The sequence below is a fragment of the Helianthus annuus genome, chromosome 13 (genome assembly GCF_002127325.2).
Source record: "Helianthus annuus cultivar XRQ/B chromosome 13, HanXRQr2.0-SUNRISE, whole genome shotgun sequence".
In the NCBI taxonomy this organism is placed as follows: Eukaryota; Viridiplantae; Streptophyta; class Magnoliopsida; order Asterales; family Asteraceae; genus Helianthus; species Helianthus annuus.
The window spans coordinates 29,552,217-29,624,305 of NC_035445.2; the positions used below are offsets into that span (position 1 = coordinate 29,552,217).

Consider the following 72,089-nt stretch of genomic DNA (forward strand, 5'->3'; position numbering starts at 1 on the left):
CGGTTTCAACCCGACCCAAATCGATTTGAACAAGGTTTGAATATTTTTCACCCAAACCAGGTTCTCCTCAAACCGCTTTTGACCAAAGTTGACCAAAACCCGAAACAGTTATAAAAATATACTTGTTTTAACTTTTAACTTGAACCCATGTTGTCATGTGACCCGACCCGATCATCTTGAAAATCTTATGAAAAAACGGTACCTTTTGGGTTTAAGAAGCTGATCACTGTGTCATCTTTAAAAATACAAACGTGCTCAATTTCCTCCAATCCGGGTGGTGTGTGTACACCTATTCTTTCCAAAGTGCTTTGCAGCCTTTCATCATATGTTGGCATTGGATCATGCATGGTCTTCTTCTTTCTGTATGAACAATAAAAAGATGGATACTTTGTTTAATTAGTTAATATGAAAACTATAAAAAAAACTACAGCAATAATCGCTTTACTTGACCCCTATTTATACTTGATAACTCCTTGGAATGCAAGAAATTTATATAGAATTAATCTGTTAATTTAAGCATCTAAATCTAAATAATAAATAAACGTATATCTCCTAATTATAATGGTTAGGGATTCAAAATATCTATCTAAATCTTGTTGCTATATTTTGGTTTATGTTCTCCCATAACTTTCCTAATTCAACCCTTAACTATCATGAATTGACATCTTTCACCCTTCACTTGTGAAATATCAAGATGAACCCAACGAGATCAAGTGAATTACACTACACATGTAATTAAAATGTATTACATAAAATAATACGGCCATATTTCAACCAATATTACAAGATATAACTATTACACAAAATAATACGGCCATATTTCAAATAATTTTTTCAAGGGGTGCGGTCAGTTTAACCGGTATTCAAAAAGATATATTTTTTGGGTCCGATTGAAACCAGTTTAGCTCAAACTAATTTGATACTGCAGATCAGGTCGGATTAGAACCGTTTTTTTTTTCCATCTCTATGTTTAGTCAGGTCGCAATGGGTCAGGTTAGGTTGGGCCACAAACAAGTGTTTGTCTAGTTTTTTTAAAATTATATCTAATTAATTAATACGTTAGCGGATTAAAAAACAATATTATTACGATAATAATCTGAATCTATGTAAAAATAATGATTTAAAAGGTTTTATGCATTAGAAAAAATAGACAGTTGCTTTGACTTTCTTTTTTTGCTTGACCCGTTTGAGATAAAACTCAATTAAATCACCTGTTCATCCGCAAGCGGGTCGAAATTGCAACTCTAGATAACCAGACATATATTTCTTAACTTCTTTTTTTTTTTCTTTTTGTTTCAGTTGAAGTTTCTATTCAAGCCAATACTTGGGTTGTTAGCGGTTCTCCTCAAGTACAGAGTATGTTTCTGTTTTGTTCATAATAATCTGTTAATATCTTGTTCATGATTTATTTAAAACTTTTTTTTTTTTTTTTTGTGATTCAGATTTGCATGATATATTGCCGGGCATTTTGAACCAGTTGGGTATGTGTAAAATTGTCAATCTTTACACTGTTTTTGTTTTCCTGTTAAGAGTAAGATCATGATTTACGACTGATGATGTCGTACAGGGCCTGAAAATTTGGCTAACTTGGCAAAACTAGCCGAGCAGCTCCAGAAGCAGAAAATTGGCACAGATCCGGCTACAGCACACGATGATGACGATGAAGTGCCTGAACATGTGGCGGGTGAAACTTGTGAAACTGCTGCTGTCGAAGATCAGAAACCATAAGAAATTTGTTCAGCTTGGTAGGGGTATTTATGTCTTTTTCAAAACGATCAGTTATTTGCATATGAACTCTTGTTAACTGGTTTTGGAACTTATAGCAATTATTCTGTTAGTCAACGAAAGTCAAACAACTTATGTACTCTTGTTGAGTGGTTTTGAAACTTATAGCAGTTATTCTGTTAGTTTAACCGGTATTCAAATAATTTCTGGGTCCGATTGAAACCAGTATTCAAAAATATATCTTTTTGAAAAAAAAAATTAGTGTATTTTTTAGGCAAAAAACCTGACCGCACCCCTTGAAAATATGCTTGAACCACTCATGCGCATCCCCAGCAAATAATTTCTGGGTCCGCCACTGATTTCAACCAATATCTAACTACTATAATAAAATAAACCAACTTTTAGACACGTGTATCCTCAAATCTATATTTATCTTATATTAACTAAATAAGTAATAAATTAATATTAAATCTTATCATACTTTAATAAAATATTATCCTCAAATCTAAATTGTTAATCTTCCTATGCTAATAAACAAAAATCTTTTTGTACATCTGTCGCTCTCTGGTGTCTCCTCACTTTTAATAATAATATTACATATTAATTTTTTTATACACAAAATATAATATAAATAGTATAATATTAATTAATATAGTTAGAGATAAACATATAAATTCAAATTTAATTAATAAATAATTATAATTAATATAAATGTATCAAATCTTTCTACTATAATAAACAAAAATCTTTTCTTTCTTCCACGTGTCCCTCTCCTAGCCTATTTCCCTTGAATTCTTCCATCCGCACAAGTCAACTTGTAAATGCTTTTAAATTACAATTTTATTATCTATTAAATGTTACAGTTATCAAGTTATCTAAATTTGCAATTTAAAATTACCTAATTATACGAAACCCACTACAAAACTTTAATATCTATTATCTAATATTCTAATTCAAATTATGTCTCATGTGTCACCACTATATTTTTTAAATTTCCTTCTCAATAGTGATAGCTATTTAAACTTACAAGATATATCATAACAATTGTTATAGTATTTTTCTCCTCTCAAATAGCTCTCGGATCCTTAGCTTTCAAATAAAACAGTGAACATTATCACAAATATATATTTATATAAGTAAACCGTAAGTACATATAAAATTAATAAGTTTTACTCCAACCTCAAAATTTCATGTTATAGAGGTTGAATTTTACACTATGTCATAATACAGAGTTAAATTGAAATGATATTTCTTCTCTGGTGAATTATACATTTACATATTGAGATGGTGTATTTGTTTTCAGGATCAGTTCGTAAACATTCAGATATATAGACTGAGATGGTGTATCTTTCTTAGGGTCAATTTCTATGTCTTCCCTCACATGTATACCAGGTATTCGTCAAATGAGAAACATATAAAACATTTAAACATGCAAGACAATTCAACACGCCTTAAAACATATATAAAACCTATTTTTGACATCTTTTAAATTTGTATTACACTTATTAATAGTATGTTTGACATTATTTTAAAACTAATCATTTTATTTCTTTAATTTGAGTATAGTCTTGCTATACTTAAAAAAACCGACAATTTATTTAAAGTTGATGTGGTGTGCGTATAACATGTTTATATATGTATATACGTAATTATAAATAGGCTGTGTTATTTTCATATAATTTGCGTAATTATTACCATAAGTTATGTAATTGTGTATGTGCATGATTATTAGTCTAGGTAGCATAATTATCAGTATAAGTTGCATAACTATTAACTATAAAGGTTTTTTCCTTTCACAATTTCTCATATATTGAACCCGTGTAATACACGGGATTTTACCCTAGTAATATAATATAATATAATCTAAATTCTAATAAAAGACTCCTAATAATGCCACATGGAACTAATAATAATATTAATATTGATATTAATAATTAATATTTAATCTAATCCGATAGTATTAAATATATAATATAATAATAATGGCATATAATTTAATCTGATATGATATTATTAAATATAATAACAATAATAATGACATATTTCACATATCACGAAGACCCATATAAAAACCCAAATTTGTAAGGAAAAGATATCACTCCCAAATGCATATGCGGAAAGAAAAATGATGCTATAACTAACCTAACATTAGTATTGCTCCATAATGCTATAACTGGCCAAAGATTAGTAAGTAATTATTATTTTTTTAATTCAAATTTAACATGTGAATAAACATTAATATTTAAAAATTGTTGAGTGACTTTTGTGAGACAAAATAAAAGGATGTTTGGTTTTTCATGAGCAAAACATTGTTAAGGGACTTTTATGAGACAAAATAGAAAGTATGTTGGTTTTATGGTATTTGCCCTATATTTTATGATATGTATCATCCTTTACTTATGTGAGAATTTGTGATTAAAAATATATAAATTATCTACAATTTTAAAACATATGATTTTATTACTTTTTAAAATGGATAATCATATGGTTTGGTTTGATTTACTTTATTTGTTTTGCGTAAATCCAATATAAATATAATTAAATGATATGTTTGCCTTTGAAAAAAAATATTGCATTTATATAAGAAACGTGGTGTTAAGTTATTAAAAATACCTTTGAAAAAAATTAATTGGTGTTACGTTATTAAAAATGTTATTTTTTAATTATATACATTAATATTTCATATCAACGCCACAAAAAAATATGTAAAATTATAACACTCGGGTTTGAGTTTATATATTAAAAATAGTGAAGTGAAGTGATTATCTCAACTAAATAGTTTTGTGATGAATTTATCTATTAAATCTATTAATTTAAACAAAATTTAATTAATTAATAATATTATTAGAATTAGATATACTAACTACAATCCATCTCCATCGTCACAATTTCCAGCCACCAATTCCATCTCAATTAAAATTTAAGAGCCATCTTATTATATCTCAAAATTTTAAAGAAGCCTTTATGTGCTCATCAGTTTTTTTCTACTTCGTCTCATCCCCCAAAATAAGGATGAGATTTAAGAATTTACTTCGCATTCTTTATGTATCGTATCATAACATATTATATAAATTTAACTATTATATAAATATATATATTTTATGTATACATAATTATTATTATTGAAGTAACAAATAAATAGAATTTATTTGCTTATATTTTTTTACTTGGTATGGATAGTTCATGTTAGGGTAATATGTGTTTATATTAAAATTTTTATTTAACATGTGCAGTATCAAGAATAATTAAATTTTGTAAATATTATATTCTTCGGATATAACCAATCTTATCATTCAACCCGTGTAACACACGGGACTATAAACTAGTTTAATATATTTTTAAAACAAATATCTCTCTTATCTACTTATCTTATATTAAATATATAAATAATAAATTAATACTAAATGTTATCCTAATTTATTAAAAATATAACTTTTTTTTATTATTTGGTATACAAAATTATATTTATTCAACTCGTATAAAACGTAGAGTTTTTAAGGATATAACTTTTTTTATTATTTGGTAGATTTTTCAACCCGACCATACACAAGTTTTTTAAAGATACGACGTTTTTAGTATAAAATACACAAAATTACATTTATTTAGGATGAAATTTTTTTTATTATTTGGTAGATTTTTCAACCCGACTATACACGGGTTTTTTAAAGATATGACGTTTTTAGTATTTAATATACAAAATTACATTTATTTAATCTGTGTAATACACATGATTTTTTAAGATATAATTCTTTTTTAGATCTATTCAACACGTGTAATATACGGGGTTTTTAAGAATGTAATTTTTTATTATTTGGTAGATTTATTCAACTCGATTATACACGGGTATTTTAAAGATACGACGTTTTTAGTATTTAGTATACAAAATTACATTTATTTAATATGTGTAATACATATGGTTTTTAAAGATATAACTTTTTTATTATTTGATATATAAAATTACATTTATTTAACCCGTACAATATACAGGGTTCATAAAGATATAACATTTTATTATTTAATATATAAAATTACATTTATTCAACCCGTGTAATACACGGGGTTCTAACCTAGTTACAAGATATAAAAATGGTGTTTATATATATACTTAATCAATATCTATATTTATATATTAATAGATAAGGATCTCTATCTATTAGTGTTCCCCTTATCTTATTTTGGATATAGAGGAAAACAATTCAGGGTTTTCACATGTCGTAGAAAAATAATAAAAACTAAATTTGAATCTCGTCTCTTATCTCAACAAAACTAAAAGTCCGTATATAATCCTGGTTATCTTCGGTTCAAAACTATATTTATATCTATCTATACTTTCTATAAAAGGAGAAAACTCAATGACACAAGAAAAGCTGAGGTGACAGCTATATAAGTTGTCCAACAATGCTTTTCTTATGTCATTACTGCATCATAAATCGAAATATATTAAATCACTTTAAAATCTATTTAAAGATCTGCCGATATTCAAAACTATGCCCATATTATTATTACATCACTTTAAAATCAGAACTCTGCCCATATTCATGTATACAAAACCTCTGCCATAATAAAATCTATGCCCAGATTCAAAATTCAAAATTATGGCTCCAGATTCAAAATTCAAAATTCAAACCATATATTCAAACCATATAAATAACATATATGAATCAGACTCCACATTCAAATTTCGATTCATCTCTCTCACTCATATCCGCGAGCATATATTTCTCTCTCTCAAATGCATAGCTCTCATGATTTTGCCGGTTAATCTCCGATTATAGATCTTTGTTCGAACATTTGTTGATTTTGTTTACATATCATCGTTCCAATGAAGCTTCCCATCACACATCAACATCGTTGTTACAATATCATTGTTGCAACATAGTTGAAAGTTGCATGTACTACCTTCTTTGATGAGAGAGTTGCATGTTAGGTTTGTGGCTTATTTTTTAAACTGTAGTTATACTAATTTAAATTGATTATGAAGAAACAAGTGTTGATAATGTTGATAATTTTTATTAACAGTCACATTTTAGAATATGTTAATATGTATATTGATAGTATTAAATTAAATACATAGAAAGATAAAAATTTACTTAAATATGCATAAAATATTACACACTACAATTAACACTTGCTAGGATTTCGTAGACTCTCGCCTTTCTCCATGCGATTTCATTCTCTTTTTTGTTTTGCAGATCGGCTAGGATGTCGCAGATTTTCTGATCATGTTTTAGTAGTTGTGTCATAAACTCTTCTGCATTGTTCTTGAAATCTGATGGAGGAGAGTGGAGGACTTCATCAAGCAATCCGATGTTGTTCCAGGTTTTCTGGTAATTATTATCACTGATGATGCCGACTTCTCTGTTTAGTTCTTCATTTGATCTCTTTTCTTTGAGTGACCAGATAGAGAATTGTGTTTTAACATCATTGGTGTCTGACCAGTGGTAGAAGCATCTGTTTGCCATCTAGATTTTTGTTGGTTTTGCTGATTTTGATTTGTTTTTTGACAGACAGTGATTTAAAAGACAATTTATTGATGTTTTGAATCAAACTAATCATCAGTCTTTTATAGTGTTTAAAATGCGTCTATATGGTAATGAAGAGGTTAATTGTAATTATGATAGCCTGTTTTTTTCTTTGAAGGTTTAAAATTTGTCCCTTGGGTTTCTTGATATTTAATTTTATAGTTTTCCCATAAAAGTTGAGGTTTTAAAAAGTTTTTGCATTAAAAGTGTCACACCCTCAAAATCCACATGCGGAGTACTACCGCGAGGCGTGTGACTGACCAGGATCCAGCCACCAATCATATTGAACAATTAAAATAATTGTAATATAGTTCACCAAACCAATACGATTAGTGACCGCTAAAGTTTAAATCCAAAGTTCTTAAGTTCAAAATGGCAGTTTAGGTAAATAGCGGAAGCATATGTAAAATGGTTTAAACATAAGTTCATAGTTATGATAATTAAAGAACCCAACACACGGGTTAAGACGTCCACTACACATCCCCAAGCTGCAAGCTCCTAAGTCACTGTGTACCTGCAAAGCATGTAGTAGGGTGTCAACATAAAGTTGGCGAGTTCACGGGTTTGTCCAGTTTTAATTTCCATAAAACGAGTTTAAGTAGTTAAGTTACTCATTTATATCATGCCAAGGGGAGTAAACCATATGTAAGCTACTAAACTGCATAATACCGAATACTTGCGACCGTACGTTTCCGTAATGTTCCCCATTTATCAATGTCTATCATCATTGACGGTTTGCCAGAGTCTATTAGTTCATGACCTGTCCTATCCAGGCACGGTGTGAGGCTGGTGAGACCTAAATAGCGCTATCAACTAATAACCCGTTCGCCAGGCCCCGACGACTAATCCGTATAGTAAGTAGGGACTTCGTGATAGAGTTTCGTTTAGTACACTTGTTGCATCTAATATAAATAGTATTTAACTGAGCGTCCCACACAAGGGGAGAAAAGTATGTGTCACACCCCCAAAATCCCCCTGCGGAATACCACCGCTTGGGAGCGTGACTGACCAGGATCAAGCCACCAATCATATAGAACAATGTAAATAGTAAAAGTAAATGTAATTAAACCAAACCATTCCATATGAAAGGTGTTCAAAACATAAGTATAAATTCAACGTTTAGCGGAAGCAATTGAGTAAAAGCCCAACATGAATAAAGTATGTCATATCATAATGTTTAAATCAAGCATTCACGATCCTTGTCCACAACGACCGCGCCTCCCTGTGCAAGCTCCATGTATACCTAACGACCTGCAAGGCATGTAACAGAGAGTCAACAACTAGTTGAGCGAGTTCACAGAAAGTAAGTTCGTAATAGTAAGTTCGTTTGTAACGTGTGGCTCTACTGGGCCGATAGTATGTTCTATTGGTGGGGGCTTCCCATGTTTGCATATACACTAGACTATTTGTAACCATTAGTGTTCTTCTTACCGAGAACAGTAGTACGTACAAAGTTTTACGTAGGTTTTACGTAAGTGTCCTTCACAACCGAGGACAAGGGTACGCGGGGGTTTACGTAGGTTTTACGTAAGTGCCTGACACAACCGAGGCAGCAGTGAGTATAAGTTCACGTAGGTTTTACGTGAGTGTCCTTCGCAACCCGAGGACAGTGATGAGTACAAGTATACGTAGGTTTTACGTATGTGTCCTGCGCATCCGAGGACGATGGTAGATAGTCTAGTAACAGTGTAGTACAGGTATCTATTCAACCTCATTCATTCAATCCCATTCCTAAACCCCGGGAATCCCATGCCTTGGTAAGAGTGTGAACTCACCTTGGTTTGCTCGGTATGCTAAACTATGCTCACAAGAAATCAGTCAAGTCCTATAGTTATGCATGTACACAATCAGTTAAGCTCGCATGGACTTGTATGCAATATATATCACGAAGTGTGTCTAAGCAGTCATCGTCATGTATCACATAGCAGTTAATTTCACACATTAACAAATCTAAGACTACGCAAGCATCATGAAGTTCGGACAAGGGCATCAAGTATAAAACTCAGACAAACAACCCCTAGTGAAACTCGGACTATGTGCGTTTGCATTACAAAATTCGGACATGGCGCATACATTAAAAAGTCGGACTGCGCATAGGTTTAAAAGGTCGGACTGCGCATGGGTATTAAAGGTCGGACTGCGCATGGGTATTAAAGGTCGGACCCCCCTTTCTCATTAAAAGTTCGGATTCCCTATCTCATTAAAAGTTCGGATCCCCTATCTCATTAAAAGTTCGGACCTCCTAGTGCTATATATATAAAATTCGGACATAGTACATAGTGATTATCTATAAAGTTTGGACATATGCTTTCCATCATCAAAAATTCGGACAAGGCTTCCCTTGTCAAAAATTCGGACCAACACTTCAATATTCGGACATCCTTATATTTATATATAAAGTTCGGACCCTACTTAAGTTACAAAAGGTCGGATCATGCTAATATGTAAAGAAATTCGGACTAGCTAGCATGTATAATATTCGGACTAACATCAATCAAATCATGCGAACATTCAACCTTCATTGTAACAGTTACGTTTCTACAATCAACAGTTACGTTTCCACGATCATTCCAACCCTAATTTCACACTTGTCAATGCTATAATCAAACGATTCTAACATATCATGCATCTAATTGTCAGGCATTCGATTAAACAAATATTCACAAAACTATTGCAAGAGCAATCAGGTTTTTCAATAAACACAGAGTCATTGTTTATAGAACTAGGGTTTTGCAAGAATCAATTAGCCAATGATTAACAACAAACAATCATAAAACAATTACCTTGGATTTGTTCTAGATAAATAGAGGGATCAAGAGTGATGATTGAAAGCTTGTGCCAATGATGAAGAAAATGATTGCAAGAGAGGAGAGGAGGATGTGAAAGTACGTAGATTGATTTTTGTGTGATGATTAGTGAAGGGGATTAGGGTTAAGAGTGATTGAAATTTCACTAATTACTCTACTCATCCCTAACTATCATCTTTTACATAAGGCACACCCATCACAATGTAATTTACAGTTTCACCACCAAGTTCATGCATTTGTCAAATCTTTCATAAGTAACACATAACCATGCACAATTACAATACACTTTATCGAACCAAAACATATACAGTTACAAAGCAAACCAATTGTGCAAGTAAACAACTAAACAAACAGTGAACGTGCAATAAATGCGAAAGTGGAAACTCGGAAACTCGATGTCACACCCCAACCAATGGCGGAAACATCGGGATGAGACGAAGTGTGAAGATTGCTAGAGACATCATAACGCTATTTGTGACAATATTTAGAAAATCCAAATTTCATTTCATTTCATAACTTCAAATAGTCAACATTACAAGATATTCAAATACGACAAGTTTAACAAAACAACATGATAACATAACAAAATTTTGATACAACATTTTAAACCCTAACGTCTATATGTGTATCTAGGCATCAATGCTACTTCATTTCATAGCATCATCGTCCTCAACCTGTAACATGTTTAAAATAAAGTTCAATGCAAAAGCAAAGGCGAGTATACAAGTTTGATACGTACATAGCAAAAGATAAGTTTGAACAATTCCTCATAGCAAGCATGTGATTCAAGATAAACATTTAAACATGGCATGTGTCTAACATATCAAACCAAGAAAACGCAATATGCTCAAGACATAACCTCAAGTTTACGGGCGGGTCGTTAATCCTATAGCGCTACATATGTCAAGGTTTGGCTCGTACGAAGTTAATGATAAGTTCAACACATAAGAATAACCCAAGTTTAAAGTATCAAGCCATCACGTTTACAAGCATGTTATAGGAACGTTCATGTGTTTAACAAAGTGTTCATGTGTAAGTTTTCAATAGGTAAACATGTTACACCCCAAAAGTGGTAAAAGTAAAAAGGGGAAATACGAGTATACTCACAAAGTTTGCATATGTTTTCCGATTATCCAATTGTTGACGAGTAGAGATTTAGAGTCCGAATGTATAAGGGTTAAAGTTCAAGTATGCTTAGGGTCGAGATTCGGTGTTTAAAACAACATAAAAATAAGATATGAGAATAACATGGAAAATAATCATTTAGTACATATGATGCTTGTTCTTGACACTAGGAAACTCGAAGGAGTTTAGATGTTTTCATGGAACAAGGTTCCATTAGAATCGTGACAAGTTATCATAGTCTAGGATGATGTAATCTAGTACCCCGACATATGAACACTAGTTCATCATCAAAGATTCGATTATTCGAATAATATATTTAGGTTATATAATATATGTCCAATAGTTCAAGCATGAGGTAGAAGATTAAAATCTTCATTTTGGTACCTCTAAATGTCATAGAAGTCATGTAGGAGGTAGGAAGATCAAGTCTTCCATTTAGGCACCTCTATGTGTTCACCACTACACTTGATGTAAAAAAAACAACCAAGGAGGGTCATGAACATACAATAAAGAATAAGAAATATACACACTAACTAAGAGAAATCATCAAATCATGTGAGGATTGTATGTTTGGACAACCCAAGTTGTTCCATAATCACTCATGTATCAAAGACAAAGTTTGACATGACTTGTGGGTTAAAAACCCTAAACAAAACACCAAGTTTATGAGGTTTAATCCTCTGATTTTAAATGTCTCAACCTTGTTTTTAAGCTTAACCAACCATGGGATAAGTTGTAAGCATTAGGACATAGGTATGAGATGTGTTAGACACAAGTTGCATAGGTTTAAACAAGTTTTTGATGAACATAAAAACAAACAGAAAGTTTATGGACTATTTCGGGGCATTTCCAGGTCTGATTTCTCCAAGGAGAAGTCTAGGAATCGAACCCCATGATTATACAAGCAAGTAGGAAAAAGAATCGAGTGAATCGGATAAGAATTGAGTGAGTTATGCTCATTTTCGTGAAGGGGTGTCAATCTACTCGAACCCTTACTTTCAGCTACGGTTTGGTGGATGTTTTGTGAGTTTTTAGGGTTGCAAAAGTGGTAGGGAGGCTGGTTATAAGTGGTATTTATAGGGGGAAAGATTAGGGTTTCAATGGGTTGGGCTTTGGAAGTGTTTAGAAGGGGTTACACCTTGAAACTAGCCCACAAAACCCAACTATATGGGCTGAATTTTGCTGAATTGGGGCTGCCATATTTCTTTATTTTTTTATTTTTTTAAAACATTATAATGAGTAATTTTGTTAGTTAAGTTGTGTAATAATGTGCAACAATGTTTCCCCTAACTTGTAACAAGGTGAAATATGAAATAAAACATGATTTAACTAGGTAAAAAGTGTAATGTACAAGTTTTATTTACGAAGCAAGTTCCGTATTTTACAACGATTACGATGAAAGAATGGTTATAAGAACACAAGATTTCCAAAGATAGAATTTCACGTAAGGTTTCTAAATGTAGGATGTTTGAAAACGCAGGGCGTTACAGTCTCCCCTCCTTTAGGAAATTTCGTCCCGAAATTTATTCAAGAGGAAGGCTTGAAAGAGTTTTTGGCATAAAGGTGATCATTAAGAATTGAAACTTGGGAAGTTTGAAAGTTTTGAAAAGTACCAAATTTTGGAGAACGTCAAGGTAGATTTGCAAGGGGAAGTTTTTAAGGATAGTATAAAAAAATCATACTTTCGTAAAACCTGTTTATTGAGAGGAACGAAAAGGTTTGTTACTTTAAATAAAGCAATAGAGGTATACTAAGTATAGTTTCACAAGAATCAAGAATAGGGAGGCTATTTTATAGGTAACGAGGTAAGTTAGGACTCAAATGTTTAAACAAGCTGGATTGCGAACGAGTTTTGTATAAAATAATACGAGTATAGAATGAACGAATGACTCTTAAAGAGTACAAGTATGTGAATAGCATAAGTGTTGGATAGATGAACGTAGTGTGTTAAGGATGAAGTCTCGTCATGAATAATCGGATATAATGCGTTTGTGAGTTGCGTGAAGTTGTATTAGGTCCAAAAGGTCTGCAACACACTGAATTTCTCATGGCACGTTTTACGAAAGTTTGGTAACATGGTGAAAACACTTATATATAGGAAGTACCAGCGGCGTATCCACCATGTTTTAACCACATTACGTCCGTTTCGTTACTTGGGGTCATGTTACGTTCCGTGTCTTACCATACACAGTAGTACACTCTATGGTTCTCATACGCCTATCACTATAATCCCGTGTGCACCCGCGATTATACTGATCGTCGCATGATCCACATAGCTTGTACTAGTTATGTATGAATCAAGGTATACATGAATTTGAAAATAAGAATGTGTACGTAGAAGAATGTCGTATGTAAGCATGTTTATGTTTAAGCATGTATGGGACCCACGTAAGCGAATCCCTCGGATTACGCTCGCGTATAGGTACGAATGTACGAATCATGAGTAAGGATGAAAGTATGAGCATAAGTTTAAGTATGAATACGCATGTATGTATGAGCATAAACATAAAATGTGTAAGTAGTATGTGTACAAGTAGAAGCGCAAAACGTATAAGTAGTATGCGTATAAGTAGAAGAATAAAACGTATGAACATAGGTGTAGGTATGAAAAATAAATATTGCGTATATAGTGTTTGTTGGGACACCACGGATCTAAGTGTATAAAGCATTCAAAAGTTCGAGTATGTAATACGAATGATATAAATGATGTTATCGCGAGGTATCGACCAAAATGTGTACGATGATATGCATGTATAGTTGTTTAAACGAAACATTGAGTTTATTGAATCAAATTTAGATTGAGCTTGGTTTAAAAGGGTAGAATATAGTTTGCATATGTAAAGGAACATAAAGTACTCATTGGTCATGCTTAACGTATTTTGTGATGATTGAAATGCTACTTTTGTTTTTAAAAAAAAAAGGAGTTCACGTATGTTGAAAATTTTCGGTCCCCATGAAGTCTTCTAGCCCACGTGTTTTGAAATTTGGATGACGAGTTAAGCGTTGTAGAGAAAGTTTTTTTTTTTTTTTTTTATAACGGGTTTGTTTCATTTGCATCAAAACATGAAAATTTTGGACTTTGAAAGTTCTTGTGAAAACGTCGACCCTTAGAAAAGAAATTTAGTAAAAGAATTTAGTGATTGTTTAAAAATAATTTTAACAAAGGATTTATTGATGTTGGAAAGAGTATTTGGTAAAACGATCATATAACATCTATGAGGTCTTATAAGTAATTGAGAAAGGTTAGTTTGATTTCGATTAAGAGTGGAAGTCTCTAGTATGATGATATAATGTGAACGTGTTTCAGTTAATAAATCAGAGGTGAAGTTCATGGGCAAGAGATTCATTAGACCGATTAAATTGATAGGTAGCATTTCGTAAGGTTTGGAAATTCATGTAGTAAAACGGTAAAGACATGATTAAGAATCTCGTGTATATGATTTGAGTGAAAATGGATGGTAGAATAAGAAGTACGTTTGATAAACAATGTATTTTGAAATCGGTATAAGTAGGTATTTTGAATAATGATAAATGATGTAGGTATAAAACATGATCGGGTTTGCATAATAAAATATTTTGAAAGAGAAGTTTTGGGTAACGGTCACCTAAGTAAGGGAATCACCCCTAACTCGTTGGTGAGGTCGTTTTAAGGGAAGAGGGGTGGAGTCAATCGTCAAGGTAAGGAAGTCACTCCAATCTCGATGATACCTCTCCACTAGTTGTTACAAGGAATATGAATTTAAATTATATGAAAATCATGCATATATAAATGTATCGAAAAGGTTCGATATGTTGTGCGTGTGAAAAGAGAAATCAAAGGTAAACTCGAGGTTGAAAGATTGCATCGTATAAAATGAACAATAGAAACACATGTTTGACCAAAGTTTGGAGTGTTCCAAACGGAACTTTGACTAACCAAAGTGGTCGAAAAGTCTTTTGAATTTGAGGAGCATGCTTTGGCCTAATAGGTAAAATACTCTCGCCGACAGGTCGGTTAACGGTATTTACCCTTCCGGTTACTACATGTCTCAAATCAATCGAAATTTCGAGACTTGGCGGGATTTATGAAAAAATCAAGGAGTGGAACTAGTCGACAAGGTGCGGGTTTCACCCCTATCTTGACGATTTCGTATCCTAAGTGTGGTTGGTACTCGTCGGGTCAAAATTTAAATTTCGACATGTTGACGAGGGTCCACTAGAATTTGAAATTTGAGATTTGCCATTTAGATGTGGATTTCACTTCTAGCTCAATGGCGATATCTCGTGTAAAAAGAAGAATAGATAGATTGAGAGTCGTTCACTAAATTGTGGGTTTCACGCCTATTTTGGTGAATTCGTCTCATTTGTACAATATGAGTGTTGTCGGATTTAGAATAATCAAGTAAAATGCATGAGGGAAGTGTGTGTTGAAGGAAATACACAAGCAAGTATAAACACATAAGAAAGCATATCAAGAATGGTACTTAAATAATGAAATGATAAAACAAGTGTTAACACATAATAGAACAAGCTTTAATGCGTACGAATAACATGTCAAATATTACACATGAGTAACATACATGTTTAAAAGAGCATAAATAAGTAACAAATAAGGTATCATGTAGTAGTCCAAGCAAAGCATACGAATAAGGCTCTAAAACTATAGACTAAGTGAAAGCATTCCTACTTTTCCTAATTCCCTATAGTTATGGCTCTGATACCAATCTGTCACACCCCAACCAATGGCGGAAACATCGGGATGAGACGAAGTGTGAAGATTGCTAGAGACATCATAACGCTATTTGTGACAATATTTAGAAAATCCAAATTTCATTTCATTTCATAACTTCAAATAGTCAACATTACAAGATATTCAAATACGACAAGTTTAACAAAACAACATGATAACATAACAAAATTTTGATACAACATTTTAAACCCTAACGTCTATATGTGTATCTAGGCATCAATGCTACTTCATTTCATAGCATCATCGTCCTCAACCTGTAACATGTTTAAAATAAAGTTCAATGCAAAAGCAAAGGCGAGTATACAAGTTTGATACGTACATAGCAAAAGATAAGTTTGAACAATTCCTCATAGCAAGCATGTGATTCAAGATAAACATTTAAACATGGCATGTGTCTAACATATCAAACCAAGAAAACGCAATATGCTCAAGACATAACCTCAAGTTTACGGGCGGGTCGTTAATCCTATAGCGCTACATATGTCAAGGTTTGGCTCGTACGAAGTTAATGATAAGTTCAACACATAAGAATAACCCAAGTTTAAAGTATCAAGCCATCACGTTTACAAGCATGTTATAGGAACGTTCATGTGTTTAACAAAGTGTTCATGTGTAAGTTTTCAATAGGTAAACATGTTACACCCCAAAAGTGGTAAAAGTAAAAAGGGGAAATACGAGTATACTCACAAAGTTTGCATATGTTTTCCGATTATCCAATTGTTGACGAGTAGAGATTTAGAGTCCGAATGTATAAGGGTTAAAGTTCAAGTATGCTTAGGGTCGAGATTCGGTGTTTAAAACAACATAAAAATAAGATATGAGAATAACATGGAAAATAATCATTTAGTACATATGATGCTTGTTCTTGACACTAGGAAACTCGAAGGAGTTTAGATGTTTTCATGGAACAAGGTTCCATTAGAATCGTGACAAGTTATCATAGTCTAGGATGATGTAATCTAGTACCCCGACATATGAACACTAGTTCATCATCAAAGATTCGATTATTCGAATAATATATTTAGGTTATATAATATATGTCCAATAGTTCAAGCATGAGGTAGAAGATTAAAATCTTCATTTTGGTACCTCTAAATGTCATAGAAGTCATGTAGGAGGTAGGAAGATCAAGTCTTCCATTTAGGCACCTCTATGTGTTCACCACTACACTTGATGTAAAAAAAACAACCAAGGAGGGTCATGAACATACAATAAAGAATAAGAAATATACACACTAACTAAGAGAAATCATCAAATCATGTGAGGATTGTATGTTTGGACAACCCAAGTTGTTCCATAATCACTCATGTATCAAAGACAAAGTTTGACATGACTTGTGGGTTAAAAACCCTAAACAAAACACCAAGTTTATGAGGTTTAATCCTCTGATTTTAAATGTCTCAACCTTGTTTTTAAGCTTAACCAACCATGGGATAAGTTGTAAGCATTAGGACATAGGTATGAGATGTGTTAGACACAAGTTGCATAGGTTTAAACAAGTTTTTGATGAACATAAAAACAAACAGAAAGTTTATGGACTATTTCGGGGCATTTCCAGGTCTGATTTCTCCAAGGAGAAGTCTAGGAATCGAACCCCATGATTATACAAGCAAGTAGGAAAAAGAATCGAGTGAATCGGATAAGAATTGAGTGAGTTATGCTCATTTTCGTGAAGGGGTGTCAATCTACTCGAACCCTTACTTTCAGCTACGGTTTGGTGGATGTTTTGTGAGTTTTTAGGGTTGCAAAAGTGGTAGGGAGGCTGGTTATAAGTGGTATTTATAGGGGGAAAGATTAGGGTTTCAATGGGTTGGGCTTTGGAAGTGTTTAGAAGGGGTTACACCTTGAAACTAGCCCACAAAACCCAACTATATGGGCTGAATTTTGCTGAATTGGGGCTGCCATATTTCTTTATTTTTTTATTTTTTTAAAACATTATAATGAGTAATTTTGTTAGTTAAGTTGTGTAATAATGTGCAACAATGTTTCCCCTAACTTGTAACAAGGTGAAATATGAAATAAAACATGATTTAACTAGGTAAAAAGTGTAATGTACAAGTTTTATTTACGAAGCAAGTTCCGTATTTTACAACGATTACGATGAAAGAATGGTTATAAGAACACAAGATTTCCAAAGATAGAATTTCACGTAAGGTTTCTAAATGTAGGATGTTTGAAAACGCAGGGCGTTACACTCGAGTTGTCACAGTATGTTTGTATCCCACACAAGGAGATAGCGTTGTTTGTTTTGTTTCCCAACCACCGGTAATGCATGCTTTTAGTAAAAGTTGTGAACTCACCTCGGTTTGCTCGGGAGAAAGTTTACTTGGTTTGGTTTGCTGGTCAACCACATCCTATTATGGTTACCAGTATAGGTCAGGTTTGGGTACAAATAATTCACGTATATCCTACACGTATCTAACACATAGCATGCATGTCAAACCAGTATCTAGGCCTAGCCTAACATATGAGCAGTAAACAGTAACCGTAACATGTAGCCCAAAACATAACACTCAATTGTGTGGCCCAAACATTTAACAACCCAATAACTAGGTGGACCAGGTCAGTCGAAACCATGTGGTCTCGACTCGAGAACAAGAGGTCTCGAGTCGCAACCACGGGATTCCGAGTCGTAACCGGGAGGTCTTGAGTTGTGCATCTCTTAGTCGAAACCTCGTGGTTTCGGGTCATGCTTTGAGTCGAAACCAGGCGATCTCGACTCGTAACCTTGCTGGTCTCGAGTTCCTTATTTGTGGTGTCTGGTTTCGAGTTGTAACTAAGTGGTCTCAAGTCGAAACCATACGATCTCGACTCGTAACCACTGCTGGAATCTTTCTAGAACCTTATCCATTTCAGTATCAACTAATCAAAATTCATTAACATGTTTTGTATTCCGTACAATGCCCTAAATTAGATCGAATGCACATCATTTCAAATATTTCCAGATTATTCATACTGTTCATCAGATTCATCATTCATCAAACAAATCTATCACAATATCATTTAACACCGTTTCATCAAAACCACCAACACATTCATTGTACAACAAAATACCTAATAATCATGCATCATCATCATACCTCAGCAAGATTTCAGACAAGTTAGGTTATTAGAATCATCAAATACAAGAATCATTCGTCAAGTTTGCATACTTATTATCCATTTAACACTAAAACAAGCATCCTTCATACATATAACTATTTATCATGCGAATCATCCACCAAGTTAACATTTTTATCGTATATTATCATTATTAAACATTATCCTAGCATTCCTCTTATCATGTTGTTCTAAATCAGGCTATGAACAAACTGTTTTACCATCGTGTATCATCATCAAGATTCAATCAAGTACCTTTAAAGCAACCCAGGCCTGTTTGACCTTGGGTATTGTGATACAATAAGAGTTATTCAATTTTGGAAAATCTTTGTCATTTTTAACAAAAACTTTTTCGTTCTTATTTTCAACCTTCTTGGTTGAATCGATTTTCCTTTGCTCCATCACAGAAGTAGTTTGTTTCTTAGCCACCCAAATTTGTCCGTTTGAAACATTCCTTATATCAAATCTTGAATCATTTTGAATGTTTCGTTTTGTCAAATCAATTTTTGTTTTCCAGATTTGTTTTGATTCAAATTTGGATGTCTTTGGTTTCCAAGTTTGTTTTGGCTTTGAAATATCAACCTTTGGTTTCCAAATCTGTTTAGGCTCAAATTTGGGTGTCTTTGGTTTCCAAGTTTGTTTCAGCTCACACTTGGATGACTTCTGTTTTACAGCCTCAGATTGGTGTTTCTTCTTTTCAACATCAACAGGCTTTAGATTTTGTGGACATTTACGACCAACATGTCCAACTTGTTGACATTTAAAACATATTTTCTTTGAAACATCTTTAGCCTGTTGTTGTTGTTGTTGTTTCTTTTGAGCATAGAATTCCTCACTAGTCTGTCGACTAAATTGGATTTCTTTCTCTTCTTCTGAAAATTTGTCTTTTCAGCACGTCTCTTTTGATTTTGTTTATTTTTATAACCCAACCCAGCCTTTGTGTTTTTCTTTTTGTAACTAGGTTTGTTATAAAAAGTTCTCTTGCTCGCTTTTCCGGCAAATTTTGCGATTTCATATTTTTCAATTTCTACCAGTTTAAAAACTTTGTCAATCTTATCCGCAATCACATTTTGAATCGGAACTTCAATATCTGAGAATAATTTGTCCGATCCAACCATATAATATGCCAAAATTATCAGATCACCATTCGCGTTTATCTAAGATTTTGAATTCTTAAGATAATTTTTATGAAAACTTTCCTCATCTTCATCCTGTTATTCGGAATTTTCATTTTTGGTAGAATCTTTTTCTTCTTTCAAAACGTTTTCAACTACCTTACTTACCACCTCTGAATCACCAACATCATTAGATTTGGAGTAAGTCACGTCAATGTTTTCAGGTAATTAATCAACCATGTCGAAAGCTTTTGCCACCTTTTCGTCATCATAGAATGTAAACTTTTTCTCAAACGGTGGTGGAACCTGATGATTTTCTGAACCAATTCCCTTCCTGTTTTTCTCAGAATCATTATCATCCGGTTCAATATTGAAAATACGTTCGAGAATATACGAAGAAGCATGATAACTTTGAGGTTTATTAACTTTCTTTTCTTTCTCAGCTAATTCTCTTTTAACTTCAGCAAGTTCATCAATATATTGATTTAAAACCCTTTGTTTATCTTCATAATTAGCTTCAAGAAATCTTGTCATTTCAATATATTTTGAAAGTCTTCTTTCAATACTTTTCATTTCACTTTTCATAGTTTCATATGCTTCTTTTACTGTATGATATGACAATTTCATCCCATCATATTCTTCCAGAAATCTTGTCGTTTCAATATATTTTGAAAGTCTTCTTTCAATACTTTTCATTTCACTTTTCACAGTTTCATATGCTTCTTTTACTGTATGATATGACAATTTCATCCCATCATATTCTTTTTGCAACTCGTGAATAATATTATCTTTTTGTACACATTTGTTGCAATCTGCTGAACACTTTTGTTTTAAAACTTTATTTTCTTTTTCAAGATCATCACATTTCTGTGTCAGCTCCTTTTCTTTTTGTTTCAAAAAGTTTTCAATTTCAAACATTTCTTTTCATTTTTCTTTGAAAACATTTTCTATTTTTGTAAACTCAATGTTTCTGTATCTTAAGTTTTCATCCTTCTCAGTACAAACACTGCATGTTTCCATGCATTTCCTGCACTGCACCTCATTTATGTGTTCAGATTTGTTATTAACTTCATCATTATTATCCATTGATTTAGCCTTATTAGACGACTCAGTAGATTCGATTTGAGTTTTTACCTCAGATTTTTCTGAAATCACCGCTTCTTCTGTCGTCTTCTTCAGAATCTCATCCTTCAGCTTTTGACACTCGTCAACAATCTCTTCTACACTCTTCTTCTTCTCGACACTGTCATAGATCACCCTTCTTATGCCCTCCTCCACTTCTTTTTCATAATTCTTATCCTCTTTGATCCTTGAATAAAACACTCCTGCAGTTGGAATGGCTGCAACAAGCGCTTCAAAATCTACCACATCAGGATCAACTGCTGGATTCCCTTGAGGATCTAAAAAACACTTTCTCTCATCATCCCATTTTTTTGCATCCTTTGCTTCCATGAAAACCTTATACACCTTACTCAACCTCATACGCGCATGACGTTCTTCTCGAGTCGGTCCTACCTCTACAACTATCGCAACCTTCTCTTTTGGAATGTATTTATTCCAATTGAACCCTTCGTCCTCTTGAGTTACCACCAAAGCTTGTTTTCTTTCTTTTGATGAACCTTATGAAATTCATTTTTTTGATTCAACTTTGGCGGTTGTTCATTGGTGCAATGATAGATTGCCTTTTGATAGTAATCATCATGGAATGGATTGACATTTTCATTCACCTCCCGGTTTGAGCACTCTCTCTTGAATGTCCTTTCTGCTTGCATCTGAAGCACGTAACCTTGGATTTTTCAAATCCCAGTTTTGTGTTTGGACCTTCAAGACATTGTCTTTCGGTAATCTCCATGAATCTCTGTGCCCTCCTGATGACACTAACCATGCACCATCTGATGTCAATAAGCTCCATCTCTCCTAGATCGATCTGGTCATAATCTTATGAAGAAACAGTGGATCAGAATTGACCGGAGTCAATTAGATCTGCGGGTAGAGTCTCTGCATAAAAAGGTTAATCCCCTAGTCGATTGCTGGATAGAGCTACTTCACCAAAGAACACTGCAAAACAGAAAGCCGTTAGACTCGCCACGAGGAGAATGGGGGTTCTCTCCCTAACCACCCTCCGGCGTGAGAATAAGTACAGTGATATCAAAGGAAAAGATGAAGCAGTAGGAGTGTAAGTATGTGAAAGTAGCTTGTGAGATCATACCTGAATACCCATATTTATAACCAAGGTTTTGGCGCCAAAAAAGGTGACGGAGGTAATGACGGAAATTGCTTTTCGTCAGCGGTTATTTCTTTTTCTGTTAATAGTTAACTCCACATCCATGCACACGGATCGTGGATTTGATCAACGGCTGGGGAGGTGCCACGTGGAAAGTGGTTTGTTGTAGATCAACCTTTAAGTTGGTGCCATCATTGTGATTTAGATGAGGGCTCCGGATTGTGCCACGTCATATTCGGTTATAACGGAATGAAGCCATGCACGATGAGCACTTAGGGCTTTCTAGAAGATCTACAGCTATAGTCCACTGCATTATTGCCGCTTGTCCATTCTGTTGTAACAGAAAAGATTCTTTTTGTCCAAATCCTGATTTCATGCGCGCGGACATGCTTTAGACTTTATATCTTCAAGCCTAATTGTACCCTTGCGCGAGCCCGCGCAAGGGTGTTAGTTGAATATTTGTCTCTTTTTTCCCCGGCACATGGTTATCGAAGACTGATTGAAGGGGCATGGTCCCAAAAACCTTACGCAGGCGCATAGGACCATACCACAATCTTATTCCAAGAGCATCTTGAACAAAGACCCTGCGCGGCTGCGCAGCGGTTCGAAACAAGATTTGGGAAAGAACAGTCTTCATGACCATGCGCCGGAGAAAAGAGACGAATATTCAACTAAACACCCTTGCGCGGGCTTGCGCAAGGGTACAGTTAGGCTTGAAGATAAAATCCTAAACATCTCCGCGCGCCTGAAATCAAGACTTGAACAAAGGAATCTTTTCTGTTACAACAGAATGGACACGTGGCAAAGTGTAACAACTGTCACTAAAAACCATAATTAGGATGGTAATTAGCTATTAAGAAAACCCTAATTGAGAAACCCAAGTAATTCTGCACTAACCCTAAAATTTCCAGAACAATCAGAATCAGGATCAGGGCCCCTAAAACTCAGGGGGGGGGGGCAAAACCCTAGTTACGATTATCTAAATAACTTGCTGGCCGTTTTGAATTTTACAATTTCATCAACTCAGCAAGCCTAGTTAGGGACGTGGCTACCTATAGAAACTAGGTTACCCCTCGCGTAGCGCGACGCCCATGGGGGGTACCCCTCGCGCTACGCGACAGGGTCAAATTTCGGGTATAAATAGTAGAGGTTGGGACTTGAATTCTGGCACAAAATCGACGTTAAAAGTCGAATTATACACGGAGTTATGCTCTGTTTACCACAATTAACACACACAAACCTCGAAACGCTGCCGCAATCAGGGTAATAACTCGATCGCTATTACGATTCAACGTCCGATCGATTGTAACTATCCAACGATAGTCCAGGTGCTGCTCAATTGAGCTTGTACTTTGATTATTCGTCGTGATTTCGACTTGAATATTAGAGTGCTGTTCGAATTCGGACTATGCTCTGTTATTCGTTGTGAATCCGATTGAATTATCGAGTATTGCACTGATTAATCGTTGTGAAGGTTTAATCTCGTGAATTGTCATAATTGCTGTATTAGTTACAACCCCGTTTGTGTGAATTAGGCTAATCAGTAGACTAGACTCTGCCCAAATTGAATCAGCAATATATCAAGGATATCTGTAGACTAAACTTTGCCCATAGAAATCTGCAATGTGAGTTCATTTCTCTTTTCTCACCGTTTGTGAGTCTATACTCTTTTATCACAAGTTTTATCACCTTTTTGTGAAACAATTATATTACAAAATGCTTTCTAAAATCCTAAATGGTTACCAGTTATACTTACAGTGATTAAGTTATTATATTTTATAATAACTACTGGTATGGGAGGTATTATACATTATTTGATTCTCATTGCTATTACCCGGAAAGTTAGCATAACCATCATTATTATATATAAATCTAAATGGCGGATACCATAACAAAGTCAAGTATACTGTATTCTATTTGTAGTCAAGTTATTATATCATATTATTACAATTAGTGAATTAACATATTTTGATAAGTTATAATAATTGACATAACATGTCATTATTCTGAATTGCATGATTTGGTGCTAGAAATAATATATTTGACCAAGTAAATAAGACATCATTATGTCCAAAGTCACTAGCTGAAAGAATGATCAGCAGTGATATGTCCAAAGACACTAGTTGAAAGAATGATCAACAGTGTTATAATTAAAGTCACTAGTTGAAAGAATGATCAACAGTGATAATGACCAGAAGCACTAGTTGAAAGAATGATCAACAGTGCCATGAATAGAATCGCTAGTTGAAAGAATGATCAACAACGATATGACCAAAGACCCTAGTTGAAAGAATGATCAACAGTGATAATGTCCAGGAACACTAGTTGAAAGAATGATCAACAGTGTTATAATTAGAATCACTAGTTGAAAGAATGATCAACAGTGATAATGTCCAGGAACACTAGTTGAAAGAATGATCAACAGTGTTATGAATAGTGATATGACCCAGTCATAGGAATTGCCTAATGATAGATAAATTGAATAACAGTAAAGTATAGTTATTTGATTAATTCACTATTGGATGAAAGTAAACCAATGAGTGATATTATTGCTGTTATATTGGAATTGCTATTATGTGACAAAATACTGATTGAGTAAGGTAAATGCAAATAAATATAAAACCTTAATACTGTAAGGTATAACAATATATTTGTATAAAAATGGAATGAATTCACTCAGCATTCCCGCTGACAAAACCTTTTTCAAACATGTTTCAGGTAATTATCATAAGGCTGGATACGGCACTGAAAGGCATCAAGAAATGGCTTATTAAAGAAATATTGTTTTATAAAATAAAATTTATCTTTGTTAAAGCTACCATTTTAAAATAGGGAGTTATCCCATCTATTTAAATCAAATCCGGTGTTTTCTAAACTCTGATATTTTTCCTAACTCACGGTCCTGATGAAAATTCCGCTGCAATGTTTTTCAAAAATAATCACCGGTACCACGGGACTGCTCACGGCACCCGATTCCGTCCAGGGTGGGTCGGGGGTCGTGACACAAAGGCACAACGGTTTACAGCTGTAGATCTTCTAGAAGGCCTTAAATGCTCATCGTGCATGGTTTCATTCGGTTGTAACCGAATGTGACGTGGCACGATCCTGAGCTCTCATCTAAATCACGATGATGGCAACAACTTGAAGAAAGATCTACACAAAATCACTTTCCACGTGGCATTTCCCCAGCCGTTGGTCAAGCCCATGATCCTTGTGCATGAATGTGGAGTTAACCATTAACGGAAAGAGAGATAACCGCCAACGGAAAAGTGCCTCCCGTTACTATCTCCGTTACACGTTTTCCCGCCAAATTTTGGTTATAAATAAAGATGCTTCAGGTATGATCTCACATGTTACCTTCACTTACTCTCACTCTTGCTACTTCATCTTTTTCCTTTGAGATCACTGTTCTTATTCTCACGCCGGAGGGTGGTCACGGAGAGAACCCCCATTCTCCCTGTGGCGAGTCTAACGGCTTTCTGTTTTGCAGTGTTTCCTGGTGAAGTAGTCCCCAACCAGCGAATCGACGAGGAAATTAAACCTTTTTATGCAGAGACAAAACCCCAGATCTGATTGATTCCGGTCAATTTAGATCACTGATTCTTCATTGGCGCACACCGATTCTTCTATTTTCATTTTTCATCTTCTCGATCGATTCATTTCTTTTCTTCTGTTTTCAATGGCAGAAGGTCCGTCGAATTATTCACCAGGCCCTCGACCAGAGAACATGGGCAATTTTGCTCATGTTTCCCGTGTCGAGGGGATCGTGGAAGAAGCTTCTGATGATAACGATGTTCAGAACAACGTTAATCATGTGAATGACCCTGTCACCCCAGGGGTATAGCCTGAAATCCTGATCAGCTCAATTTTACCTCCTGGCGAGACTCCGATCTCTTGGTATGTTAAGTCCCAAGGTGTGTTGAATGCCGTTTATGCACAGCTTTGTGCACAAACTGCTCAACCAGTACCACAGACGCGTAGATCTGCAGCTCAGGTGCGAGCTCCATCTATACCTCAAGTGTTACATTATGATTCACCATCATACATGTCGGTCGACGATACAGATGTCTACTCTCAGTCTAGCACCAGATATGATTCTACTCATTCTGGATCTAGACGACGAGATCATCGTAAAGAACAGTACTCTTAGAAACGTCAATCGGTCCATTCATGTTTGGGCATGCGCTTCTCACAAAAGCGGGACACCCAAATGGATGAATACGATAGAATGTACAATGAGGACGAAAACACGAGCGTTTTCAATTGGCTTCAGAAAGATCATACCAGTTACAAGCCAAAAATCTGTGCGGTTTATAACCCAGAAGCGGAGCATGATTACAATCTGATTTACCGACCGGCGAAAGCTGCTGAGAATTCCACATTTATCAGGGAGATTGCACTGGCTCCCCTCGAGCGGGAAAAATTACCTTCAAATGTAGGAAAGTTCAATGGATTGTCAGATCCTGATGATCACCTGCGCGTATTCACCAGCGCGGGGCTAATCGGCGGATGGACACTACCTATGTGGTGTCACTTGTTTGTCCAAACCCTTACAGGCGCCGCACGCCTTTGGTTTGACAATCTACCAGTAGGGAAGTTAACATCCTGGGTTGATCTTAAGGAGAAATTTCTGGTTCATTTCAGTCAGCAGTGCCGATCTATTCGAGATTCCGCCGATGTCATGAACATCTGGCGGAGGGACGGCGAAAGTTTGGAGGATTTCATCACGCGATATAACAAGGAAGTGTTGGAGATTGGTGATGTGCATGAACACCTAATCCACGCACAATTTAAATATGCGGTGAGATGCGATGACATGATCATGGTGTTGTCGGGAACTGAAGGTTTGCCGAAGAGCTGGGAGAAGTTAATGGCAGCCGCCAAGGTTTATGCTCAGACTGAGCGCAATTTAAGCTCCAACAGACCACCACTGCCCCAGAACCGTCCTCAAGACATGAGCGAAAGCAGTGGTCGGAAGTTCAAGAAAAGCTGGAAAGATTCAACTTCAAGTGCATACTCTTCAGATGATGCCCGCGCAACAATCAACAAGATCACAGCTCAAAAGGAAGTCAAGCAAGAAAACCGCGAAAGACAATGGACGCCTCTCACCAAGACACCTGCGGAGGTGCTTAGCACCGAAAATTACCAGTTCAAAACACCCCCGCAGATGAAAAACAAGAGGGGACAAGATCCAAACCTCTACTGTGAGTATCACAAAGATAATGGTCACGCCACGGACAACTGTATCAGTCTGCGCACTGAAATAGAAAAACCACTCAAGAGCGGAGAGCTTACCCACCTAGTTCAGAACGTGCGCAAAGAAATCAAGCAGATCACCCGTGGAGACGAAGGGCTAAGCAACAAAAAAGCTAAGCAAACCTAAGGGTCCGGGCCAGTACATCGCACATGTAATCATAGTTTCCTTCATATTTGGCAGGTTCCTCAACTTGTCAACTTATGGCACAAGGACTACTTGCATGCGCATTAATTTAAGTTTCTTATTTATCCTAATAGCAACTTTGTACCACATGGCCTCTGCGCCTTATCTAAATCAATACAAAGTCTGTTACATTACATTTATGTTTTATTACAAATGCATGCAATTTCTTTTGGTAAGCACAAAAACACTATGGTAATCTAACACAAGTCTCATGAACGGTCAGCGGTCACAGGTACTGCGCAAGGTCCAGCCCTACGTTCACACATGAGCTTTATACCATCTTTATTTGTCTTACCTAAACAAAGCAATTGTACTCATGCAAATATTGTAACTAAAACATACCATATATATAAAATTACTTGTGCGGTAGCGCATTAACAAAGTTACTTGCGCAACAGCGCATTAACAAAATATTACAAAAATGGGATCCACATCCCAAACCTGTCCAACAAACAACTATCAAGTACAAGACAACCTATTCTAAGTCTTCATCATCGGAAGCATCCGCTTCATCTGGGAATATCTCTTTCAGTTGCACAACAAAGTCTTCAGACTGAAGCGCTGTGGTTACCAGATCCATCACTGGAAGGCGCAAGTAGTTATGTTCTGCTTTAGCAGCAGCATGGGTAGCACCAGTATCAACTCTGTGCGTGGCAGATCTACTGTTGTCCCATTCAACCCTTAGCGCATCAGTGACATGTTGGGTACATTTCGCGTACCCTTGTGTATATCCGTCATTACGCGCGGTCACCATCAAGTTGGCAACAGTCTGGTCTAAGTCAATGGAGTTCAAGATTGAATTCGCAACCTGCGCAGACAGAAATCCCAATAAGAAAATGCACAAACTTATCAGAAAAATTACAAGGGGTTGACATACTTACATTGATAATCCCATGATGTTTCAGCCATAGCATATCATTCGAGGTTCAACCAAGCTCTCTGCTGTCACCCGGACAGTCTCAGAACTTTCTAATTTCTCTCCAGTCTTGGCCAGACGGCGCACAGCTTCAGCTTTTTCAAATCTTTCAAGTTGCAAGTCTTTTTTGGCAGACTCAAGCTCCACGTTGGTTTGTTCCTGATCAGTTAATAAAGACATAAGTTCTTCTATCTCCTTATTTCTAAGGGCAAGGGTGGCGCAAGTTTGTACCTCTGTCTGTTTACTCCGTTCCCTATGTGACCGGGCTTCATCAAGAGCACTCCCAGCCTCTGCCTTCTCTTTCTTTAACTTTCAATCTCCGCCTTGAGATTATTCACATTGGTACGCAGAGCTCTCTTCTCGTTATTATCTTTTTCACAAATTTCTTTCCACCGCTTACGCGCCTCAGCAAGTTGAGCGACTTCAGCTTCAGCTTTCCTCTTCCACCCTGCAGCAGACCACTCTTCCGTCTTCTACTCACTTTCAAATTTGGCTTTATCAACCTCCAGTTTAGTTCTCAGCATGTCAACTTTCGCCTTCTCTTCAGCAACTTCCTTTTTGGACACTTCAAAAGCATCCCACTCCCTATGCATGTTGCGCCATTCGCGCACTATCCGATGAGTAGTGGAGTTGAACTGACAGTTTCTTCGAGGTATGAACGATAAGTATGATCATGAGAACGTTCCTCTTGGAATTTAACTTCAACAGATGGGAAAATACCCTACAACCAGTCACGGCATACTTGCCAACCTGAAAAGGTATCGCCTTGCTTCAGTTTCCACACAGGCGCATAAATTTCGGAAGCTCTCTTCTCTGAATAAGTCCGATAATAATAATCCCCAGGAGTTTCATCCAGGTGGATTGGAGAATCTTCCTCTTCATCATGAGCAATAAAACCCTGATCAGCATGAATGGGGTTGTCTTCAATGTCATCTCTGGGAGGAGCGGAAGTGGTAGCAGAGGAAGGAACGGTTATCACCGGAACCTCTTCTTCAATGATGGATTTTCCTCTTTCTGGCCCATGTGCCACAACCTCGGGAGACTTGGGCTTGGTAACACCAATGTCAGTCGTCTCCGCCTCCACAACTTTCTCCGCTTCCAACTCAACGTCAACATGCTTCTCCACTTCCATAGCCTTCTCCACCTCCGCTTCTATAGTTTTAGTACTCTTCAATTGTTCTCTAATGGATGCGCAGGGTGGTGATGGCGGAAGGTCATCATTAAAAACAGACGACTATTCCACATGAACAGATGAAACAGGCCTCTCTGCAAAGAAATTAACAAAGTTACTTTATAAAATGATAAAAGGCGGAAATTCAAAGAAGACATTCACCTGGAGAAAGTGAGGAAACAAAAGCATCAAGATTTCCTTTTTTACCAATCTTCTTTCGACCAATCTTCTTCACAGGCTGCGCCGCAGCCCCACCTTCCGGTTGTTTCCTCTTCACCGCCTTAGTCCTCAGCAAGGGCTCAGGACTTGATTCCAAGTCAATGGGATCATCAGGAGTTGGTACCGGAATGTATGCGGTGTCTCGAGGCTCTGGTTTTGGCTTCCTCACAGCTACAGGCGCAAGACCTTCGCAAGACCTTCTAACGTATCAGACACCACTATGTAATCACACTAAGGATCAGAAACAGAGCGCTTACCTTTCTTCTTCTCTTCCTTGAGAACGTCCGCCTTCAGTGTGTCAAACTTCTTAGGCGCAGCAGTGGTAGCCGGCGCACGTTTCTTCTTATTCGATTCCAGGCCTACGCCTAGATTCGTCAACTCACCAATTCAAGAGAAATATTGCAATATTACCCAAAGCGCAGCATCAGCAAAGAGTAATACTGTAATATTATCTAAAGGATGTAAAAGAGGAACATACCAACATCAGTAGAAGGCTGCACACTCAAATTAGCATCCCTTGGAAGCGCAAACTTCTTCACTATCTGGTGATACCAGGGCTGCTCATTAGCACCCTTTTAGACGGTTGTCATTTTTCCATGCTCTCTCTTGTACGCCACAACGTACAAAGCAACAACTGCAAAAGGAAAATTAACAACAAAACAATTTCGCATAATGAAATAAAAGATCTGATGACTTACTCTTGTCATCCTCTACATACACTGGCTTATCATGACGCTCTGCCTTCTAGTGCAGACTCATCCCAGCAGCAACTAAAGCTCTCTCAGGCAGCTCAATAGAAGGCACGTCCTTCATATCCTGGTACCATATCTCCGCCTCCGGAGTCTTAAGGGTCTCCACCTCAATATCTTCCGCACCTCGGAAAGTCATCTTCATCGGAATCACTCCGGCCTTGATGTAAAAAAACTTGGGTTTCCATTCATGGAAAGACTTTGGAGGAGAAAGCAGAATCTTTTTTACTGTTGGACGTTGAGAAAACGAATAGAAACCCTGTGAACAATGAAGTTGATAGAATACTCGAAAACGATCAACGGTGGGTTCGATATGCATCGATCTACAAAGAAATTCGAAATGTCGAATCCGAACCATCCCCATGGGATTTAACTGAGAAATGTGAAATTTATAGTAACCAAGAATGTCGAGGACGAATCTTGTTACTGGTAACCAGAAGTTACCATCGGTGAAATAATCCCAGAACAGGGTGATATAACCGGCCGGAGTTTGTGCCGTCGTCTGCCCCTCTTCTGGGTAAATCACACCCCAACTCTTGGGGAGCTTAAAATTTTTAACGAGACCGTCGAAAATCTCTCTCGACCTTTTCAACGGTGGTAAAGAAGCAGACATCTCCTCTGCAGAGTCGTCTGGATGATCTCCGGTAGGCATACAGGATATAAAGCACAATTGCAGTTTTCCTTTTAAAGAAAATAGAAGAAGACGAAAGGATACGAAGATAAGTAGTGAAAAAAGGAGGCCATTCAAAGGTTTATATAGGGATCGCCATTAATGCTCTCGAAAACTGTAATCCCCCTTTTTCAGGAAAACACGGTTAACAAAACAATAAGGGCGAGTGGGGAACAAAAAACAACTTCACGCGCGTGTACGAACCACGTTTGACGACACCCAATTAATGTTTGACGTTTGACAAGTGACAGCCTATCACCTAACCGTCATCAACACAGTACCTTTTACCAACTTCCTGCCATGATTCAAGTTTTTTCAAAATTTGAAATCATGAAAACCTCAGATTGAAGAAACAAGAAAATCTTCTGCAAGAAGATTCTTCATACCTTGCGCCGAACAACCTTGCTACTTCTCAAACAGCAAAAGCGCGCACTTCATTTTTATAGTCCAGTGCTCCACCTACTTGCCATTGGCGCATAGGAGCAACACTGGACTGGGGGGACTTGAAGGGGTATGGTCCCAAAAACCTTGCGCAGGCGCATAGGACCATACCATAATCTTATTCCAAGAGCATCATAAACAAAGACCCTGTGCGGCTGCGCAGTGGTTCTAAACAAGATTTGGGAAAGAACAGTCTTCGATGACCATGCGCCGAAGAAAAGAGACGAATATTCAACTAACACCCTTGCGCAGGCTCGCACAAGGGTACAGTTAGGCTTGAAGATAAAATCCTAAACATCTCCGCGCGCCTGAAATCAAGACTTGAACAAAGGAATCTTTTCTGTTACAACAGAATGGACATGTGGCAAAGGCACAACGGTTTACAGCTGTAGATCTTCTAGAAGGCCTTAAATGCTCATCGTGCATGGTTTCATTCGGCTGTAACCGAATGTGACGTGGCACGATCCTGAGCTCTCATCTAAATCATGATGATGGCAACAACTTGAAGAAAGATCTACACAAAATCACTTTCCACGTGGCATCTCCCCGGCCGTTGATCAAGCCCACGATCCTTGTGCATGAATGTGGAATTAACCATTAACGGAAAGAGAGATAACTGCCAACGGAAAAGTACCTCCCGTTACTATCCCCGTTACACATTTTCCCGCCAAATTTCTGTTATAAATAAGATGCTTCAGGTATGATCTCACAAGTTACCTTCACTTACTCTCACTCTTACTACTTCATCTTTTTCCTTTGAGATCACTGTACTTATTCTCACGCCGAAGGGTGGTCACTGAGAGAACCCGCATTCTCCCCGTGGCGAGTCTAACGGCTTTCTGTTTTGCAGTGTTTTCCGGTGAAGTAGTCCCCAATCAGCGGATCGACGAGGAGATTAACCCTTTTTATGCAGAGACAAAACCCCAGATCTGATTGATTCCGGTCAATTTAGATCAATTTAGATGATTCTTGGAATGAATTTATGGCACGGTCTTACGCACTTGCGCAAGGTTTTTGGGACCATACCCCTTCATCTTCCTTCGTCATGTTCGGGTTTCCTATTCTACCCGCCACCAGACTTTCATATGATTCCAGAATTGATGCTAAAAAGATCATCTGTTGCTTGGCAGAGTCAACATTCATACTCTGAGAATTTTTCAGATTCAGGGCGATGTTGCATTAAATCACTTCGGGATTTGAATTGTTTGATGCTGAAGAGGAATGATAACCAGGATCATAACTTGAAGAACTGTCTTTTGGTGAATCTTTTGAGATTTCAACACTATAAGCAGTATCAATCTTTGAAGATTGATTGTTTGATAACATGTTTCCTTTGTAATAAAGATTCACATTTTGCTGATAGCTTGAACTGCTCATTTTATTCTGTTTTTGAAGCTCCAACTCATGTCCCTCAAGCTTTTCAATCAACGTGTCCAAGGTGATTTCATCAAACTTTGCATCGTTTTTCAGTATCATGACAAATGTTTGCCAATCATCTACACGCAGTAACGCTTTAATAAGTTTGTCGATGATTTCATCTCTGTCCTTTTTATACCGAATCTTTCTAGTTCAATTTTCAGATGACAGAAACGTTCTATCATCTGTCGGACATTCTCTCCCTTCAAACAGTTGAATAAATCGAACTCTTTCTTAAGCAAATATATTTTGCTTTTCTTGATTTCCTTTCCACCTTCAACTTTTACTCTTAGTGCTTCCCAAATGGATTTTGACGATTCATTAGGTTGGAGCAACGAAAAGATATCATCCCTAATTGACTGTTGTATCAATGCAATCATTCTTTGTTCATTAGAGAATACTTGTTTATCTTCCTTTTCTAGGTTTTCAAGTGGAATTTCTCTTGTTTATCATTTAAAGGTCTTTTATATCCGAATTCCAACAAGAACCATCATTCATGAGCATACTCTTTCACCCAATTAATAAATATGTCCTTCCACCAGTTATAATCTTCTATATTCATAAGTTTCGGTGGCTTTTGATTAGTTCCGTACACACTATCATATTTCAAACTTTCCGAAATAACATCCGAGATGCTCTTTGTTGTGTGTGTCATTTTGGATGTGAAAGCGCTGTAGAACTCGTTATAAAACTCCTCTTCCATGATTTTGTAGCACTTGTGAATCACCTGCAAACAAACAAACGTATCAAACAACTTTGAAAATTGAACAAACTTTGAATTCTAGATTCCCGCGGATGAGCAATTTTGTTGATTCGCGTGGATGGGGATCCTTGGTCCGTACGAATTTACAACAACAATAAACCTGATTTTGACTAGGTCCGTGCGGATCAACTAGGTGTAGATCCGTGTGTATGACTTAACAAAATATGCTCAATATCAACCTAGATTCGTGCGAATCAAGCTTTCCAGGTCCGTGAATACTTAATCAGCGAATACATGTTTTCAAGTTTGATGATTTTTCAAAATTTTCAATGATTTAACTTGAATTAAGATCTGAAACTTTGAAGGATTGTTTAAAACTGATTTTCGTACAATATGTTCAAAAATCAACCAAATTCAACCGTGAATTCGACGTGAATCTCAGTTTTGAACTTGAAAAAGAATGAGTAGAAGAAGAATGTGTAGAATGTGATGAAATCAGCTCTGATTTGGATGAATTCAGCTTGAATCTTGTATCTTCAGTCCTTGCAATCAATCTCCTGCTCTGATACCACTTGAACGTGCGTGTTAGGATCGATTCCGATACATCGTTGACTACGTAGATCTCGTATCTTGTGCGGAATCCAAGTACGGGAGTGGATCAGACAAGAACAAGCTAATTATAATTTGTTTTCTATTGATGATATGAAAATATACAACCACGAAAACAGTTGGACAGAGTTTCGTTACTCTAACATCCAAAGATACAAATGAACAAGACCTTACAACCTATTTATAGGACATGTTGATCTGCGCAAACACTAGATGCGGATGGACAAAGTATTCACGGGTCAACTTCTTGGTGCGGACCTAGGTGCGTGCGGATAGACTTGGCCTTGTGCGGATCTGCATGCGCATCCGCGCGGACCTACAAGAGAAACCCTAATATTGCGCGCCTTCATTCGTGCGGATCCATTTGTGTTGATCCGTGCGGATCAACATCAACACACATGAACATTATGTTTAAGATGTTAGCACCTTGTCTTGATCATTTGTTAGCTACAGTACGTGATTGACGGAAGCGATAGACATATGCACTCACAAGTTTAAACTCACTTAGAAGTGGCTGAGACAAGCTCCAAAGGATTTGCTCGAAGTCAGCTTGAGAGAGAATTTCAGGAGTTGAAGGTTTGAAATGAAGGGAATGAGCTGATATTTATAGACTGAGGGACTAATTTGGGGCGAGTGCGAGTTGGGACGGATGCGACATTTTGGGACGAGAGGGCTGTCCTCTTGTGCGAGAGGGCCAGGCCCTTAAACTTGAATTTTCAATATTGGGTGTTTTGTTAGTTTTAAGCGTTTTAAACGTATAAATGCAATGTATAAACGTTGTGCATAAATTAAAATGAATGTATAAATGAATTTTGCATGTATAACAAGTATGAATTTGCATATAATTTATATCAAGTATGCATGTATTATGAACGTTTAACAAGTGTTTACGAATAATGAATAACACAAGTGTATAAAAGATCGGATTTTCATTATGATTCAAGTCTCGGATTACAACGTTTGAAATTAACTACGATTACAAAAGAATACAAGTTTTCATAAATGGAAAGTACAAACAAACTTGCTAAATAAGGAAAGTTACAAAAGCGAGGCGTTACATATTATTCGTGTCAAAGATTTTTAACTCTAACATGCACACATATAAATTTGGGTTAACCCGAACATGACCAGTTTAACCCGTTTTATTTAAATGAGTCATACATATTGACTAGTTCTAAGCAGGTTGTTGCATTGTAAGTGGGTTATCGATAACATGTTTAATAGTAATACAAGTGTAACAAGTAAATAATATGGTATGTCCAAACTAACGTATATTATAACAAATCATATAAATGGAAAACGGAAAAAACAAAAACAAAAAAACAAAAACAAAAAAACAAAAATTCTTCTCTTTCAAAATGGTTAAAGAGTTAATTACTTTTTTCGTCCATGTGGTTTGTCAAAAATCACTATTTCAGTCCATCAGTTTAAAAATTGCGATTTTAGTCCTTGTGGTTTCACTTTCGTAACCATTTCAGTATACATCGTAACCATTTCAGTCTCTATACTTAACAGAATAATGGATTGAAATGGTTACCAAAGTAAAACCATAAGGAATGAAATGGTTAGGAAGTCAAACCATATGGACTAAAGTTGCGAAAACAAGCCGTCATAATATAGGGTTTCATCCACTATATAACCCATCTCCGTTTACTCACCTTCCACCACCGTCCTCCAGCCACCGCTCGCCGCTCATTCCTCCGATCGACGCCAAGGTATATTGATTTCATCTATACGCTGTTGTCGTTACATTATTCATTTATATAATATTTCAGTATACAATTGATTCTGTTTTCGTAGTTTAATCTGGTAACAGTGATTTGATATTATAGATTGATTTGATGTTTGTTTGTGTATAAGTATGTGATTCGTGAATAAGCAGAAGTTTTGTTGCATTTGTTATAATTTGTTAATGATCTGGATTTGTTGTATGGTTAAACTTATTTGATTTTGTTTTGTTTTGTGTGGGTTGATTGTTGCTTTAATTTTGAAAATGTGTCGAGATTTTTGAAGTTTATGTTTATTATATGTATGTGTAAAACCCTAAAGTTGAGTTTTATTTACAAAAGGCGAGGGGTGCCCTGAAACGGCACTTGAGGCGCGAAAAGCGCACCAAAAATCGGCTTTGAGGGGGATTTTTGTTTGGGGAAGTTCTGTGCATCAGGATGTTGTGTGTATAGCTTTTTTACTTTGTACGTATAGGTGTTAAGCCATGTATAGTGCCATGGTTGTAAAACTCGCTAGGTGCTGGTAGGGCGGTGGGATATTGTATAGCGATGAATCGGGATTAATAGAGATTAATTGGTTTGGACTTTTATATATAATTTCTTAAACTTATATACACACACACAAATTTTCAAACTTATTAATTATTTTCAAATACTTCAAAGAGTCTGACCATTTTCACCGATTTTGACCGAAATTTGACTGCCTTTGACCAAAATTTGACTGATTTTGACTTCCTACTGATTTTGGGTTCAACTAGTTGAAATTTCCTGATTTCGGATTCGCAGCATCCAATATGACCGTTATTTTTATGCACTTGAATTTGGATTGTGGAGTGAATAACCTCTTTTTCAGTTTTATTGCGAAAATCCCTTCCCATACCACCATACTGATGCTATTTCCTGCACATCTTTTTGTTGTACTCATGACAGATGAACGTAGAAAAGCTAAAGAAGATGGCTGGTGCTGTTCGCACCGGTGGGAAGGGTAGCGTTAGAAGGTTTTTTTATATATTATATACTCGTGCTCTTTATAAATGGCTCTATATTGTTTTTATATATCGTCTATTATAGTTTAAAAATGCGTGTAGCATTGTTACGGTCTGATTGATGGTTTGATTGGGGCATACAGAAAGAAGAAAGCGGTTCATAAAACAAACACAACAGACGACAAAAGGCTGCAAGCCACTTTAAAAAGAATAGGAGTAAATTCAATACCATCGATTGAGGAAGTTAACATCTTTAAAGATGATATTGTTATTCATTTCTTGAACCCTAAAGGTACTGATTTTCACATTTTTTAAACATAATCTGTTTTGTTTTTATTTCTTGTTTGTTTAACGTACTATCAATTGTTTTTTAATTTCAGTTCAAGCTGCTGTTGCAGCCAATACTTGGGTCGTTAGCGGCTCTCCTCAAACAAAAAGTACATTCATTTTTGTCCAACTATTTGTTTATTAAGTTCAGTCTATATCTAATCCATGACTTTTTTGTGGTTGTTTAGAATTGGAAGATTTTTTCCCGGGCATTTTGGATCAGTTGGGTATGTGTAAACTTTATTTATCATTTTCTTGTTCTAAAAAGGCGCGTTTAGGGGCTTGAGGCTGTGCCTCATGCATATCTTGGTGAAAACTGGTCAACGTTACGTTGTATGTAGGAGGCTGAAATGTAAAAACAACCAAAGGGTTGAATAATTTATGAATGGTTTACTTGTTAAAAAGGTTAATTTGGTTGTACATAGAACAATGCCTTGCTTACGTGAAGCTCTCGCCTCAGCTTTTGGGACATGAATGTCTCAGAGCTAGGGGTGCATACGAGCCGAGCCGAGCCCGAGCTCGAGCTCGTTTAACTTATGAAAGCTCGAGCTTTGCTTGACTCAAGCTTTGTTTTTAGATCTCGAGTTTGGACTTGTTTTTCAAGCTCGATTTCGGCTCGTTTTTTATATACTAATTAGTTATATTTGTTATTTTATGTATAATTTAGTTATTCTTTCATAATGTAATAAATAATAGTTATTACTATTTAAATATATACTTAATATATTAATTAAAAATTTTATAAACAATGGGCTCGTTTACGCTCGTGAGCCAGCTCAAGCTCGATTACTAAACGAGCGTGTTTAAGATCGGCTCGTTTCGAGGTTTTTTTTTTCGAGCCGAGCTCGAGTAGCTTGCAAGGAGCTCAACTTGTTTGCACCCCCTACTTGGAGCGTTTTGCGTTTTTTTAAAACCAAGATTTTTTTACAGTTTATGTGTTCCAGTTTAAATATAAATATGTGGATTCATGATTTGTGGTTTAATGATATTGTATAGGCCCCGATGCTTTGAAAATGTTAGCAGAGCAGTTCCAGAAGCAGAGACAAGGTGAAGGTGCGGGTGCAGGAGAAGGTGAAGCTACTAATGCTGCCGCTGCTATGACCACAATACATGAAGATGATGATGAAGTCCCTGAACTTGTGGCAGGTGAAACCTTTGAAGCTGCTGCTGAGGAAGGACAGAAATCCTAGGATTTTTACGAGGTTACTTGCGTTTTTATTTTTACATAGAATTTATAGATTCGCCATGCGATCATCAGGTTGCTGTTGAAACGTTTATTATGGGGGTCGTGGTTCATTTTATGAACTTATTTTCGCACTAGCGATAAAAAAAGAACAAAAGGGTGCCCATTGGGGTATTGACAATGTGACGAAACCGACAGGTCTGGATTATATCGACTCAGAAGCAAAAGAAATTTTGAAAATTTTGAAACATTCATGATGGATTTTGGAGCAACATAAATCTACAAAATAGAATTTTAGTAAAACATAAATGTAGCTGTAAATTCATTATTATGTTGATCATCTATACAATTTACTTTAGGTACAACAACCATACCCAGTAAATCTTGCCAATAGCAAAGCTAATGGCAGGTCTGGGGAGGGTGGGATGTAGGCAAACCTTTCCCCTATCGTTGAGGATAGAGAGACTGCTTCTAAAGAGGACCCCCAGCTATGTAACAACAAGCACTAAAAGAGTTCCAGAGAACTACCGAGACAAAAGAAGTGGTGAAAGCAAAAACAGTAGAGTGACGACAAATATAACATCATAGAAAAACATACACATATCCATATACATAACGCAAGACAATCATCCTCCAAGACCATCTAATGTGTAAGTAAATCTGTAGCCCCTATGACGACGCCCAACCACATCTTACCTAACTCTTAAAACTCCTTAACTTTAATCTTCCGTCTCTATGAACTCCTATCTTGGACCATGTCCTCGGAGATGTGTATTTCTATCAAATCCTGCCTAATTCGCTCATCCCACATCAATTTGGGTCTACCTCTACCCCTCCTTCCATCTGCTGTGAGGGTTTCCACTACTCTAACTGACGCCGTTGCTTGCCTCCTCTTCACATGCCCAAACCATCTCAATCTTCCCTCCTTAATCTTATCTGATAGACACCCCTAACCTTTCACCAAAAACTTCATTTCTTATTCGGTCTAACCTTGTGTGACCACACATCCACCTTAGCATCTTCATTTCTGCTACTTCCATCTTGCGTGCTTGTGATTTCTTAATGGACCAGCAATCTGTCCCATATAGCATGGCAGGTCTCACTACAATCCAATAGAATTTCCCTTTTAATTTAGTTGGGAACCTCGAGTCACACAATATCCCAGTGGCTGCTCTCCACCTACATCAGCCAGCCTGAATGCGATGAGCTACATCACTATCTAACTCCCTGTCTCTTTGTACAAACGATCCTAGATACTTGAACTTAGTTGCTTTCGGAACAACTTGACCTTCAATGGTGATTTGAGTGTCTTCGAAACCCCCGCATCACTGAAATCACAGTAAAGGTACTCAATCTTCGACCGATTGATCCTTAAACCCTTGTCTTCTAAAGCTACTCGCCATTCTTCTAACTTCTTGTTCAACCTCTGTTTAGTCTCTGCAACTAAAACAATATCATCTGCAAAAAGCATGCACCACTGTACTGTCTCCTGAATCGACTTAGACAACTCATCCATAACAATCGTAAAAAGAAATGGGCTTAACGCCGACCCTTGGTGGAGTCCTATCTCTATAGGGAAGGAATCAGTATCCCTTACAGGCGCATGAACACTAGTTTAAGTTCTATCATACATATCCTTAACTGTGTCTATATACTTCCCAGGAACCCCTTTACCCTCCAAAGTATCCCAAATCAGTCTACGTGGTACACTGTCGTATGCCTTTTCAAGGTCAATGAAGACCATATGTAGATCTCGCTTTTTCCCTCTATATTTTTCCATCAGTCTCCTTAGAATGTGAATAGCTTTCCTAGTTGATCGCCCTGGCATGAAACCAAATCGGTTTACCGTAACCTGAGTTTCTTTCCTAATTCTAGTCTCAACCACCCTCTCCCAGAATTTCATCGTATGATTTAGTAGCTTAATACCTCTATAATTCCCACAACACTGGGCATCTTTTTTGTTCTTATAAAGAGGCACTACGACACTACTCCACTGATCTGGCATTTTCTCATATTTGAAAATGATATTGAACAAAGTAGTTAGCCATTGAACCCCTTCATCTCCCAAACACCTCCACACTTCAATCGGTATGTTGTTTGGACCAACTGCCTTAGCCTTTCCCATCTTCCTAAGTGTTGTCCTCACCTCTCCATGTGTGATACTCCGACGGTAGCAGTTATTTTGTTCCCGCCTTTGAGTGGTGTTGTCGTCGTTTTGTTGTTGGTCTGATATGCCATTGTTGAAAAGATTGTAGAAGTAAGTTCACCACCTCAACTTAATGTCATGTTCGTTGACTAAAACACGCCCATCATCTCCCTTAATAAACTTCACTACTCCTATATCCTTTCTCCTACGCTCCCTAGCTTTGGCAATCTTGAACATAGCATGTTCCCCCTCTTTTGTTTCTAGGCGTTCATACATCTGCTTATAGGCTGTGTTCTTTGCCTCCGTCTAAGCCTCCCTTTTGGCTTCTTTATATTTTTCCTTCAGTCTCACTCGCTCCTCATCATTTGCGCACCTAAGAAGATCTCTAAAGTTTTCATGCTTACCCCTAATTCTGGTCTGCACCTCCTCACTCCACCACCAGGTGTCCTTAGGCCCACTTGACTTTCCCGTTGCAACCCCTAAAGTTCCATTGGCCACATGAATAATGGTAGTCGCCATATCCTCCCACATCTGATTGGCGTCCCCACTTAATTGAGCCATTTTCATAGAGATAACCTTCTCTTTGAACTCTGTCACCTTGTCGCCCTTCAAGTTTCCCCATCAAATCCTAGGTGGAATACTCCTCACTCCTCTAACCAACTTTTCTCTTACGAGTATATCTCCCACCAACAGATGGTGTTGAGTCACTTTATATAAGTGTCTTAAATTGTCTTATCATGCATTGGTTTTGCTATTTTATAATGTTAAAGGTACTTTAACCACATTTTTTTAAACTTTTGTTTTATTTCGCAACTTTTCAAAAGAAATTATTTACTTCCAACTTTTATTGACTTACTATTTCACCTATTCATTTTTTATAATGTTTCTATTTCTATATATTTACAGGTAAAATTTTGTTTGATGAAAGATATTAACAAAAATTTGATTATATATTTATTTGTCATAAAAGAAATTCTTAAAGGTTGCCATGATAATTTAAGACTACACGGTGTGGGCGTGGAAATCTGGCGTGAAAGTCAGTCCACGTCAAGCTAATCACCCCGTGTCCAGCGTTTAGCACAACGTTGTGTGGAGGGTGAGAGGATTTCCACCGGCATGGAGGGTAAAGTTGGAGACGACGTTGCCGTGTGTTGTTGATTGGTTCAAACTAGCTGTTTGACTCTTTAAAAAAAACCTATATATATTCACCTCTTTCAACTCCATTATTATTATTTAAAAAAACACACAACAAATCCATCAATTTCTCTCTACATAATTATATGTTCACTACCATTTAAACATAATTTTAAAAAAAATGGAAGGCTCAAGTTCGTCATCTTCATTGTCGTCGTCTAAGCTTAAGAACTATCTTTTATTCTCGTCAGATGACGAGAGTTCGACTCTCATAATTGCAGTAGTTCAGAAAGTTGTTGAAGCTATAATGGATGATGAAGGGTGCTCCTCAGAACCCAAGAGGAGGAAATACGTAGTACGCAACCGAATCACCGTACATGATTTATTGGTAAGTGATTATTTTTCACCCAACCCGACGTATGATGATAGTACTTTTAGGTGTCATTTTTTTCGTATAAGCCGTGATTTGTTTCTTAGAATATCACATGATGTATCAAGTAAATATGAATATTTTCGACAAAGAAAGGATGCACTTGGTTATCTAGGATTTAGCACGTTGCAAAAAGTCACGGCCGCACTTAGACAATTGGCTTATGGGACAACTTTCCACATTATGGATGAATATATAAAAATGTCGGAACATACCACGAGGGAAAACCTCTATTATTTTTGTAAGTATGTCGTTGAACAATATTCGAGAAAACCTATATTTGGTGACATACAACTTTTGAAGACTCATGAAGAGCGACATGGTTCCCTGGGATGATTGGTAGTTTATATTGTATGAAATGGGAATGGAAAATTGTCCAACTGCGTGGTGCAGACAACACACCCGTGGATATCATATAAAACCGGCTATGATACTTGAAGCGGTTGCATCTCAAATCTTTAGATTTGGCATGCATTCTTTGATATGTCTGCTGCAAATAACGATTTAAATATTCTTAATCAGTCCTCCATATTCAACGATTATATAAACAGTGTTGGACTTAAGGGTTCTCTCTTTTTTTTTTTTTTTTTTTTTTGTAAACGGTGCGAAGTACAAATACGGTTATTATCTGACGGATGGTATTTTCCCGGATTATGTCGTGTTTCTAAAATCATTTACACGTGTAACAACGTTAGACGAAAAAAGAACTAAGTTTAATGGTGCTCAAATGGCGGCAAGAAAATACATCGAACGAGTGTTTGGTGTTTTGCAGAAAAGATGACACATTTTGAGGATGCCATGTAGGATTATGGACAAACCTAGAATTCGAAATGTGATGTACGCGTGCGTTATTTTACATAACATGATTTTGGAGGATTAGGGACGCGCAATTTGCGAGAACTATGAGGATGAGAGTCAACCAAATACTGTAACAATAAGTGATAAAGTGAGAGAAACGAACTCAAATGGAATTTATGACAATATCGCACATCACAATCTTCTAGTCGATTTGGTTGAACACATTTAGAGCGTTCCACGAAACGACCCGGAGGAAGACGAAGATGATAATTAATGGTTTATGTAATTTTTTTAGGTTTAAGTTATTTTAATTTTAAATTTATGTAAATTTATTTTAACTTTATGTAATTTTTAATTTATGTTATTTATGCAATTTATATTAACGTCTTTTATTTAAATTTAACAGTTTTTATATAATTTTTAAATATAAAATATAATAAAAAGTGTGTGCCAGGTGTCGAATAATGCCACTCTTTCACGCCCCGTCTCACTCCTCCCTTTTTTGCACCACACCACTTTTCTGACGCATATTGACATGGTTGTCACATGTCGCATAACGCCCCCTTTTCATACCCTTCCACTCCTAATGGTCTTAGGTAAATAGTTCTTGCGGTATACCTCTTGAAGCATTGGTGATGATGTATAGGTTTGAATGCCATTTCCTAACTACTAGAGTGATAGCAACATTGACAACGATAGAATCACTTATTTTATTTCATTATGGGAAGGTCTTGAGTCTACAATATCAATATGAAGGCGTTTAGAAGAAGATACATCCAAAGGGGTAGATTGGTTAGAGTTTTGAGTTGTTGTCAAAGGCTATATTTTCTGGTGGTACCTAGGAGTTGGATAAGATTTTGCTTTTCTAAATGGTGAGAGTTCAAGTCCCGTTGTTTTCAAAAGAATGATGAAATTTAGAAGTATAGTGAAAAGGTGTGTGAGTTGACACTCCAAAAAAAAAAAACTAGTTATAAGTTGAATCCTACTAAGGCTTAAGTTCCTCAAGGAACGAGCCCCTACACAGATATTACAAGTATAACATCCAAACATGTCGCAGGTTCGGGTGCAAATGGTTCCCGTTGTCAATTGGTCTCTATGAATGGAGAAAGGTAGGTTTACTATCAATCAGCGTCTATCTTCATGTGAGCGTAAGGGTGAAGGAGTGGTTACCTATTTCAAATAGGTAAACTCCTAATTCACCCAATCACACATTGCCATGTCAATTCACCTAAATAAGTTATCTAATTCCCAAAAACTTTGGCGGTGGTTTACCTAATGTGGTTTAGTTAAACTATATAAAAAAAGGAAAAAATGTGTGATTAGTTGAGAAGTAATGGACCCCACCACACACCCATCCCCCCCCCCTCTCACCGAATTGGTGAAGGTTCACCGCATTGCTTAAGCTTGTTCGGTAAACTGGTTGATGGCGGTGGTTTACCGCTTCGGTAAAGGTGTTTACCGAGTGAGTTTGCCTACCGCACCGTTCACCCTAAGTGCGTCAATATTAATGTGCACCATATTTATACATAATATTGCACAACACATATAAGCAATTACGCCTAATGTTACGTGATGTATATAAAAGAATGGACTATAGTTAAGTACGCAGTATATATACTTAATAACGAATCTATGTAAATTATTATGCACTGTTGTATATACAATTGGCCCAATTATGTATATAAATTACGAACAGTTGTACACACAATATATCAATGTTTAGTTTTTGTTTTTAGCGACTAGACGCTCCTTATGTGTTGCAGCGGGATACTGATTGGGATACTGATTATGAAACTCTTTGGTCAAAGCATTAAATCTTCCACTAATTATCAATATATATATATATATATATATATATATATATATATATAGGATGAGGTTCACGAGTGAACAACATCCTTGGTTGTGAATTGTGTGAACCAATCTCATCCGTTCATTTGATTAGATGATGAAAAGGTTAAGATCGTAGTTATACTTTTAATCTTTTATCTTAATTATATTTCTTTAATGATTTTCAGTTACCATATCCTTAATTTTCGGAATTTTTTAAGAGTTTTTTTACAGTCATTGATCAATACAGTATTTTCTTAATTTTGTTATCATCCTCTTTTTTTTTTTTTTTTTTTTTGCTAACTTACCAAGATCAATTAGTAGATCTCTATAGATTATTTCAAAGATTATATCATATCTTCATCAGTATATTAGAGGTTCTTCTTCTGTATCATCCTATTTTTTTAATCCAATTACGAAGATCATTATGGGAGACGATAATATTGTAATTCTACATTTTTTTTTAAATTCGTTTCTAATATGATCGTCAGTTACATGTCCTATTTCTTGTTGGAACAGTTTTCATTCCGAACGATTGCGTAACGACACGTGTGACGTGCGGAAACCGTACACGTGCGTGGACCGAACACAAGATCGTACAATTTAACGTGATTCTTATTGATCAATATGACGATTACAAAGCATCGGGAATCACGTACGAAGACTTTCTTTCTCTAGACTTTCTCTCTCTAAGCACCAAGCTCCAAGTCTTCTAATGGCCAAAAGTCCTAAATCTAATCCCTAAGGCATCTATTTATAGGCACAAGGCATAAGGAAGGTTTCCTTATTTACAAGATTGCCACCTTGCCCTTTAACTACATCATGTAACATAAAGTCTAGATCTCTTCTATTTCTGCTACGATTTTTGATTGACGGAGGCGATAGACATACTGCACTAACAGACTCCCTCTTGGATATTGACGCAGTCAATCTCGTAGCGTCTTGTCTTATCTCTCTCTCTTTGAGTCTTCTTGAAGGTTTGATATCATCAGCAATCATAGACTCCCTCTTTCTCTATACCCTTTTCTGCTATCTTCGGAATAGAGACTACCAGGGACGTCTTTGGTGTTCTTTTCCTTTTCCCCTTTTCTTTCTCAACCCACCATCGGGTATTCTTTTCCTTTAGCTCACTCATCTTCTCATTCTCATTATCAGAATCACTGTTCTCATGTCTCCATTTGTCATTTTCAGGAGCAACATACGCTGGGTTGCTGATTTTACATATCATTTGTTTCGTTCTTTCATCATCTTCTTTGGTAATTCTAGCAATGGCTTCAGTTATGTTTCTCACATCCATAATGTCACTTTTATTCTTTGGAAGATCCTTGAACTTATCATTGATCAACATCATGATGAATCTTGGATACATGATATACCTGTCACCTTTAGCCTGGCAGTTCTCTTTCACATACTCAAAAATTACTTGAGAAATGTTGTAACGTCTGTTCAGTACCAAACTAGTGACCATGTTCATGATGTAGGCGGTGTTTGTTTTTTTCAAGAAGAGCTTCCTGGCCTCTTCTGTCTGCACCGTGCAGACGCGGGAAGAGGTTTAGTCTCAGAAGAGTGTTTTTTTTTTGAGAAGTGCTTTTTACCTCTCCCCAGCCTCTTTCTGAGGAAGAGATAAACCATAAGCTTCTTGGAGCAGACGTTTACCTCTTCTTGGCACCACCTCCTCTGCCACCACCTTCACCTCCGACACCACCTCCACCTCCGACACCCCTGCTCGCCACCACCTCCACTCCGCCACCACCTCCACCTCCGACACCCTGAAACAAACCACCTGCTCCGCCACCACCTCCACCACCTCCACCTCCGCCATCCACTCCGACACCCTTGCTCCGACACCCTGAAACAAACCACCTGCTCCACCACCACCTCCACCTCCACCATCCACTCCGACACCCCTGCTCCGACACCCTGAAACAAAACCCCCAAATCGTTCACAACATCATCGATCTGAAACAAACCCCCAAATCGTTCACATCATCATCGATCTGAAACAAAACCCCCCAAATCGATCTGCAACATCATCATCATCATCGATCTGCATCATCATCATCATCATCATCGATCTGTGGTGGCTGTGGTGTAGTGGTGACGGTGGTGGCTGTGGTGTAGTGGTGCCGGTGGTGCCGGTGGTGAAATGGTGGCGGTGGTGACGGTGGTGATGGCGGTGGTGAGGTGGTGGCGGTGGTGAAGTGGTGGCGGAGGTGGTGCAGATTGTAGAGAGAGAGTAGAGAGAGAGTAGAGAGAGATCAGTGTAGTATGTGATGTTGTGTGTGTTTTAAACGTAGAAGAGGTTTTATATATAAAAAAAAACAAACCCTCTTCTCCTTGCAGACTGCAGACATTTGGTCCACCTCTTCTCCTGCAGATGTCTGCAGATGTGGCCTGCAGCAGAAGAGGTTTTCCTGCAGAAAAAACAAACAGCACCGTAATCTGATACTTCATCATAAGCTCCTTTCCTGTGTGACAACGAATGTACCATACAATGCATCAAAAATCTGTAAGCCTTTGAGAAACTTGTTTTAGTCATCTTTCCATTTATATGACCAGTAGATCCCATTCTGCACCACATTCCTTTTGCAAGACGTCCAGACATAATGGTTGGATCGTCGTCAGAATCATTCAAGTCTAGAACTCGTCTAAGGTCTCCAACTCCAAACTTAAACTCCACATCTATGTCTTTTCCCTTCTGATCCTTCTTCCTTAATACTGAGTGTATCATCTTATCAAATTCTTCATATCTGGCTGTATTCCAGAAGGCTCTTACATGAGATTCATATATAACAGTTTTGTTAGACAAAGCCTTCGCGATTCTGCTTTTTCTTAAGAATTTAGCCATTGCTTCAACCACAGTATTCTCCGTGTTAGCTTCATCAATCACGCAGTATACATTGTGACCCTTATCCATATCCTTTCCTCTTCCTTGTAGATATGTGCATTATCAATCATTTGCACAAATTTTGAGACACAAGGATGAAGGATGGAAATTTTGAAAAATTTCTAACACTGAGATTTCCTATGTGATAGTACTAATGAATCAGATAGCTGTTCGATCGGTTAGCATTGCTGTCCGATCGGCTGGCAATGCTGTCCGATCGGCTGGCATTGCTGTTCGATCGGCTAGCTATGCTGATCGATCGAACTGTCACTTTGCACAGATATCAAGGTATGGTAGAATGCTGTCCGATCGGCTGGCAATGCTGTCCGATCGGCTGGCAGTGCTGTTCGATCGGCTAGCAATGCTGACCGATCGAACAGCTATCCGATTCATTAGTATTATCACATAGGACAAAATCAGATAAGACACGTGTCGTCAATCAAAAACCGTAGCAGAAATAGAAGAGATCTAGACTTTATGTTACATGATGTAGTTAAAAGGGCAAGGTGGCAATCTTGTAAATAAGGAAACCTTCCTTATGCCTTGTGCCTATAAATAGATGCCTTAGGGATTAGATTTAGGACTTTTGGCCATTAGAAGACTTGGAGCTTGGTGCTTAGAGAGAGAAAGTCTAGAAAGAGAAAGTCTTCGTACGTGATTCCCGGTGCTTTGTAATCGTCATATTAATCAATAAGAATCACGTTAAATTATACGATCTTGTGTTCGTGCCGGAACTCCCAGGTTGGTAAGTGTGGAGTAGGAATCGGCATCTTTCTTGAGAAATTCACAGGTTGGTAACTGTGATATTTCGACTTACAAGAGGTTAATCAAGGACATTAAATTGTACTTGAGATAACTATCTTTCAAGTGGTATTGTTGATAAATCCTAAAATGTAAAATTTTTCAAAATGAGGATAAAAGAACAATGTGATGAAAGAACCCCGAGTTTGTGAAAAGACAAACAAAACTTATTTTCCGGAAAAACCATTTTATTAAAACAAACTTACGTGTTTTGACTTCTAAATGGGAAAATAGTTTGTTGTCAGGAGGAGTTCTGATTGTTAAGCCAAGAGGATGGAGAATTGAAGCAATTCACATCAAGTTGTCACGTTTCTTGTATAGTTTGATTTCAAATTTTCCCAGAAAATCAAAAGTAAAACATATTTTGATTTTAGGGGGAGAAAAAATAAAAAAAAAATAGAAAATTTGAAAAATTCCAAGAACATTGAAAAATTCAAAACGAGTCTTGTTGTGAAAAAGAGGAAATGATAGTACATCAGTGGACTATCATAACATGCTAAAGAAATGTAAAGCTAAAATGATTTTAAACAAGTCTCACTAATGATGTGCTAGTAGGCTTCACACAGTTAGTAAATTGCTTTCGAGATATAAACCTAAATATCAAAACTTGCTTATCTCGTGGGGAACATCTCTCGGATATATGGGTAACCCCCAAAATCTTGTTTGAGAGATTGCCTGATTATGAGATACTAGGTCTTTATATTGTTTGATATCTGGGGTATTATACTTGTTCTTCTGATTTTGCGGAAGCAATAGCCTAGAGTTCGTAAAATACTTTAATGCACTTTTAAAGCTTTCCCTCTGCTAAAAATTGAAAAATATCAATAAGATATGAATCAATAGCAGTTGAAGAAAAGATTCCCTAAAGGGAAGACACCTAAAGTCGAGCGTTCATCTCTTTGATCGAACGGTAGTTCGTACCTGAGCTCTCAAGGTCTCGCACTAACCCGAATACAGATATTAGATTGGTATACTCACCTGTAAGACAGAGTCTAGGGAATTTTGATACAGGAGTATATTCTGAGGTGGAACACATGAGTAAGTTAGTTCTTAAAACACTAATTCGTATCTCGAATCAATTGAAACTTGTGTAGAAGTTTAAATGGACAACAATATTGACAATCAGAAGTGAATTTGTTTAAGGTTTAATGATTAATCAAGATCAACGGTGTTGATGATATGTCTCAAAAACTGACATGATCCTCTTACACAGACTCACAAAAATATTGTTTGTAAATATTTCTTTTCTGCTTTCCGTTAAAAACGAAAATCCAAAATTATTGTGTTTTTTAGCATAAATATTTGAAAATCCAAAAAGATTTTCAACAACTTATGTTGGAGAGCTGATTTTCAACATTCCACGTGCTAAACATGATGATTTACTGTGAGGGATTTGGATTCTTAATTGTTAAAATCAGATTAAAGAGCTATGTTCCAATCTTGGTCGCTTAAATCATCAAATCTTTGAAGTTTGTTTATAGGGGAAGTGAAAATGTTTTAAAAGTGCCAGGTTACGGTTCCTGGACAACTGAAAATGCTTTCACTGTAAAAAGATTTTAGTATATGTTTGTAAGAACCAGGTCATAAATCCTGGAGGTTCAAAATGTTTTACTTATGAATGTATGAGATTTGTAGATGGTACTCCAGATTACGATCCCGATAGCTGAGTCTAAGGGGGAGTCTGAAGAAAAGCTCAATGCAAAGGGGAGCGTGCATTCAAAGACCCAGGTAACTATCCTGGAGGAGCTTGTATCCGGAAAGCCAGGTGTCGATCCCAAAAGCACGAAATCTTGACGAAAGGGGGAGCCTGAAGGAAGAGTCTATCGAGAGAGAGTGCAACGGAAGCCCGAAGATAGATCCACGGGGAGTCTGTTCGAGAAAGAGGGACTCCATGGTTGCTGATGATATCAAACCTTCAAGAAGACTCAAAGAGAGAGAGATAAGACAAGATGCTACGAGATTGACTGCGGCAATATCCAAGGGGGAGTCTGTTAGTGCAGTATGTCTATCGCCTCCGTCAATCAAAAACCGTAGCAGAAATAGAAGAGATCTAGACTTTATGTTACATGATGTAGTTAAAAGGGTAGGGTGGCAATGTTGTAAATAAGGAAACCTTCCTTATGCCTTGTGCCTATAAATAGATGCCTTAGTGATTAGATTTAGGACTTTTGGCCATTAGAAGACTTGGAGCTTGGTGCTTAGAGAGAGAAAGTCTATAGAGAGAAAGTCTTCGTACGTGATTCCCGGTGCTTTGTAATCGTCATATTGATCAATAAGAATCACGTTAAATTGTACGATCTTGTGTTCGGTCCACGCACGTGTACGGATTTCGCACGTCACACGTGTCGTTACGCAATCGTTCGTACGTGTCCTCGGGTACAACAAGAAAATCATATAGAAGTTCTGATAAATCGTTTTACTCAACAAAACATGATAAGACAAATAAAACGAATTCATCAGATACAAATCTTAGGACAAAAGAGAAGATAAAGAAAGAAAAATTAACTGACCAAATTGGTAACAAATCAAAGAAAGTTAATTTTTCAGATGAAGTCCTTATAAAAGTTTTTAAGTATAAAGAGGACTGTGAAAGGTTTTTCACGTCACTGGTTAACGAATTTGGAAAGCCTAAATTTTGGATGAATTTGTTTCTACGAAAACAAAAGAGCCATCTTCTGGCAATAATTTTGTTTCTTCAGAAACAAACGAGCCATGTGTTGGTGATGAATCTGACTCGTCAAAGTCAAAAGAGCCATGTTCGGGCAATGAATCTGATTCATTAAAGTCAGACAAGCCATCTGTTGAGGTAAAGAGTGAGAATTCTGTTCTAGCAATGGATGATACAAATAGTTCATCATTGTTAAATGGAAACTCAAAAGCACCCAAGGACCGTCAGGCTTGGGTGGATCTCTTCAAATAAAAACCTGACTTGCCGGAACTCCCAGGTTGGTAAGTGGGGAGTAGGAATCGACATCTTTCTTGAGAAATTCATAGGTTGGTAACTGTGATATTTCGACTTACAAGTGGTTAATCAAGGACATTAAATTGTACTTGAGATAACTATCTTTCAAGTGGTATTGTTGATAGATCCTAAAATGTTAAATTCTTCAAAATGAGGATAAAAGAACAATGTGATGAAAGAACCCCAAGTTTGTGAAAAGTCAAACAAAACTTATTTTCCGGAAAAACCATTTTGATTAAAATAAACTTAAGTGTTTTGAAATCATAATGGGAAAATAGTTTGTTGTCAGGGGGAGTTCTGATTGTTTATGCCAAGTGAATGGCGAATTGAGGCAATTCTCATCAGTTTGTCATGTTATTTATACAGTCTATTGTTTTCAAATTTTCCCAGAAAATTACGACACGTGTGACGTGCGGAATCCGTACACGTGCGTGGACCGAACACAAGATCGTACAATTTAACGTGATTCTTATTGATCAATATGACGATTACAAAGCACCGGGAATCACGTACGAAGACTTTCTCTCTCTAGACTTTCTCTCTCTAAGCACCAAGCTCCAAGTCTTCTAATGGCCAAAAGTCCTAAATCTAATCCCTAAGGCATCTATTTATAGGCACAAGGCATAAGGAAGGTTTCCTTATTTACAAGATTGCCACCTTGCCCTTTTAACTACTTCATGTAACATAAAGTCTAGATCTCTTCTATTTCTGCTACGGTTTTTGATTGACGGAGGCGATAGACATACTGCACTAACAGACTCCCCCTTGGATATTGCCGCAGTCAATCTCGTAGCGTCTTGTCTTATCTCTCTCTCTTGGAGTCTTCTTGAAGGTTTGATATCATCAGCAACCATAGACTCCCTCTTTCTCGAACAGACTCCCTGTGGATCTGTCTTCGGGCTTCCGTTGCACTCTCTCTCGATAGACTCTTCCTTCAGGCTCCCCCTTTCGTCAAGATTTCGTGCTTTTGGGATCGACACCTGGCTTTCCGGATACAAGCTCCTCCAGATAGTTACTTGGCTCCTTGAATGCACACTCTCCCTTGCGTTGAGCTTGTCTTCAGACTCCCCCTTAGACTCAGCTGTCGGGATCGTAATCTGGAATACCATCCGCAAATCTCATACATTCATAAGTAAAAACATTTTGAATCTCCAGGATTGATGACCTGGCACTTACAAACATATGCAAAATTATTTTTACATTGAAAGCATTTTCAGTTGTCCAGGAACCGTAACCCTGGCACTTTTAAAACATTTCCACCTCCCCTATCAACAAACTTCATAGATTTGACGATTTAAGCGACCAAGATTGGAACATAGCTCTTTAATCTGATTTTAACAATTAAGAATCTAAATCCCTCACAGTAAATCATCATGTTTAGCACATGGAATGTTGAAAATCAGCTCTCCAACATCAGTTGTCGAAAATCTTTTTGGTTTTTCAAATATTTATGCTAAAAAAAACAATATTTTTGGATTTTCGTTTTTAACAGAAAGCTGAAAAGAAATATTTACAAACAATCTTTTTGTGAGTCTGTGTAAGAGGATCATATCAGTTTTTGAGACATATCATTAACACCATTGATCTTGGTTAATCATTAAACCTTAAACAAATTCACTTCTGATTGTCAGTATTGTTGTCCACTTAAACTTCTACACAAGTTTCAATTGATTCGAGATATGAATTAGTGTTTTAAGAACTAACTTACTCATGTGTTCCACCTCAGAATATACTCCTGTATCAAAATTCCCTAGATTCAGTCTTACAGGTGAGTATACCAATCTGATATCTGTATTTGAAAATCAGCTCTCCAACATCAGTTGTCGAAAACCTTTTTGGTTTTTCAAATATTTATGCTAAAAAAAACAATATTTTTGGATTTTCGTTTTTAACAGAAAGCTGAAAAGAAATATTTACAAACAATCTTTTTGTGAGTCTGTGTAAGAGGATCATATCAGTTTTTGAGACATATCATTAACACCATTGATCTTGATTAATCATTAAACCTTAAACAAATTCACTTCTGATTGTCAGTATTGTTGTCCACTTAAACTTCTACACAAGTTTCAATTGATTCGAGATATGAATTAGTGTTTTAAGAACTAACTTACTCATGTGTTCCACCTCAGAATATACTCTTGTATCAAAATTCCCTAGATTCAGTCTTACAAGTGAGTATACCAATCTGATATCTGTATTCGGGTTAGTGCGAGACCTTGAGAGCTCAGGTACGAACTACCGTTCGATCAAAGAGATGAAGGCTCGACTTTCGGTGTGTTCCCTTTAGGGAATCTTTTCTTCAACTGCTATTGATTCATATCTTTCGATATTTTCTCAATTTTTAGCAGAGGGAGAGCTTTGAAAGCGCATTAAAGTATTATACAAGGTCTAGGCTATTGCTTCCGCAAAATCAGAAGAACAAGTATAATACCCCAGACATCAAACAGTATAAAGACCTAGTATCTCAGAATCAGGCAATCTCTCAAACAAGATTTCGGGGGTTACCCATATATCCGAGAGATGTTCCCCACAGATAAGCAAGTTTTGATATTTAGGTTTATATTTCGAAAGCAATTTACTAACTGTGTGAAGCCTACTGGCACATCATTAGTGAGACTTGTTTAAAATCATTTTAACTTTACATTTCTTTAGCATGTTGTGATAGTCCATTGATGTACTATCATTTCCTCTTTTTCACAACAAGACTCGTTATGAATTTTTCAATGTTTTTGGAATTTTTCAAATTTTCAATTTTTTTTTAATTTTTTTCTCCCCCTAAAATCAAAATATGTTTCAATTTTGATTTTCTGGGAAAATTTGAAATCAAACTATACAAGAAATGTGACAACTTGATGTGAATGCTTCAATTCTCCATCCTCTTGGCTTAACAATCAGAACTCCTCCTGACAACAAACTATTTTCACATTTAGATTTCAAAACACTTAAGTTTGTTTTAATAAAATGGTTTTTCCGGAAAATAAGTTTTGTTTGTCTTTTCACAAACTCGGGTTCTTTCATCACATTGTTCTTTTATCCTCATTTTGAAAAATTTAACATTTTAGGATCTATCAACAATACCACTTGAAAGATAGTTATCCCAAGTACAATTTAATGTCCTTGATTAACCACTTGTAAGTCGAAATATCACAGTTACCAACCTGTGAATTTCTCAAGAAAGATGCCGATTCCTACTCCACACTTACCAACCTGGGAGTTCCGGCAAGTCAGGGTTTTTATTTGAAAAGATCTACCCAAGCCTGACCATTCTTGGGTTTGACAATTTTTACCTCAATTTTTGGCTCCTCTGACTTTGTCGAGTCAGATTCATTGCCTGATCGTGGCTCCTCTGACTTTGACGAGTCAGAATCATTGCCAGGAGATAGCTCTTTTGCTTCCGTAGAAACAAAAATCATTGCTAGAAAATGGCTCTTTTGTTTTCACAGAAACAAATTCATCGCCATTCCCTATTGGAACCCAATCCTTACAAGATTTAAGCTTTCCAAATTTATCAACCTGTGATGTGTATGACCTTTCACAATCTTTGTTATACTTAAAAACTTTGATAAAGACTTTTTCGGAAAAATTAACTTTCTTTGATTTTTCATTTGTTTGATTAGTTAATTTCTCTTTCTTTATCAACCCTTTTGTCCTCAGATTTGTATTTGATGAATTTGTTTTACTTGACTGACCCTTTATTGTTGAGCAAATCAATTCATCAGAACTTTTTCTTGAATTATCAGTTGTACCCGAGGACAAAATCTTTTCGAGATACTCTCTTGCTTTCTTCCTTTTCTTTCTCAGTCTGTCTTTCTGCCCTTTTGATAACTTCACTTTTTGTTTTTTCACTTTCTGTCTTTTGGGCTTTTCTTCAATTTTGACTGAGTTCTTCACCATTTTCTGAGATTCAGCCCTCGATCTTCTCTTTGATCTCATTGGGCAATCTCTTGCAATATGACCTTTGATTTGACAATCATAGCATCTTCTTGTCTCAAAACTCTGACTTTGGCAGTTAACAGCAATGTGTCCTTGATAACCACATGTGTAACACACTCTGTTATCATACCTTTCACCATTTTCATACGACACACTCAGATCAAAACATTGTTTGGCCTTGTGGTAGTCATGACTTCTCCTTTTTCTATCATCACAAAGATTTATCTCTGAAGAATCTTCATTCCATCTTCTCCCATAGGCTTGATTTGACTTTTGAGCACTGTGGTCAAACCTGCACCACTTATTACCAACTTTTTGTGAGTTTTGATTTTTAAATTTTTGTGATTTTTCATAATGATTGGATGACTGAACTGATGATCTTTTATTTTCATTTTGAAAATTTTTCGAATTTTTAACTTTTTGTTTTTGTTCTACATTCTTCTTAACAGGTTTTTGTTTTGAGCATTCACCTATTTCAGTAGAGTGTAAAACAATATCATTAAATTTTTCTTTTAATTCCAAAAATATTTTTATTTTCTCATTTTTCTCATTTTCATCATCAGTTTTATCATCACAATCTTCAATTATGACTTTGTCATAATTTGTGACAATGTCACTTATTGGAACCTCATTGATCGGTTTTGGACAGATATAATCTGGCATTGATGACGTGTTCATAAAACCTTTCAATTTATTTTCTAACTCTTCAATTTTATTTTTAGCACATTCGGCTTCTTTTTCAAGTTGAATGATCTTCTCAAGATGAGAATTTATTGAAATTTGCTTTTCAATATTATTTTTACCAAAAATAGATTTTTCTATTTCTAAAATTTTTATTTGATTTTGAAAATCTTTTTCATTTTCTTTTAAATTTTTATTTTCCAATGTCAAACTCTCCACATCTTTCAAGAGTATAACATTGTCTGTTTCAGATTTTTCACACTTTGATCACACAACTTCACATTTTGAAGTTTCATCCTTCTTGGATTCTTCATTCTTTGACATTCCCTCTGTCTCCGTCTTGTATGTTCCTGCACAAAAAATTTTAACAATATCAACAGGATTCAAATTTTCATCCAAAAAACAACCTCTCTTGAAATCATATTTCATCATATTTCTTGCGCTAAGACCTTTTCTAATTCTTTTGATTATTTCAAGAATCACATCCAAACTTATATTATCTAAGTTCTTTTCTAATTCATTTATCAAATCTTTCCTTTTCTTTTCATTCTCATCATTGTGTGTTCTAAGCTCTCTGATGAAATCATTTGGACTAAATTTTGTGAACCTAGAATCCTTTTTCAGTTTACACAAAAATTTATCCCACTCTAAAGGTAATGCATCTGCAAATTTAGATATCTTTTCAGCACCTGACATCTTTATCCCATACCTTTTCAAATTATCAAGTAATTCATCATACCTCTTTTCCAAGTCCTTAAACTTTTTCGTATTTCCTACACAGAAAATATTCAGATCTTATAACCCAAACATCCTTTTTCTCAGCTTCTTTCCTGTGATCCCCATACATATCAAACCAATCATTTATTCTTCCAAGTTTATCGTTTTCCTTTTCGTCAAACATTTTAACCACACTTTCTTTGTTAAATGACTTGATTCAAAAATTATTTTTAGCTCAAAGTCCACAAAGTTTCAACTTTTTGGTATTTGCACCTTGTAAATCACCTTGAATCACCTGCAAGCAAACAAACAAACGATCAGTTTAAAAATATCAAACAACTTGATCGAACGGGTATCCGAAAAAGTCAATAGTGAAAATAATCAGTGATGTCCGATCGGCTGGAGTTGCTGTCCGATCGGCTAGGAAAGCTGTTCGATCGGCTGGGATTCTTGAAACGGTTGGTTGTCCGTTCGACCTTCTGTTCGATGGGTTGACACTAAACGACAAAACTATTGATCGATCGGTTGGCACTAATCTTGAATAGGGTGGCATGTTGACTTATTTGACCTAAACAATGAATCACATGCTAACTGACAACATCACATGCACTATATCAATTAGAAGATAGCCGACAACTATCAATATCTCATGCAAACTTATCACATCAATTCAGAATATGGCCAACAACTATTCAAAAGCTCACATGCATTTATACTATTGGACCGATCAATTTGGACAAACATCTTTTCAATTCTATTGGGCCACTTGATTTTAGAAATTAACACAATTATTGAATCGATGACAGTCAATTGACAGTATTATCACATGCCATGGTTATATTGAAGGCAATCTGTTAGTGCAGTATGTCTATCGCCTCCGTCAATCAAAAACCGTAGCAGAAATAGAAGAGATCTAGACTTTATGTTACATGATGTAGTTAAAAGGGCAAGGTGGCAATCTTTTAAATAAGGAGACCTTCCTTATGCCTTGTGCCTATAAATAGATGCCTTAGGGATTAGATTTAGGACGTTTGGCCATTAGAAGACTTGGAGCTTGGTGCTTAGAGAGAGAAAGTCTTCATACGTGATTCCCGGTGCTTTGTAATCGTCATATTGATCAATAAGAATCACGTTAAATTGTACGATCTTGTGTTCGGTCCACGCACGTGTACGGATTCCGCACGTCACATGTGTCATTACGCAATCGTTCGGAGTGAAAACCGTTCCAACAAGTGGTATCAGAGCAGGTTCTCGGTTGCGAAGATCAAACACACATATTCGTACAAGTTTTGATCAGATTCAGAGCCAAAATCATCCAGATTTGTCAAATTCTTCATATTTTTCTTGTTCTTCACGTTTTACACTGAAAATCACCAAATTACACAAGATTTTACGGTTCAAAATTGCTGATTTTTTGATATGTTGTGCGAAATTAGCTGATCTATAACCCTACAAATTTTCAGGTCAAAATTCCAAGCCGTTTGGGGGAAATCTAGAATTTTCTGTTTGAAATATACATGAACATGGTGACCGTTGATGTTAATGTTCACTTGAATGTCGTCCGATCGGATAGAAGTCCGATCGGCTAGCTAACCGAACCAAAGCTTTCTTCCTTTGATTGTTTGACTATTGTTGACCTGACCGATCGAACACCTGTCCGATCCACTGCACATCATTGCAATTCATTTAATTGTTTGACTATTGTTGACCTGTCCGATCCAAGGCATCATACTTTATATTTCATATAAGTCTTTGACTTGTTGACTGCTGACCGATCAATCAGCAGTCCGATCGAACACTTGTCCGTTCCACTGCCATACATTTAAAAAGGTTGACTTGTTGACTCCTAACCGATCGGACATCTGTCCGATCCACTGCATCACTCTACAATTCATTAATCTTTGACTTTGTTTGACCTAATCGATCAGACAGCTGGCCGAACGGCTAACATCCCAACTGATCGGTCGGCAATACGTGTCATTAAGTCAACATTATCAGTGATTCTTGTGACATGAATTAGCTTTGTCAGTCAACTTTATCAGTTATGCATGTGAAACGTTAAATATATTCGGTGAACATGTGATACATCTTACAGGTGTCTTCAAGGATTGTGTTGGAACGGTTTTCACTCCGAACGATTGCGTAACGACACGTGTGACGTGCGGAATCCGTACACGTGCGTGGACCGAACACAAGATCGTACAATTTAACGTGATTCTTATTGATCAATATGACGATTACAAAGCACTGGGAATCACGTACGAATACTTTCTCTCTCTAGACTTTCTCTCCCTAAGCACCAAGCTCCAAGTCTTCTAATGGCCAAAAGTCCTAAATCTAATCCCTAAGGCATCTATTTATAGGCACAAGGCATAAGGAAGGTTTCCTTATTTACAAGATTGCCACCTTGCCCTTTTAACTACATCATGTAACATAAAGTCTAGATCTCTTCTATTTCTGCTACGGTTTTTGATTGACGGAGGCGATAGACATACTGCACTAACATTTCTTAGGAATATTTACGAGATCTCAGTTGATTATATTCAAGATTCTATCATATATTCAACTAATAATTTCGAATTCAATCCTGCTAATAGTTTTTTTTAATCAAATCACGACATCGATCATGGAGGATGTTCATACTAGTGACTCTAATAGACAAGAACAATCAGACTTGAATCCAGTTTTTTACACAACCATGAATCGTCCAGGTTTAGTATTTTTATCTGTTTTGTTCAGTTGTTTAAGGAATCGTCTAGGTTTATGTTATCAGTGTTCATTTCATCGCATTTTATTTAATTAGTTTCTATCTCTGAATCGTCCAGGTTTATGTTATCAGTGTCCGGTTCATCGCATTTTATGATTTTCATTCCGTTTGTTGATTTATATTTTGATTGTTAACGCGTATTCATGTTTTATAGAATTATGAATGAGGTATTGGATCCCAGTATATTAGAATGTTTTGTTTTCAGATATATTGGATTAACTGAATATTTTTGGTTAAGATAACAGTTGCATGTACACATATATACTGATCATACATGTAACCACATATCTTATTGAATTCACTACTTATTATTTTTTGTGTAATCCAAAGACTGCTTTGTTATGTCGGGGTTACTGAAAGCATGTAACTCTTTTTGTTGCCAGCTTTTTTTATGATATACTAATTTGTATAACAAACTTCCTGAAGCTTAATTAATTATACTTGCTTGTTCTATTAATGATCAGAGTCAGTTACTAGCAACGTATACGAAACACCTAATGGCAGTAGGTATTGGACGCCAGTTGTTCCGCCCGGTTTCAAACCCTCTGTCAATGCGAGACTTAGTTCGATGGAAGCTGCAATTGCAGTGTACGAGGAATATACACAACTAGTAGGTTTTTGTACATGGTTGGGTACATCTAAGAAAGAAAAAATCGGCGACAAAAAAATAACAAATCTGCGATATGTCTTGTGTACTAGAGCCAACAAACCTAAAGGCACCGATGGTCAACCATCTGAGGTTGATACTATTTCCCCCAAACGACGCTCAAACATAAAAGTTACAGACTGTAAAGCTTGTGTAGAATTTAAACGTTTGAAAGATACAGATGAGGTTGAATTATAGGACTGGGTAGAACAACACAACCATGGGTTTACGTCTCTTGAAAATCTTGATTTATCGCTAAAGAAAAGGAAACTTGTTTTTCCACTCAAGAGTTCATAGCAAAATGTCGTAATGCAAACACTGGTCCCACGAAATCCCACAAACTTCAGGTGGTCATAAAAGGTGGCCATCATAACGTACAAGGCACGGTTATGGACTATAAAAATTGTGGGAGAGATATTCGAGATTTCATTGGTGAAAGAGACGCCCAAATGTTAGTTGACAAAATGAACGCAAGATGCAAGAACAAAGAAAATTATACTTTCGATACCCATATTGTTGATACGGAACTCCAGTTGCTATTTTGGTGAGATAATGTTTCGAAAATGAATTACGAAGCATTTGGGGATGTTTTGGCTTTTGATGCAACGTACCACACGAATATGTAAGTTATAAACTCACATATTCTAACTCTTTAGTTAATTACATTGTTTTTTTATAAATTAATTTTTTACAAGTACGATATGATTTTTGTTCCATTCACTGGTGTTGATCAACACAAAAAATGCACGATTTTTGGTGCTGGCTTGCTTCATAACGAGACAATCGAGTCATACACATGGCTTCTACAAAAATTTCTTCAAGCTCATAACGGCAGACAACCTCTTTTGGTACTAACCGATCAAGATTGTGCCATGAAACAAGCAGTTAACAACGTATTTGACAAGTCGCATCATAGACTATGTATGTGGCATATAGTTCAAAAGATACCATCTAAGGTATTTATTTCTGATTATAAGCTATTTGTACAGTTGTGTACAAGTAGTATCATACACTGGCGTTCATTTGATGATTACTTTTTATTTGACCTTATACGTGTGTGTAACCTAAATTTGATCACCTTTTCATTTTTTTTACAAAATACAGATCAAGGGAGACAACTTGACAAATATCGAAATAAAAGAGAAGTTTCACAAGCTTGTTTGGAACGTCTACATCAAACCTGAAACATTTGAGAAAAGGTGGAATTTATTGATCGCCGAATATAGGTTAGAGTCCCATAAATGGTTGACAGAGATGTTATCAATTCGGGAGCAATGTGTGTAACCTAAATTTGATCACCTTTTCATTTTTTTTTTTACAAAATACAGATCAAGGGAGACAACTTGACAAATATCGAAATAAAAGAGAAGTTTCACAAGCTTGTTTGGAACGTCTACATCAAACCTGAAACATTTGAGAAAAGGTGGAATTTATTGATCGCCGAATATAGGTTAGAGTCCCATAAATGGTTGACAGAGATGTTATCAATTCGGGAGCAATGGATTCCAGAATACTTTCGCGAAATACCCATGTGCACTTTAATGAAAACGGCATCCAGATATGAAAGTGCAAACCATATGTTTAAAGCAGACTCGAGCGCACATAATACATTGGTTCAATTCATGTTGTGTTATAATACGTCCATCGATGGGTTAAGAAACAAACAACAGGAACTTTGTAATCATACTGAGACCACCAACCCAGAAAAATACAAAACAAGCTACAGGATTGAACGTCATGCAAACGTCATTTACACAAGGAAAATTTTCTACGAGGTTCAAAAGGAAATTTTCAAGGGTACAGAATGTAGCTACATTGCGGAATGGTCCCTGATATGCACAAAATGCAACATGTAAATTACATAAATTGTGGCATAAAACTAACCCTTTTTTAGTACTAATGTTGGAAAAAGTGTGTTTTTGTCTTCCTTTTGTATTTTCAGGATTAAATTAAATGAGCTCAAATAAACAAAAGAAGCAAAAAGGCAGCTAAATCTAACATAAATACAAGAAAAGGAACAAACGTGGCATGCCTGACCCCCTGACAGCATCTTCCCAAGCAAAACAAAGAGAACAGAAGGCTGAACACGCCCCGTGCTCAGTGAGCACGGGGGTGTACCCAAGTGTCAGCAGAAAAGACAAAGTTGTAGAAGCTTCTATCACCTACCACGGGGCCATGCTCAGCGGACATGGGGCCGTGGTCAACTATAAGATTCGCAGAATCCACGCAAATCTTGATAGTACAGATATGCTTCTGCACACGGGGTCGTGCTCAGCGGACACGGGGGCGTGGTCAACTAATGCAGACAAACTGCAATTAATGAAGAAAGAGAAGAGGATGGACACGGGGCCATGCCCGAGCATCTGTTCAGCCTATAAATAGGAGTGCTTGGATCACTTGCAACTCATCCCTTGGCACACCACCTCTCTCACACTTCACCCACCACTCACCACCATCACAACACCATCATCCACCACCATCATCCATTGTCCATCATAGAGTGTGTGAGTCATCTCGGGATCCAAGATTGATCGTAAGAGTTCTTGACAATCAAAGGCCATGTTTGCCTAAGTCTCTTACATCACTTGGTGAAGACAAGTGTCTAGTGTAATACTTTTTATTTTTAATCTTTTCGCACTTTTTACTTGGTTATGTATTAATGACTTTAATAACTAGTTTCTTATGTTGAAGGTGATTCTTCCTTATCATTTGTTCGTGGTGTCTTGGCATTATTTTACTGTCTATATAAAATAAAAGATGTTCACCATTCATATCTCCACGGTCTATATGGAGGTATGTTGGCTACCTGGTCGGGGGTTAAGGGAACGGTTTGGTAAGAGTCTTGCATTGTCCAGTGTATAGATCCTGCAAAGGACCTGGGTCAAATTTAGTAGGACCTCCTTCAATACCCACCAGTATTGGATGGCGGGGGTCCAAACTCTTTGATCCCCTCATAAGTTAAACTACTATTAATATTTTAACTCGGCTACTTAGGACTGTATCCCTGCTGACTCGGACTACTTAGCCAACCCGCATCAAGTTTTTGGCGCCGTTGCCTGGGACACAAGGATTTTAAAAAAGTTAGGAATCAACGGCCTAATCGTTTTTTCTAAATTTTTCTGTTTTTTTAGGATTTTCGTAATTTTTCAACTTCTGCAGAACTCAGCACGGGCCGTGCCTGCTGAACACGTCACGTGCCCAATCATTGGAACTGGCAATCCTGTTTTAAGTCAGACAGTAAGCTGAACACGGGGCCATGCCCACTCAACACGCCCCCGTGCCCAAGATTCAGTTACTGAAAACAGAACCGTAAGATCCCGACGGTTGGTAATTTCTGACACAAACATGAGTGATAATGATATTTTTTACTTTCGGCACTCTTATGGTACGTGGTGTCAAGTATGTGGTGGCCCTCATAAAGAATTAGAATGATATTTTCTAAATTATAAGCCCCACTATATAGACCCATTGTTTTCCTGTAGCCTTAAGAGGGGCAAAAGTAAAAATAATCCCTATCTCTCCCTCGAATGCGCTCAACCGGACCTTCTAAGAGAAATGCTTCTTGATGAACTATTTCAATTAGAAGATCTAATTCTTAATTGGTTAAAAGAACTTAGGATGTATTTTATTAATTCATCTCAAGACAATACCCAAGAAGAATTGTTGAGATCGCATTCAAACAACTCCGATGTTCCCGATATTACCTCCAACTCTAGCGAGGACTTGAGCGATAGTCGTCCCTGTGCCGATTGTGTCGTGAAGGACTCCACATCGACTTCGTTCGATGCATACATAGACCTGAGCGATTCGGCATACACCTTCTTTAACGAGAGCCCGGGAAAGGGTTGGACTTGTCCACCTACATTTAGCATAGGAATCACCCTCACCGACAACCTCTTGTGTTCTCGTCTTAATCTAGAACAATTAAGGTATCTTAGGCACTTTGGGGTTGTTCCGTCCAGTAAGGAACCACCCGATACAGATAAATTCCTTAAAAATAGACAAACTTCATAAACAACCTTTCGACACGGGGCCGTGCCCAGTCAACACCCCCCCGTGTCCACCAAAAGATTCCCTTCTGACTTTCTGTCAGAATACGGACAAAGTGTGTCAGGATCTTGCCTGCACACGGGGCCGTGTCCAGCCGACACGGGGCCGTGTCCAGCATGCTGTCGTTTTCTATAAATACAGCGAAGAATCCTGCATATTTGGACCATCCAGGGACAGAGATTTGAGAGGATCTTCTCACATACCATCCTAGGTATTTGCTAAAAGAAGGTTCTAACAACCATCTTGTCCTTTCCTCTTTTATCCATTACCTTCTTCTTCATCTTTCTTGCTCCAAAACCTCCATTAAAGCTTAAGATTTCAAGCTTTATTGTGATGTTTGTTGAGTTTTGTTCAAGGAATCTTGTTAAAAATAAGTTGTATAACATTGTTTTAAGTTATTATTACTCAAAATTGCTTCATAAGTTTGAAAAATAATTTGAAACTACAAGATTCCTTGTTCCAAAAATCTGCAGAAAGGTGAACACAGGGCCGTGTCCAAGTTACTGTTTCATCGAAATAAGCTATTTCTGGTTTGTTTTCGTAGAATGTCAAGTCAAAACAGTGGAACCTCTTCTGCACATTCCAGAAACAGTCGAAGAGAGAGAAGGTCTTCAATTGAAGCTACTCTCGTACGCTATGTCATGGCATTACGGGAGGCTCTTGACGAGATGACTTCGGTAGAGGAGGTCCTAATAGACCGTATAAATTATCTTACGGTGGGGCTTGAAAACAGTTTTCAAGAAATTAACCTCTTGCACCAGAGGTTAATCATTCTTGTGACACCCCCATGGAACCAATCCTCCCTCAAGAGGATTGGAACCTAGCACTTGGAGTCAACAATCCTACCGGATGGGATGACATTCCAGCGGAGCCTCCACTTGAAGATCTACAAGAAGTCCCGGTGGAAGTTGTACCCCCTCAAATCGACGCCAATGAGCCCGCCTTTCTCCTCCCAAGGGAGATAGAGGAATGGCTCACCGACGTGTGAGGAACCCATGCCCGGAGAAAGAAGTTCTTCAAAGCCACATCCAACCGAGAGAGTTATCTTTTCGGAAATTTTGCTAATGAGAATAACTTTTAGGCTAGAACTTCTTGGCTTAAGCTTCTTATGCTTCGTTTAACTTACTTATCTAAATTATTAACTTTCTAGGATTATGTAATTCTCTCTATGACTTAAATGAAATGATGGTTTTAGTCAATTTGGTGTTCGGATGATGTTGTAATGGTTAAAACACACTCGGGATGGTGAAGGATAACAAGGGAAACTTGCACCAGCGACCCATGCACGAAAACAGGGCCATCCGACAGATTTTTTCTTCGTTACAGCAAGTTCAGCACGGGCCGTGCCCGCCCAACACGGCCCCGTGCTGCACAATCTGCAGAAAATGCCCAATTCAGGTAAACTGGACACGGGGCGTGCTCACTGAACACGCCCCCGTGTCCAGGCTTATGTTTCTTTTTATAAACTTTTGTTACTGGCACCTGAACACGGGGCCGTGCCCGGACACCACGGGGCCGTGTCCAGATGCCTAGTAACAGAAAATTTTGCTTTTCACAACTTTTTACACATTCAATCAACCTAAAAACTTATTTTTGGGACACATTGAGGACATTGTGTAATTTAAGTGTGTGTGTGGGGGGGGGGGGATCCTACAACCTTGAATCTTGCAAGTCCTAATTAACAAGCCTTACACAAAACTCTATTGGAACCGCTAATCACCCCAAATTTTTTCAAAAAAATTCATTTTTTACTTGTTTAAGTTTAAGTTGGGAATTTAAAAATTCTAAAAAGGTTATATTTTTACAAATTTACAACCGACAGCGTCGTGATAAAAAGAACCAACATAAGAAAATTATGAAACGGCATGACAAACTTAGTTAAAATTTGATTATATATACTTGATCACATAAAAACCCATTCCCACAAAAGTGAGTTTTGAGCCTTTATTGAGCATACAAATACATATCTTTAAACTAAATGCTCATTTTTTGTTTCCTGTGTGAATAACCGCTTGGTTCTTACAACTCTAGAACTTGGCACGACGATACATTCCCGGTCCTTACCAACTTAAACCCAAGTAAGTAAATGATGGAGGCATTAGGACTAACCCTTTTTATTTCTACACCATTATTATTTTTTTTACCACCTACCCAAAATCCCCCTAGTTAACCCCTTTGAGCCTAAACCTTTTCGTTTCTTAACCCAATTCAAACACCCTTTTACCCACCTAAACCTTTTTCCTTTTAAACCCTTTATTTTTAGTAACAAAGCTCGGTTTTTCTTATGCCTTGAAAAAAAAATGATGAAGTGAAAGAAATAAACAAACAAGTTTATCAAAAATAACTTTGTTTGAAGGAAATACTTCATCAAAATAAAAAAGTTTTGAAAAATATTGAGTCTTACGAAAACCGACGCTTTTTACGCTTTTCGCCCTGTTACTAACTACTAACCCAACCACCCACCTTTAGCCCAAGCCTAACCCTTTACCAAAAAAAAGTCCTCTTAATATTTACAAAGGTGTATAGTTAAAAAGGAGGAGGATTGATTGCTTGGCAAGCTTATAGTAGGAGTAAGTTCCATGCCGCTCTCGAGTGATTCACTAAAAATACACCTTCGGTCGAGTGTTGAGTGATCCCCCGTGAGGTATTAGAACTTGTATATAAATGGAATTTAAAAAAAAGGCATGTTATGCCCTAATAAGTAATTTATCTTATGAAACGTTTTTAATAAATCATAACGAATAGGATTGTAAATAAATAAAAATAAAACTTAATAACGAATCTTGGAAATCCCGTCACTCTATGACAAACCCAAAAACCTTCTCTTCTACATATTCCATTTGGGAGTGTAAAGCCACATTATAAAGAGTTTTGCTTGAGGACAGGCAAAGATTCAAGTGTGGGGGTATTTGATGTGCACAAAATGCAACATATAAATTACATCAATTGTGGCATAAAACTAACCCTTTTTAGTACCAATGTTGAAAAAATGTGTTTTTGTCTTCCTTTTGTGTTTTCAGGATTAAATGAGCTCAAATAAACAAAAGAAGCAAAAAGGCAGCTAAATCTAACATAAATACAAGAACAGGAACAAACGTGGCATGCCCGACCCCCCGACATCATCTTCCCAAGCAAAACAAAGAGAACAGAAGGCTGAACACGCCCCGTGCTCAGTGAGCACGGGGGCGTGCCCAAGTGTCAGCAGAAAAGACAAAGTTGTAGAAGCTTCTATCGCCCACCACGGGGCCGTGCTCAGCGGACACGGGGCCGTGGTCAACTATAAGATTCGCAGAATCCAGGCAAATCTTGATAGTACAGATATGCTTCTGCACATGGGGTTGTGCTCAGCGGACACGGGGGCGTGGTCAGCTAATGCAGACAAACTGCAATTAATGAAGAAAGAGAAGAGGATGGACACGGGGCCGTGCCCGAGCTTCTGTTCAGCCTATAAATAGGAGTGCTTGGATCACTTGCAACTCATCCCTTGGCACACCACCTCTCTCACACTTCACCCACCACCATCACAACACCATCATCCACCACCATCATCCATTGTCCATCATAGAGTGTGTGAGTCGTCTCGGGATCCAAGATTGATCGTAAGAGTTCTTGACAATCAAAGGCCATGTTTGCCTAAGTCTCTTACATCACTTGGTGAAGACAAGTGTCTAGTGTAATACTTTTTATTTTTTTCGCACTTTTTACTTGGTTATGTATTAATGACTTTAATAACTAGTTTCTTATGTTGAAGGTGATTCTTCCTTATCGTTTGTACGTGGTGTCTTGGCATTATTTTAATGTATATATAAAATAAAAGATTTTCACCATTCATATCTCCATGGTCTATATGGAGGTATGTTGGCTACCTGGTCGGGGGTTAAGGGAACGGTTTGGTAAGAGTTTTGCCAGTGTTCAGTGTATAGATCCTGCAAAGGACCTGAGTCAAATTTAGTAGGACCTCCTTCAATACCCACCGGTATTGGATGGCAGGGGGTCCAAACTCTTTGATCCCCTCATAAGTTAAACTACTATTAATATTTTAACTCGGCTACTTAGGATTGTATCCCTGCTGACTCAGACTACTTAGCCGAGGGTAACGTCACCTTCAAAAGAGGGGCCTACCACATTATGCATTAATAACTTAGTTAATTATCTTTCAATAATCCGACTCTTTAGGATTGTATCCTTGCTGACTCAAACTACTGGGTTGAGAGTAACGTCACCTTCAAAAGAGGGGCCTACTACAATAACTAAGATAATATTTTAAAATGTGCAAAAGTGCGGAAATAATCAAAGGTTACACTATACACGAGTCGGAGCCAAGTGATTCAGCTTGTCTATCTGTTTTTACTTTTATTTTATTTTTCAGCATTTTAGTTAGTTTTTATTTTTCTAGTTTAAAACCTTTTTCTAAATTTTTGATTTGATTAGACGTTGAGGATAAACCGGTACTAAAAGCTCTTGTGTCCTTGGACGACCTCGGTATCTTGCCAACACTATACTACGCTCACGATGGGTGCACTTGCCCATATGTGTGTTTGGTGTTAGTAAAATATCGTGTTTTATAAATTTAAAACTTGACTAACGTGTAAAAAGGGCTTAAAATATACTTAATTCCATATACACACCAACCCGCATCAGTAGATGGCGTTCGTTGTTTTACAGTTGCTCATCTAGATCACCAAAAGGAAGTTGTTAACGAGTTCAAGGTTAGCCAACTATCACTAGTTACTAATATGATTACCTAATTCTATCTTTAGCTATTTTAATCAGTGTGTATATTTTACTGTACACCAATGTTTAATATTTAATCCAGACTAACTAACCAGCTTCTCAACCACTTTTATTAGGTGACCTTTAACAAGGAAGACCTGTCGGTTTCTTGTGTTTGCAATGGTTTCCCCCGAGATGGATTTCTATGCCGCCACTTGCTTTGTGTCTTCAGAAGTCATAATATTCAAGAGATCCTGGCCAGATACATTCATCCGATATGGAGACGAAATGCTCTTCCGAGAATTGTCCATAGTATGGAGAACAGGTTATCCGTAGACCAATCTAGGAGTGCAGTATTATGGCGCAAAATCTTAGATAACATGGACATTTGTATAGATCGCGTGCGGGGTAACATTGAGAACTGGAGGAACTAGATTCACAGGTTCAGGCACTTAAAAATAAGATTTTCGCTGAAGTTCCATATGATCCAGAAATAAATAAAAAGGGTGTAGCAATTCAGGAAATTATTCCCCACACTGAACCAGACGAGATCTCGTGTACGACACCAAAGAAAATACGTAACAAGGGTTGTGGGAAGCACAAAAGACCGATTGGTCCACGTGAAAAAGCAATAAAAGTTGTCAAGAAGCCACGAAGGAAATGTAATTATTGCGGAAAACGAGTTAGAAAACATGATAAAAGGAATTGCCCTTTAAAAAAAGGGAAGCCAACTAAGGATGACTCATCTACAGAGGAGGACGATGAGGAAGACGAAGATGAGGAAGATATGGAGATAGAATTGGACGAATCGGATAGGGACGACAACGCTAGCGATTTTTAGTATATTCATCCAAAGAAACTATCTTTTTAAACTTCTTTTCGTTAACTTTGATTATTTAAACACTTACATTGGTGATTGTTTTAGATGATTTGATACTTTCTATGATTATCTTTTGTTACTTCACGTTTGTATTTGTTTTACAATGCTTTTCTAATTATCTTTGTAACAACTCCAACTATGTCAGTGTTTTTTGAATAAAAACCTTCTGAACCTAAAGCATTACACCTCTTTTATACAATTTTTTAACTAAGCAATATTGATAACCTGTCAAACTGTTACTTAACCGAAGAATTACACCTGTGTACACATGTTACTTTTTCTACGTACTTACACATATATACACTAGCGTATTTCATTTAACAACCTTTTGTTAGTTTTGTTCAAAGACACTGAACAGATGAAATCTTGAAGCCTTAAACACGTACATGTGTGTATATTCATACACCAAAATCCAACAAGTACACACATGTTTTCAGCAGCTATAAATACAACGTAAACCTACATATACACTAGTGTATTTACACATGTTACATATATGTACTTATCGCTTATAGAGTTGTGTTTTTTCATACATTTTTTGGTTTTGAAGTACATCTGCATTGTCAATCTCCTAACAATGGATTAAACCAAAAACATACCAATTCCATACACAAAAAAGATTACCAACATTGTCGCAAACAAGAAAGCTGGAATTCAAAACAACCATAAACCAAAGCAATTTGACTTCCAAGTTCCTTCAAAGAACAATAACATCCACAACGTATTAAACCTGAAACCCTTCGGCCAAGTTCCATGCGACGGCTTCACCATTACTTCATCGCGCCGCTTGTTTGCATGGGAACAAACAATCTTACAAGCATACTTTTTCCTTAATCTTACTAGACTTTTTTTGCGTATGCGCGAGAGGAAACCCACTGTCCCATTTTAAGCCCGTTTCTCCGAACCAGGTCTCCATGTGACGCATGGCGAAAACTCCACAGTCCACACTATTTCCTACTGTGGCCTACTCTATCTCGAGCCTTTTCGGTATTACTGGCTCAAACTCTGTTGGTGCATCCGTCTGTCGTCTTCGTCTTGTATCGAGTCTTGTATAGAGTTAGTTAGATCAGGGCACGAAAATCGAGATAGTGGAGTTTAGAGCTGATTCCGCTTGAAATGGCATTAGGCCATGTTCAAGCGAAATCACATATCTTTCTGATTCAGCTTGAGTTTAGTTGCTGATTTCACTTGAGATAAACATGTTAATTCCGCTTGAAACATGTTAAAGCGGAATCAGAGCCCTATAAATAGGAGTGTCCAAGCGAAATCACATAAGTTAGTTGTTCCAGTTTGCAACGAAGTGCTGCCGAAGTGTCGTCACGCTGTAAAAGTCATTCTAATCAATCAAATCGACAGTTTAAAGTGTATTCTTGCTGAATTGAACTCAGTTTGTCTGTTTCCGTCGTTCAAACTGAGCAAAACTCTTCTGATCGACTCGTTCGGGTCCGAGAACGATCCTACAAGTGGTATCAGAGCTCAGGAGGAAGAGTTCATACCAATTCAGCTGCATTTTCTGATTTCTACACCTTCTTTCAAAATTCAAAATTTTTCACGGTCAAAATGGTTTGAGTTTTACACAGTAGACTCGGATTTGTTGTTTAACAAAACCTTGAAAGTTTCAAGTTTAAAATCAATCTAAAATTGGTGTTTTTCTTAATTCCGCTTGAAATTCAGCGAGTTTATGATGACGTCAGCAGCATTTTGAGCTTGATTCCGCTCAAATCGGATATCCCGCTTGAAAATATCTGTTGATTTCGCTTGAAATCAAGGTTTCGCTTGAAAGTTCTTAGTGATTCCGCTTGGAACGGTAT

General features: G+C 36.9%; 3 protein-coding genes across 3 annotated transcripts in view; 2 read left to right on the forward strand and 1 right to left on the reverse strand.

Moving 5' to 3' along the window:
• Positions 1 to 546, reverse strand: part of LOC110897594 (nascent polypeptide-associated complex subunit beta) — a 1,747-nt gene extending 1,201 nt beyond the window's left edge. The window contains exon 1 of the mRNA XM_022144362.2: positions 203 to 546. Coding sequence (XP_022000054.1) covers positions 203 to 347 — 145 coding nt within the window. The 5' untranslated portion in view covers positions 348 to 546. The remainder of the gene's footprint in view (positions 1 to 202) is intronic.
• Positions 547 to 26,556: 26,010 nt separating this feature from the next.
• On the forward strand, positions 26,557 to 27,729 carry LOC110900636. Its single transcript, XM_022147518.1, has one exon. The coding sequence runs from the start codon at positions 26,557 to 26,559 to the stop codon at positions 27,727 to 27,729; it is 1,173 nt and encodes a 390-aa protein (XP_022003210.1).
• An 8,504-nt stretch (positions 27,730 to 36,233) lies between these two features.
• Positions 36,234 to 39,155, forward strand: LOC110897595 (basic transcription factor 3). Its single transcript, XM_022144363.2, has 6 exons — positions 36,234 to 36,395; positions 37,338 to 37,405; positions 37,537 to 37,685; positions 37,774 to 37,830; positions 37,909 to 37,947; positions 38,717 to 39,155. Exons 1-6 carry the CDS (start codon positions 36,237 to 36,239, stop codon positions 38,908 to 38,910), a joined length of 666 nt encoding a protein of 221 aa, XP_022000055.1. The 5' UTR covers positions 36,234 to 36,236; the 3' UTR covers positions 38,911 to 39,155.
• The last annotated feature ends 32,934 nt before the right edge of the window (positions 39,156 to 72,089 follow it).

Bases quoted from the DNA above. Each gene is read 5' to 3' on its own strand.
- LOC110897595 (XM_022144363.2), top strand. From the start codon at position 36,237: ATGAAATGGTTAGGAAGTCAAACCATATGGACTAAAGTTGCGAAAACA. The intron at 36,396-37,337 runs GTATATTGATTT...TACTCATGACAG, and splicing joins TTCCTCCGATCGACGCCAAG to ATGAACGTAGAAAAGCTAAA. The intron at 37,831-37,908 runs GTACATTCATTT...GTGGTTGTTTAG, and splicing joins CGGCTCTCCTCAAACAAAAA to AATTGGAAGATTTTTTCCCG.
- LOC110900636 (XM_022147518.1), top strand. From the start codon at position 26,557: ATGGATGAATACGATAGAATGTACAATGAGGACGAAAACACGAGCGTT.